Source organism: Salvelinus sp. IW2-2015, linkage group LG20 (genome assembly GCF_002910315.2).
Source record: "Salvelinus sp. IW2-2015 linkage group LG20, ASM291031v2, whole genome shotgun sequence".
In the NCBI taxonomy this organism is placed as follows: domain Eukaryota; kingdom Metazoa; phylum Chordata; class Actinopteri; order Salmoniformes; family Salmonidae; genus Salvelinus; species Salvelinus sp. IW2-2015.
This window is the reverse complement of record NC_036860.1, coordinates 70,881,819-70,953,907: the sequence shown is the minus strand read 5'-3', so window position 1 is coordinate 70,953,907 and position 72,089 is coordinate 70,881,819. Positions and strand designations below refer to the sequence as shown.

Sequence of the window (72,089 nt, the reverse complement as noted above, 5' to 3'; positions counted from 1 at the left end):
TGTAATCATATAAAGCGTGCATGTTCAAGATAGCATGCACAGGTTGTCGAAGGTCTATGGAGATCTTTACAATTGCTGTAATAATCTGCGCAGAATCTAGAATGGCATTAAAAGTACATGTTGCAAGTGATTACTGTAATCCGAGTCATTTGGTTCTGCTGTGAGTTGAAACACAGGGATGACACATTCATCTGTTGTACACATAAACAAAATATCTGACATTGTATTCCCATTTGAACTTTGCTGTGCTTTTAAATGGTTGAAAGCACAGTGATAGACATTTGGGTGACAACTAAACCACAAATCAGACATTGTTTTTCCATTGGAATTTGGTCGTGCTTTTAGGTTGAAAGCATTGTGTTAACATATTGGAAATTCAACTAACTTTTGTCTGTTTTTTTCCGAGTGGGTGAATATAGGTTGCAATCTCATTGATCAACGTCTCAACCAAATATTAGCCAATTATCCACATTGAAGTGTGCCCTGTGGGTAGTTTATGCTAGAAATGAACATCCTGACATGTTACAACTACTAGGCTACTAGGATAAGGACAGAGTCAGGGTACTTTGCATCCTACTCCAACTTAGGTACAGATTGTTACACCAGATAATGTAATTTAACCAAAGATTTTTGGTATCCATTACTGGGAGTTACAGGAAAGGCACTGTTTGGTGTGGCACAGAGAATTTTTGGACAAACCTTAGCTTGGCGATACGGTCTTTGTCCTCGATTCGTGGAAACAGGAGTCTCATAAAAAGTCTGTATAGAGTTGCAGGGGGTCCATTTTGAATGTAGAAAACACTGTTATTAAAAGAAAAACTTGTTTTGTTCTATGAAGTAATCCAATCCAATAATGGGTACGCTGCCATTTTGTCTATTTCAAGAGAGGTGTCTGTCATCATGACATGCGGCACTTTGGGGTGGACACCCACAATTCTCTGTGCTACACCAAACAGTATCTATCTTGTAACTCCTAGTAATGGATACCAATTTTTTTGGGTTAAATCACATTATCTGGCATAACAATCTTTAGCTAACTCCAATTAGGCCTATTGGCAGGGATAATGTGGAATTTATTATTTGTCAGCATGAATGAAATCAGTGAGTCCTGGCTTGATGCCTGTATTAACTTTACAACACTTGTCCTGTAGATTTGTGTAGTCTTAAATGATTACTTGGAATAATGATAGCTAAAGCTCCCCTGTCCCAGAATGGCATGCTAGTCATGATGTGGTTCTGTTCTACCTGTTAATGAATTGCACCCACCTGATGTCCCAGGTCTAAATCAGTCCCTGATTAAAAGGGAATAATGAAAAAACGCAGTGTAACTGGCTTTGAGGCCCAGAGTTCAGTTTGAGGGCTATAGCCTAATGTAAATACATATTGCTTAATATCATTGCAATGTTTGCGAGGAGAGCTTTATTGGGAGTAGGCATTTGTACCATTGTATTGTGTAGCTTACATAAATCAACTTTGATTTGCTTGACCATATGGTTACAATATTCCCTATTACAGATTAAAAGAAAACAGAGGTGAACTATTCATATAATGCATTTGCGTGGATTAAACATGCTATCAAATCAATTGACCAAGTAGTGAACATAAATCATTACTACTGTGACAGACCAGAGGGTTTGGTCAAGAATTTACACAGATCAGACACGGACAGAGTTGTATTAGCTCGGTTTCAATGGTGTTTGTTGGTTATTTAAATAAACAAAGAGAAAAAAAGAGACCTCCTCCGGGATACCGTCTTCTGGGCTCCGGGGTCCTGCTATATCCTGTGGGGAAGAAAACCGAGCTCCTCCGTTATCACAGGTACTGCGCACGTCTATACGGGAGTAACCTCTCTTCCCCCACTCCCGTGTGCTGCCCTTCTGGTAGCTTTATGAGAGTCGTCCAATTGGTGAGCAAACAACCGCAATCGGCCTCAATTAGTCATAACCGGAGAGCCCGCCGAGACCTGGCACGGCCAGCAGAGGGAGCCATCGCCGCATGATGTAGACTCCGTCTGTCACCAGGCCTCGACGAGTCTCCCCCTGGTGGCTAACATGCTGTACGCCACACTACGTCGAAATGCAGGAAATTAATTTTGAAACAGTCATAAAAATCAAGCTTTTGGTGTTGTGTAATTCATGCTTCTCAATAAACTATAATTTAAATGTGGTGGACCCTCTGGTTTGGGTGTACACGGTAGAAGGGTGTCGCTGTAACTAAGTGGTCACATATTGTTCTGGGCAGGGGCGCTGTAAGGACGATTCTACGGGTCTGTGACTGACAGGGGCACCCAAAAATTATTAGAACATTAGGTACATTTTTTTCGATATTAAATTATTAGCCTACCGTCATTAATATAATATTTTATTTACAATGTACTAATAAAACTAACGGTTTATTTTTCTTGTGTTGTTTTTGGCAAAGAGTAAACATCCTGAGAACCTTTGTATTTGTTGTGCACAATCAAGACCCCAAGTGGAAGAAACGTATTGATTTGGTGGCCACTTGACCTTTCCTCTAGCGCCACCATCAGGCCTTTTATAAGTTATTCATGTTAAGAGAATTTCCCATTAAAATGACATTTAGACTGTAAAAGATGGCCTTTCGCACATTTCTTACAGGGGGTATCAGTCTTGCATCAAATAGTGAATTCCACTGTATGCAGAATGTTGCATGCATGTCTGCATAGTGTTATATTTTCACAGCTCACTCTCAGTAAATATCGTACAGGAAATATTGGACTACAAGAGAGTAGCAAGCCTGCAAAGGTAGAGCTTTTTAAAGCTTTGATTGGGTTCTGGAGGTGTGTGGTTACAGCAATTGCGCAGGGTTGGTGTGGCCTGTGGTGGTGGAGACCGATTTTATATCTTTTCATGGGGCCCAAATCCCTGGCGGCGCCCCTGATTCTGGGTTCCACAGCGCAAGAGGGGTCCGTAGAGTTATGAACATCAAGGCAGACGCACAGTGAATTTAGATTTTGATTGGCTAAAGTGGTCAAGCCTCAAATGTAGTGCATGCACACGTAGCCTATAGTTCTTCAGCATTTTCGTTGGTTTGTTATTCTATCGTTTTTCATGGATTTTTTGTGGTAATTAAATATTATTTATTTCTAAATGTATCAGAATTCATTTTCCAGAAATAGTTTTACAAGCTCTGTGTATTGTCAAGTTGGAAAAAAGTGAGGGAGCGCTGCTCCTCTTCGCTCTGACAGCAGGACACCCCTGTTGGATAGTACACCATTTTCTATTGGTTTACTGTTTAGTACTCGGCAGCGTTTGCCGGTCCAGCTAGCGAACATAAAAGTATGTTGAAAACATTTGCTAAAATTGACATTGGCAACAAATTGTCATTTGTTTACAATAAATAAACATACACAATATTTCAAAACCAGCTCCTCCATTGCCAGAGACCGATCATCACGAAAACAGATACGATTCCCCAGCCCACCTCCTAATAGTTTTGCATGACCCGGTCTGTGTAAAACGTGCACACCCAACAATTTTAGCTGCTGCTCAGACGTTGCTGACGCATGCCAGGTCACAATGCCTGGATAGGTATTTTAGGTATTAGTTAAACCTACCATTTTGGAATGACTTCTATAGCAACAGTGAATCTATTTCATTTTTAAGTGGACAATCATTCTCACGATAGCACATTGGTAATAGTCAATGACAAACATCATAGCTTAGCAGGGCTGGGCTTGGTTTAATCCTGACTGGGAGTCCGAAGGGTAGCAATAGATAAATTATCCAGAAGGAGGTGCTGCCCAGACTGTTGTTTTTGTCTGATAGTGGATATAATGTTAAAGATCTGATGTAGTTTTAAAGGTACAAATTCAACATATTTTATACAAGGTTTGTCTGTGCTGAAATTTGGTTGCCATAATGACATAATCCTGTGATTGAAATGTCACCCTCAAAACAACAGTTGATGACTTTTTTTCAAATCAAATGTATTTTACACAGATTCCAAGTCACAAGTTGAAACAACGTTGAAACAACATTGATTCAACCACTTTGTGACTAGTGGGCACACTCCTTTGCTATGATTTATTAGATTGATTCTTCACTCACTTTTGTCACACATTATATATTCCGATGATCTATTCTATTCAGCTCCCCTCTCCTGTTTCCTGCTCCCAGTGATCAACCAAGTGCTATTCACCAAGCATGGGCTCAGCTGTTTCACACCCCTGTGAGGAGAACCATCCTTCTGCAGAACTAGCCCTGCCGTCACGATCACATTGAGACCACATGCAGTATGCATTTGCATGTTGTCTTTTCTTTGGGGGTGTTGTCTTACACAGTCTACCGTCTAGTGCATTTTAGAGTTGAAGAGCACCAACAACCGATATAAAATGCCTTTTAGAGCATCTCGAAGACTAAATTCAGTACACAACCAGTTTGACGATGTGACAAACAGATTACGTTTTACCATTGTAACATGAAGTGGTGAGAATTCTGTTGTCCCCGTCAGGAGCCCAGGCTTTTGCCGTAGATGGTAGCGTTCTCATCTCTGGACCACATGATCTTAACATTGCATTCCGCTAAGGCACTTCTCTCACTCTACATCGGATTAGCTACACTGGTGACCAGGATGGGATCCTTTCAATACACACCTATTGCTTCTGGCTACTCAAATGCTCCTAGAGGGGGGGGGGGGTATACTGAAGCATGTGTTGATAAGATCTACTGTTTCAATCAGAGGCTCAGGCTTTCGGCACTTCTCTCTCTATATACATTGATTGGTAGCTCCGCTATATTTAGATACTTTAAATACTGCCCGAGACACCTTTTTTGCACATGTAACAGTGTTTTGCACATGTAACAGTGTTGCTTCTGTCCCTCTCCTCGCCCCTACCTGGGCTCGAACCAGGGACCCTCTGCACACATCGACAACAGTCACCCTCGGAGCACCGTTACCCATCGCTCCACAAAATCCGCAGCCCTTGCAGAGCAAGGATAACAACTTCAAGGTCTCAGAGCAAGTGACGTCACCGATTGAAACGCTATTAGTGCGCACCCCGCTAACTGGCTAGCCATTTCACACCGGTTACACACATTACGGACAATATGCCTAAAACGCAGTCATAGTTAGTAGAATAATGGATTGGCAAGAATTTGGCAAGGTCAACTTTTAGGTTAGTAGGAAAGTTAGGCTAATCATTTAAACCCACTAAATATATTCACATTCACTATTTGAAACTCAAACGTTTATTTCCCTATTTTTCGATAATCCTGCAGACTCTTTATCATTCTCCATACCTTAAATTATAATACATCCAACATTATGCATGCCCACCAAGGTATTGTGCAGATGCAGACATTTGAGAACTCATCTGGTTTAGAAATCAACCTCTGGTCATCTTATTGCAGAGCACATTGTAAGCTACACATTTTTGCCCAGCTGTTTTTAGAGAAGATTGTATTGCAAGTTATGCTATATGTGTATGCAGTAGAAGTCTAATATGCATATGCAGTAGAGGTCTTCACGGATCCACCTGTACCCGAATACCCAAGACCCGATCCGGGACACGAGTGAGTACGGATCCAGAATTCTAAATAATGTCACGGGTCTGGGTCAGATCTGATATGATTGTCACGGTTTCAGATGCCATAATTTATGCTGCTGCTCTTGCTTTTCACAAGAGTGGAGTGTGGGGCATGTTAAAAAAAATCGAAGTGGCAATAGGCTACAGTCACACTGTGTGTGGCAAAAGTTAGGAGATATCTTATCAATGGAAGATGGAATTAAAATGATGGAATTAAAAGTTAAAGGACAAGGATAGGCTATAACGACCAAGAGCCAACAGGTAGGCTTCTACTTTATATTCTGAATGGAGTGGTTGTTATTTGTAACTGTAGGATGAGAAAGTGCATGCAATTCAGCCTCAATTAGCATAGCTAGCTAACTTAACTAGCTTCCCCTGGTTTGATGCCATCAAGACAGGTACTACTTAATCTAATTTGATGAAAAATAACCTAGCTATGGCAGCTATTAGTCTAATATCGCGTGAGTCGGTTTGGTTGTTTGCTGTCTCTTGTCTCTCCCTCCCTGCTCCCCATGTTACTCACTGACAGTATGGCCCCTCATAGCCCCTCCCCCGCCTGTTAGAGAGACACCTCTCTCTCCCTCCTCTCATGCTTTATCAGCTCCGGTTAATAAAGTAGCTTAAAAATGCCTTTTCTGCTGCTTCCCTCACTCGGATCGGGTCTAGATCTGACGAGGTCTATATGGGACAGGTCTAGTTGTCCACGGGTCCGTTTGAATGTGTCTCTATATTTAAAAAATATTTATGCATATCGGGCCCGGGTTGGAAAGCCTTCGGTCCATTTCATAACTTGGACCCGTGAAGACCTATAATATGCTGCTGTTGTTTTTAAACCTCCATTCTAGCGAACATGACACACAGTTGGCGACGGGTGTCAAATGGAAATCGAGGGATAAGTGCTCCAGTAGTTCAGAGATGGAACCTGACGAAAGTGAGGATGAAGTGCCTGCGGTGAAGATCGCTAAATTTGTGCCCTGTCCTAATGATGACCAGGATGATTCTGGCCCAGTGGGAGTGGAATTTGTGGAGAGAATGGATCCTTGTATTCTGGTTGATCCAGAAGGTTGGTTACTGTTGAGTTGGTGAAAGTAACGCGAAGTGGACTCCTGATGATTTGTGTTTCTTCTGTCCAGAGGGAGCGGGCTTTCCAGACAATGCGAATACGGACTAGAACTGTGACTTGTTTTACTCTCCGTAGCAGGGCGCCGTTGAAGGAGTGACAACGGGGGAGGCATTCATTTAGTGTTGAGAAGGATCAGCTGAAATTGAAGATTCCCGGCGTCTGTGACATCCGCCGTTTGATGCGACGCAGACCCGTGGAGAGTGTGGTGAAACGGAGAAGACATTGTCTGTCCTGCTGAGTTTTGATGCAGAGTCTTTGCCTGATAAGGTCAAGTTAGGATGTGTTAGTTATCCCGTGAGAGCTTTTGTTTCGAAAATACTATGGTGTTTTAGGTGCCAAGCTTATGGTCATGTTGCAGTAGTGCATAGGATAGAGATTCCTAGATGTGAGAAGTGTGCAGTAGGGCATGAGACGAAGGAATGTGTCGTATCGGTGGAGAAAGTTGTGTGCAAACTGTGGGGGTGCCCATGAGGCTGGAGATCGAAGGTGTCTGGTGAGAGAAAAGCAGGTTGAGGTTGCCAGGGTCAGAGTAGTACATAAAGCGTTGTATGCTGAAGCAGTGAAGAGAGTGGTAGAGGAAGATGGTTACAGGGTGAGGGATAATCAGAGGATTCCTGTGAGTAAGCAGAGACCAATAGAGAGGGATGGGAATAATATGTGCTTCAGTAAGGTGGGTTTCTTAGCATTCATAGCCATGGTTGTCAACTGTACTGCAGAAATGGAACGTAAGTCACAGAAAATATAGGTTGTGGCAGCAGAGGAGAAGTACTTGGGAAGGCATTTTACTGCAGAAGATTTGCAGGGGGTGTTGAATGGTAGTGTTGTGTCCTCTCAGACCGTTGGCCTGGAGTAGGATTAGATAGGGTTAAATAGTGGGATGGGTGGTGTTTTTTTTAGAGAGGGCTAGTAGTTGGCAGGGTAATTTTCCTTTTCCCCAAATTTGTATTACCCTAATTTAATGTAGGTAGGCTGTGAATGGCCTCAAACTCCAGTACAGTAGGTGGCGGTGTACGCACCTAGAAGTTGGATGCGCTCCGCCAACCCAATCTCAAAGAACATGAGCCACACATCTTTCTACACAATATCTACATACTTTTATTTGAGTTTCTATGCAAAGTATATGATTGAATGTTTCTTTAAGCCTGCAACTAATTACTTGAAATTAGACATAGGGGGGTTTCGTGGACAGAGTTTAATTTAATTTAGGACTAGGCTAATTCTGCTTAAATTAATCCAGATTTAAAAAATGTCTTTCTGAGACTTTGCTTAACTACAGATTAATTAGACTGGAACTTCCTAGTCTAGAACTAAGGTAAGTAAGAACTAACCAGGTAATCTTTGTGAAGCCTGATTAGATTAACAATGTGCACTTCGTGCTGACCTGAGGATGATTAAAAAAACAGGGATGGGACACTAATACATAAGTATTGTGTGGAATTGGAACAAGTCACCTAAACCAAACAATGGATGGATGTAAAAAAAAAAAAAAAAAAAAAACAAACCTTCAAAGGATTTCAGTGACTTAAAAAAAAAAAAAAACTATTGAAGTGATTTGTGTCAAATCACCCAATTATCGAGAACAAACATCATGATTCATCAACAGAAAACAAAAATAATGCCTCGACTACCATTTGTAATGAATTCAACTCAAATGAAAAAGTAAACAAAAGGACGCTATAACAACTTCAAGTAAGATACTGTATTGTTGGCCCACTTTTACAAATCAGTGTCACTTTGAAATGTTAGTTTTCTTGTGTAACACAACACAGTGGGGCCTAATGTACTGTATTTGTGTGACAGAAATGTAACACAAACAATATCATACATATTTACTAAAATTGTTTCCATACTGAACAAAAATATAAACACAACATGTAAAGTGTTGGTTTCATTAGCTGAAATAAAAGATCCCCCCCAAAAAAGAATGTGCACAAATGTATTTGCATCCACGTTAGTGAGCATTTCTCCTTTGCCAAGACAATCCATCCACTTGACAATAAAAGGCCTCTCTAAAATGTGCAGTTTTGTCACACAACACAATGCCACAGATGCCTCAAGTTTTAAAGGAACTTGCAAATTGGCATGCTGACTGCATGAACGTTCACCAGAGCTGTTGCCAGAGAATGTAATGTTACTTTCTCTACCATAAGCCACCTCCAACGTTGTTTTAAAGAATTTGGCAGTACGTCCAACCGGCCTATTAACCGCAGACAACGTGTAACCACGCCAGACCAGGACCTCCACATCCGGCTTCTTCACATGCGGGATCGTCTGAGACCAGCCACCTTCCCAGGCCCACCCATGGCTGTACCCCTGCCCAGTCATGTGAAATCCATAGATTAGGGCCTATGGAATTTATTTCAATTGACTGATATCCTTATATGAACTGTCACTCAGTAAAATTGCTGAAATTATTGCATGTTGCATTTATATTTTTGTTAAGTATTGTAAGGTCCTGTGAAAAAACATCAACATCTATTTAAAGAAGACAAAAGCTGTTGATTGTAGGGAGGGTTTTCAAGGCTGGTAAGACCAGCGACAGATGAGCTGGGGGACTTGTTGACCGGGATCATTGATAGTCTGCAACCCCTGGAATGTATCCCCGATGATGAACCATTTGGGCTGCGTTTACACAGGTAGCCCAATTGTGATATTTTTTTCACTAATTGATCTTTTGACCAATCAGATCAGCTTTGAAAAAGATATGATGTGAAAAGATCTGATGTGATTGGTCAAAAGACCAATGAGTGGGAAAAAAATATCATAATTGCTTGTCTAAACCCAGCCAGTTCAGATGGTGGACCGTTCCAATCCTCATTTGGTAGGACATTCATTCAACAAGTGCCATCGCTGGACTTCAGGGATTATGCAATGTTGTCAGTCATCTCTTGCACTCCCATAATAAAAGTTATGTAATGAACTCAACTTTTGAAGAAATAATGTTCTCTAATACAGCAATGTAATCACTTTTTAGGGGCAGATGATCACCCGTAGCTTTGAGGGGATAAGACAGTATGAAGGTCAGCACACTACATCTGCAGCAGCCAGGAGAGAAGATTGTGCTACTAACACGGGCCGGAGGTCAAAGACAAAGAGGCTGAGCACGCATGAGGAACTGGCCATGGAATGTCATGAGCACAAACGAATGTATTTAAAAGAAGAGCCTGATATGAAGATGCACATCCTTCATGTTGAGTTGGCTATGAAGGAGGAGAGAAAAATGAAGCAGCAGCAGTACCAATGTTCCTCTCAAACCAGCACCAGTTCATGGTCCCAATATTTCCATTTGTGAATGCATGGCTATTGTTTGCTTCAATCACTTGAGCTATCTTTGTTGTGAGAAGTGCTGCATTGCAAAAGCATCTCTGCAAGCTTGTCAATTGCTGTTATTGTCTGCCTCAACCATGGGAACATCTGGGTCATTCTCATCTTCAAAGCGAGGATCTGGGCAGCCATGCTGTTTGAGGTAATTGTAAAGCACTGCTGTTGAAATTATGACAATTCAGGATCTTCTTGGTTGAAAGCGCAATGTGTTTCGGAGACACTGGAAACGATTCTTCAATACACCAAACATGTGCTCCACTACACCTCTGGTGCAGATATGAGCTTACATGAACATAGTGGGTGAACAAAAAGTTGGTCTGTGCATAAGCATACCCACTGTCACCAAGTATAATTACACTATTGCTGTCCGCCTTCAAGCTGAGCTTTGGAAAATCGTTGAGTCATGAGTTGCACCTTTCCAATATGCAACTATGTTGGAGAAATGCAATTTGGGAGCGCACACACTTTGTACATTTATTGAGACCATTTAAAAGATTCCTGTACTCCTCAGCATCTGCTGAAGAGGGAAACCTAATGGAAATATGACATCCATCTATACAGCCAATGACACCAGGCAAATTCCCATATTCATAGAACTAGACCTTATAGTTAGCTAAGGTCTTCACATTTAATTCACCCTTCCAGTAAAATAGGGTGGCGTAGCGCAGGTCAAAAACGTCGGTGACAGTGGTTTCTGGGAGGCGCTGTAAGTGGTGGTGTACCAATTTGCAAGCTGAAAGATGTCCATTTTGTGAAAGCCGGTCAGCCGACTAAAACTTTGTCCTAGTGTAAAGGAAATTTAAAAGAAAAACACAAATTAAGCAGACCAGTCTTTATACGAAAGGAAAGTAAATCTTACCGTATGTCCGCTATCCAGAACCTCCAAACTTTCGGTAAGACATTTCAATCATCTCTTCTAAAGTGATTAGTGGGGGAATGGCAGTTGGTAACGTTAACTAGCATTTGCAAAGATGTTGACGACGTTACAACTAATAACGTTTGGTTTGAATAATAAAGTCTTAATAAATATGTCTTCATAAAACATCTGGTTAGTTATATCGAGAACAATCCCTTCCGATTGCAAAACAATTATATTAATAGCATGCCAGGTTTTTATGTTAACGTTGACCAACACTCATCATCATCATCATCATCAGACGAAAGAGACAACCAATGTGCTAGTTACAGAATCAGCGCGCGCTCTGGGAAGACAGCGGGAGAGTGGAAAGGCAGTTTGCGCGTCCCCTGAACGATAAAGAGGAGGTAGGTGAGAAGCCTGACCACCGGGGTGATGAAGCGTACGTACATAATGAGCTGTAACCGAAAAACAGCTGGCAATTGGAAAGTTTGAGGTGAGAGAAAGTGTTAGAACAAATTTGTTAGCATTGTTAAACCTCTCTGGGATAGCGGGACGCTTGCGTCCCAACAGCCTGGGAAAATGTAGAGCGCCAGATTCAAAAAAATTATATAAAATCAAACTTTATTAAATTACACATATAAGATACCAAATTAAAGCTACACTCGTTGTGAATCCAGCCAACATGTCAGATTTCAAAAAGGCTTTTCGGCGAAAGCATAAGATGCTATTATCTGATGATAGCAAAATGTCAACAAGAGAGTGTAGCCTATTTCAACCATGCCGGCGCTACTCAAAACGCAGATATAAAATATAAAACATGCATTACCTTTGACGAGATTCTTTTGTTGGCACTCCAATATGTCCCATAAACATCACAAATGGTCCTTTTGTTCGATTAATTCCGTCCATATATATCCAAATTGTCCATTTATTTGGCGCCGTTGTACCAGAAAAAAACAGCGTCCAATTTGCGCAAAGTCACGACAAAATATCTAAAAAATTACCTCTAAACTTTGCCAAAACATTTCAAAGTACTTTTGTAATACAACTTAAGGTATTTGTAAACGTTAATAATCGATCAAATTGAAGACGGGTCAATCTGTTTTCAATACATGAGATCAACAAACTCTAGGTACTTTTCAAGTCTTGCGCAACAATCAAACAAAAACACAAGACGTCACTCTACTTTTTGGTGTTTTTTCTTTGTCATTGTTCAAATGAATAACTTCAACCTATTTCCATACACTGGCGACATCCAGTGGAAGCAGTAGGAACTGCGAGTATAGTAATTAGAATTCTGGCCTGCCCATAATAACTCATTGAACAGACAGTGACTTAAAAAAAAAAGTTAGTCCTCAGGGTTTTGACTGCTATATAAGTTCTGTTATACTTACAGATATGATTCAAACAGTTTTAGAAACTTCAGAGTGTTTTCTATCCAAATCTACTAATAATATGCATATCTTATATTCTGGGGATGAGTAGAACGAAGTTGAAATTGGGCATGCTATTTTTCCCTAAGTGAAAAATCTGCACCCTATCCTAAAGAAGTTTTAGGTATATAGCTGTATCGAATTCTCTGGTAGCTAGCCAGAGAACTGTTGAGCAACATTAGCCAACTTAACTCATCAAATAATAGAGTTTATGGTGTGACAATTAGCTGGCTAATAGGGTCAGTCAGCTAACGTTTGCTAATCTGGTGATGTAACAGCTAGCTAACGTTAGTAACCTAACCAATTCGCTATAGTATTAACGTTAACTGGTATACGACTCCTTGCCGTTCCTAACGTTATAACGCGTTACACCTTGCCCAAACCGGCTGCGCGCGTGCGCTATCGTGCATAAATTTATTTTGCCCCCCCACACCAAACGCGATCACGACACGCAGGTTAAAATATCAAAACAAACTCTGAACCAATGACATTCATTTGGGGACAGGTCGAAAAGCATTAAACATGTATGGTAATTTAGCTTGCACTTGCTAGCTAACGTTAATTTGTCCTATTTAGCTAGCTTGCTGTTGCTAGCTAATTTGTCCTGGGATATAAACATTGAGTTGTTATTTTACCTGAAATGCACAAGGATCTCTACTCCCACAATTAATCCACACGTAAAACGGCCAACCGAATCGTTGCTAGTCATCTCTCCTCCTTCCAGGCTTTTTCATCGTTTACATTATATGGTGATCGCATCTAAACGTTCATTGTATTACCAGATTACGGGAAAAACAGTTCGTCTTTCTATCGCCCACGTGGGTATAACCAATGAGGAGATAGCACGTGGATACCTGCTTCTATAAACCAATGAGGAGATGGCACGTGGGTACCTGCCTCTATAAACCAATGAGGAGATGGGAGAGGCAGGACTTGCAGCGCGATCTGCGTCAGAAATAGGAATGAGTTCTATTTTAGCCCTTGGCGGTGCAGACGCTCGTTGGTGCGCGCGAGCAGTGTGGGTGCAATAATTGAATAACATGGATTTAAAAATGTATTTTGCGACGCTCGCGCACGCGACGTGTCCGGTCTGGTCAGCAATTATTGCATGGATTCAGGAATGAAGTGTAGCTGGAGCTGGGCCTGTTTTAAGCTGGATGCCACCATAAAGGTGAAAGGAACACCACACACTTTCTCACTTTTTTGGTCAGTGGATAAAAAGGGGTATGCCAGGTGCACTCTGCCTGAAATAAATCAATTATACCAACAAAGGGTATCATGCTCTGCTGGCAGAGTGTAGAACAGATGTCCACAAGCAGAAAGTGTACGATGTAATAGTGTGTAGCCCAAAGATGTTGCTTTTGTTGTGTTGAACTTGGCAGTAACACGTGTGGGGGAGTTATTGATTTTTTTACTCAGTGAATTATTTTTTGCACACATGTAGTCTTGTGCACTTGATTGATGTCTACTATAGTGGCCACTATAATAGAGCAAAAATAAATGCCTGTTTCATTCTATTTCTACTTTAAGATGTTTTTTTCCCAAGTGCAATATTTAGATGTGTGGTCACAAGCGTTCTATTATAAAGGCTGTCATGACTAACTGCAATATTAGTGTATTGTTTTTTCTCAAGACTTGTGTCATTTGCAGTAAAGTCTAGGAAACAAATAACATTGGTTTGCCTTATATACATTTTTTTAGCTGTGAGTTAGGTTCACATTAATCACTTTATTTTACACAGACTGATCATGTTGATCATATTCTTTGTTTAATTAGTTAAAACCTGCATTTCCCCTTAGCAGGGATTTTTTTGTTGTTGCATGTTTCAGTGCAACAAAAAAAAGTCACCTTTTTTGGGCCCTCACCAGTTTGAATCCCTGAGTGATAGGTCCCCATGTAGGCCTACCTGGTTCTGAAGGCTATTGATCTTCCCCAAGTGTTTTAGTCACCAAGAGAGCTGTAGCTCAAGCTGTGGGTTGGCTGCCTCAAGTGAGTGAACCTGCGCCACAGACACCCACAAATCAACATAGAGCCTCACACAAGGGAGCCTGATAAATTTCTCACGCTCATTGGGACACTTGATGAATAGCCCATTGAGGTGTGGGTCCCATACTCTCCCGCACCACCACAAACACTGTTCCAGCATCCCTCTCTGTGGTCGTGGGAGACATGCTTAGCGCCACTGGCACGCAACAACTGCATTGATACTGCCCCGACTGCTGTCAACAACACTCCAACCTGGGGTCTGATGTGATCCTATAAAGGGCTTTTTTGAACTGTGCAAAAACGTTACATGTTTTTGTCTATTGAAAGCAAGTGTAGGCGTGATGAAACTCTGCATCTACTCAGATCTACAAAAAACATTTGTGGGCATGTTTAGGATGGAATTATGTTTTCTTCTGTCTTTCAAATGTAAATTGGATGGTTCTGGAGGCAGGATCACAGTCAAAAAGGTAAATATGGATACAAAATACCATGTAATACTTTTTTTCTTTATGGATGTGGACAAATAAATCTTAATTAAGTTGCCTACAGTGAAAAATACATTAACCAGTTAAGTGAAATATACATAACGCAACATCAAAAGTCACATTTTAAGTGGTGAATTAAACATTAGGCTCTTTATTATAAACTGGGTGGTTCGAGCCCTGAATGCTGATTGGCTGACAGCTGTGGTAAGACTGGATATCCCATCTAAAAACATGAACCCCTAGTAGTCTGAATATTGACTTTGATCTCAGGCCCTTATGAACAATTCTCTCTACAGCTTGTTAGCGTACACCTAATATGTTCCCCCTGTTGGTGATGCTCATTATGCATTAAGGTTGAACCAAAAGATTACATGTAACAAATATAAATGAAATGGGAAACAATTAAATATGTGACATTTAACAATAATGTATGTTGATGCTAATATTATGTACAATATTCAATTATGTTTGCATATGATAACAATAGTCTAATATGCCATAAACTATTGTTTTTTAAAAAACAGTTTCACTCAATTCATTCTAATTAACTTAATCATTATGACACACCCCTCACTATTGTCATTGGTTGCACTAATTGCACTGTTTGTCTACATAACCTGGTTCAAGTATTCATGACATCACCCTGAAGAAGGCACAGTGATGCCTATACGTTGGTGATTTACCCAATAAATTACTGGGAGTTTATATATGGAGTGTGCGACTCTATTTATTTTTATAGTTTATATAAATGTATACAATGGGTATGACAAAACATTTATTTTTACTGCTCTAATAACGTCGGTGACCAGTTTATAATAGCAATAAGGCACCTCGGGGGTTTGTGGTATATGGCCAACATACCACACCTTCTCGGGCCTTATTGCTTAATTAGGACACTGTCCTAAAGTCACCAGAAGAATATTCCTTTCCAAAATGTTGACACATTGCTTAAAGCTAATTTGTTGTTCAAGGGTAATCATTTCCACCCAAAATGACACGTACTTTTTACATGTTATGTCTGACAAAAACTATTCAAGCTAAATTCTAGCTATCTACAGCATATTATCTTCGAATTTAATGAAGTTCAAAAGATCACTTTCAGCTTTTCTTCCATAATGAGAGTAATTTACATTGCCACAGAAAGATTAATGACTTGTTTATTCTGTGGGAAAATGTTATCAGGTCAGCTTGACATTATTTATAAGTGAAGATATGAAAAGTGACAATGACGATAAAAGCCACTGGTGGCTCGGTGGATGCCATCTCGTCACCACCAGTTTTTCCCAAGTGGTGCATCAGGACCTATTGGTGGGTTGAGGTAATTTCATTTTTTGTTGTTGATGGGGGTCAAAAGACACAAACAACTTTAGGACCAACTACATGGGCGAACGGTGGCTAACTGCAAGATCATTGAGTGCCAATGGGTGTGTTTACAGCAAGAATACTTTTTCTCCTTTGGTGGCACTACACCAAATCTATGTTGGTGACAATGATGTACAACAACAGTGATCTCTTAATGATCCTTTTGTTTCAGTCATAAGATGACCTTTAAGGGAGAGGTTAGCAGCAAGGCCTGCTTTCCGGTTGTTTTGAAAGGGCAAAATAACATTAAAGGCCCAGTGTAGTTAAATACATGATTTACCTGTGTTTTATATATATTTCTACACTATGAGGTTGGAATAATACTGTGAAATTGTTAACATTTGGATTATGCCCTTTTAGTGTGAGAGCTGTTTGAAAAGGCAGCCTTACATTTTGGTGGGATGGAGTTTTGACCTGCCTTGTGACCAATAAGAAAGAGTTCCAAACCTTTCTGCCAATAACAGCTAGTTTTCAGTGTTCCCTTCCCCTCTCAGATCACTCCCAGACAGTCCTAGCAAAATTGTTTCCCAGAAATGATTGATATTGAGATACAAATGGCAGCATTGGACCTTTAAGAGGAGTTGTGCCTGCATGGGGCTGGTCTAGTGGCCAGGTAGTGTCACCTGCAGCACATAAACATTACCCTGTGAGCGGGGCAACAAAACCTGGTCCCACTGTCTCTCCCTCCCTCGCTCTCTCTTTCTCATCCGATTCTTTCTCTGTTAAAAAACATAGAGGACTCATATTGAGATGGCAAAGAAGTCCTATTATTGTTTAGGGCAATGAAATAGTGTAGTATTATAACAGTTAGCAGCATCTGTATGCTTTTAGATTCACCCATTATGATCAACTTTATAAAGAATGTAGTTAAGTCCGGTGATGAATCTCATAACAGAGATGAGTTTGCCTTTTCTGTGCATGTTAGTTACAGTGTGTTTACCAATAAATTGTTCTACCGGCATAATGAGATCAGAGTAAAGTACTGTAAATACCTAACACTCCCAAAGTGATGTGGCAATCTTTAACATTTGAACACACATGCGATGAAGATTCTGCTTTAATTATATGTAAATCTACTCAGTTCAGAAAGCATCAAGGTACGAAAAGATAGGCACCTGGCAAGAGACAGACAAGTTTATGCACAGGATCAGCGTTAAATGTTTTTAACCACCTCCGGCAGAAAGGTTCGTCAATGACTTTTCAAATTAAATGTCACATGTCCCACTAATTTCCAAAACACAGCCAGAAGGTTAGGTTGAGTTGGGGTTTTTATTGCTCTGACAAGGTGCTACATTGAGTACAATTCAAAACGTGCGACTTGTAGAGTTCACTTTGGGTCAGGCAGCCATACCATCAGTGAATTTACACTAGGCTTAGGCCTGGCTGCAATATCAATCCTACTCACAGGACTATGTGAACTATACAAAAGGTCCTTGATGACAACACTGTTGGTGTAGCGAAATATGGTATTTGTCAGATGAGCCAAGTTTACACATGACGCACCTCCAGAGAATGGAGAGGTAAAGGTCGTATTCCCTGATCAGACATTGCATGCATCAACCAATGGTTGCATGCCACGTCATCGACTGTCTGGCAACAGATTGCTGTAACATATTATGTGGTTAGCTGATACGTAAAATACTTATCCAAGCGTTGTAAGATCTGGCATGCGTCAGCAATGTCTGAGCAGAGGCCAAAATCTTTGGGTGTACACGTTTTGCACAGGTGGCGACGCTGAAGTAATTGATTGCTATACAGCCGGGAGCGGTGAATGTCGTAGCTAAATAAAACGACAGACATTTTTTTTATCGGTCTCTGGCGAGGGATGTTTTTAAATATTGTGTATATTTATTTCTTGTGAACAAATTTCCATTTGTTGCCAATGTCAATTCTTAATTTTTTCAACATACTTTTATTTTCGATAGCTGGACAGGCAAACACTGCAAAGTACTAAACAGTAAACCAATCATAAATGGTGTACTATCCAGCAGGGGTGTAGTGCTGCCGGAGCGCGGAGGAGCGGCGCAAATGTTCAATTAGAGAATACACAGAGCTGGTAAAACTATTTCTGGAAAATGAATTCTGCTCATTTCAAAATAAATTATATTTCATTTCCACAAAAAATCCAAGAAAAACGATAGAATGACAAACCAAGTAAATATGTGTATAAAGAAGAAGTATATAAAAAATCCCCCTGTTTTCTCTCTGGTGGCGAGAATGATGAACTATAGGCTACGTGTGTGTACTACTGAAGCCTCTGAGGCTTGACCACTTTAGCCAATCAGAACAATGAAAAAAATATCAAAATTCACTGTGTGTCTTGCCTTTATAAAATAAAACTATACGGACCCCCCTTGTGCATTGGAACCCAGAACAATATGTGACCACTTGGTTACGGCGACACTGTTCTGCCGAGGACACCCAAACAACCAGAGGAGCCTGACTCTCTCTGGAAGTTTCTGTATATCTGCTTGGGATATTTAGCCGACATTGGCCATTGTTTAAGATGCAGGGCCCATTCTACCTTGGTATGTCAGGGTGAGCTATTGTAAATGTGAATTGGGCCAAGTTGTAGGTAATAATGCATTTAGATTACAGTTTGAGATGCATGAATACACAACACCAAAAGGTTGATTTTATGCCTGTTTTAAAATGAATTTCCTACATTTCTACGTAGTAATGATTTATGTTCACGACGTGGTCAATTGATTTGATGGCATGTTTAATCCATGCAAATACATTCTATGAATAGTTTACCTCTTTTTCCTTTTATTCTGTAATAGGATATATTGTAACCATGTGTTCAAGCAAATCAAAGTTGATTTATGATACAGCGTGTAAGCTACACAATACAATGCGTACAAATGCCTACTCACAATAAAGCTCTCCTTTCAAACATTGCAATGATACTAAGCTATATGTATATGAATTTACATTAGGCTTTAGCCCTTAAACTCAACTCTGGACCTCAAAACCAGTCCCACTGTGCTTTTTTCATTCTTCCCCTTTAATCAGGGATGGATTTAGGTCTGGGGCAACAGGTGGGTGCAATGCATGAGCAGGTAGAACAGAAAATGAGCAGGCCATAGCCATAGCTATACCACAGTCTATCACTCCAGTGTTTATTTGCTAAATTGTAATTATTTCGCCACTATGGCCTATTTATTGCCTTACCTCCCTAATCTTACTTCATTTGCACACACTGTATATAGACTTTTATATTGTGTTATTGACTGTACGCTTGTTTATTCCATGTGTAACTCTGTGTTGTTGTTTGTGTCGCATTGCTTTGCTTTATCTTGGCTGGGTCGCAGTTGTAAATGAGAACTTGTTCTCAACTGGCCTACCTGGTTAAATAAAGGTTAAATATTTATTTTTTTAAGTCATAGGCAATGTTCCCTCTAATTGTTTTTGGCACTGAGCACATTTCAGGTCTTCTGAGCGCAAACATGAGCATTGTGGAAATTCTGTGCAACTTTTGTGTGCATTTACTGTGAACAATGAGGCTGTACCTGCTTTAAGTTGCAGTTAACAGTGGCCAAGTAGCCTACTGTTGCCATTTGATCATAATTTAGGCCTACCAGAGTGGCCTACCATTAAAATCAAAACAATAGAGAAAATGCATCCCATAACATTTTAACATGGAAATAGCTCTTCTATTGTTCAGCCTACAGCAGGAACCAATGTGTGGTTCATTGTAGGCCTACATGAGACTTGAAAAAAACATGCAGAGCTTGACATTAACCTGTTTATCAATTTGTGCTTCAGACATGGAGGTGAATGAAAATGTTGTGTTGTTTGATGCCAGAAACCACTTTACAAAATAAAATGCATTATTATTCCCATACCATTATTACAGAAACTCATACAAATTATGCTACCCTCTGCCTATTGGCTCCTTAGCTTATTCAAGACCGTCTCAAAATACAACACTACCCCTTTAAGACATTAAAAAAAGGTCTTTACCTGACTTGCTTTTCAAAGATGGCTAGAAAAGCACACATTCTGTGCTCTTGTAGGAAGCAACCACTCTCCCATTGTTAAATATAAATTATCTTTAATTGGGCTAATAACTCAGTAACTAGCAAAGGATATGATCAAATGTGCACAGGTGGCTACATGCAGCTCTAGCTTTGATCTCAAAACATGCGCATCTACTCAGTGTCTCGGGAAGATCACATAATGATTCATTTGCATTTTACATAACAGAACCGAATATAATACCAAAGCATAGTAGGCCTATAACGTTACTGTTACATCAAAAACACCTCAGATCTTATGATGGTTAGCTGAAGCTGAATATTTTTTATTTCATTATAATGCGTCAAAACTCAACAGAGCGCACCAGTAGGCTAATAGTTTGTTAACGCCACCTGCTCTAATTCGCTCACGAAACAGTAATTCAAGAACATCTAAATGCATATTTCCATGATACTGATTGCGATCAATCAAATGATTGGCATGGAGATGCAGTTTGTACATTTCACCGGTAAAACGTGAAGAATTATCATTCACAATTGACAGTGATGATGGCCTTTTTTTAAAAAGTAAGCCTATGCCTAACTTGGTGTTTGAGGGTATTAAAAAATAACATTTATTGAGATAATATGTGTGGGCATAGGCAGACGTTGCAATGGGGAGAGGCATTTTCTATAATGATAGGCTATTCAGTTGACTACATCTGTTGGTACAAACTGAGGAAATTATATTGTCATAAAAAATATTTTCAAAATCCCTCACCGGAGAAAAAAAATAAGAACATTATACCACTGCTATCCACGTTTTTTAAATGTATTTGTTATTTAACCTTTATTTAACTAGGCAAGTCAGTTAAGAACAAATTCTTATTTACAATGATGGCCTACAGGTACCATCTCAGCTGATCACGTTCTCTGTACCAAAGGTACTAAACACAGCTGGCGACAGCTCGAGAGAGAGAGAGATCTCCATCTGACTAACTGCTATCAGGTATATAATGTTTTATATTTGTAATCTATTTAGTTATAGAGCTTGATATCACCAAGCTTCAAAATAACTCCCAACTTTACTTAGAACGCAGCAACCTTAGCAATGTAACTAGCTAGCTACAACAAGCAGATAGCTTTATCACTACTAGCATGTCATTCGAGGACAGGGGAGCTTTAGCTATCATTATTCCAAGTAATAATTTAAGACGACAAAAATCTATAGGACAAATGTTGTAAAGCTAATACAGTCATCAAGGCAGGACTCACTAATTTCATTCATGTCACTAAACAGTCTCCATTAAGTACTTCCATTAATTATTTCAACTGGTACCGGGGACCTTCTGATGAGTCTTATGAAGTCTATGGGTGTCCTATAGCAATACAACAGACATGTACGTGTTTGTGAGACTCTCACCTTTCCACAGGTGGACATATTAGTGTGTAGCCCAAACTGTTAGGACATTATTGACAGAAATGGGCAGATTTGCTATTCCAACTTCAGTCTAGTCCCAAGACGCTTGTGGGGGTCGTAGAACAAACCGTTCGGACGCTACAGACGATTTTGTGAGAAGACCTTTTTTCGGGATGTCTCATGGTCTGACAAACACCACTCTAGCTCTTTCACCGCAGATGTTGAAGTGCGACATATACAGTGGTGGATTGAGACGTATCAAATGCAAAAAAATAATATATATACACTGCTCAAAAAAATAAAGGGAACACTTAAACAACACAATGTAACTCCAAGTCAATCACACTTCTGTGAAATCAAACTGTCCACTTAGGAAGCAACACTGATTGACAATAAATGTCACATGCTGTTGTGCAAATGGAATAGACAAAAGGTGGAAATTATAGGCAATTAGCAAGACACCCCCAATAAAGGAGTGGTTTCTGCAGGTGGTGACCACAGACCACTTCTCAGTTCCTATGCTTCCTGGCTGATGTTTTGGTCACTTTTGAATGCTGGCGGTGCTTTCACTCTAGTGGTAGCATGAAACGGAGTCTACAACCCACACAAGTGGCTCAGGTAGTGCAGCTCATCCAGGATGGCACATCAATGCGAGCTGTGGCAAGAAGGTTTGCTGTGTCTGTCAGCGTAGTGTCCAGAGCATGGAGGCACTACCAGGAGACAGGCCAGTACATCAGGAGACGTGGAGGAGGCCGTAGGAGGGCAACAACCCAGCAGCAGGACCGCTACCTCCGCCTTTGTGCAAGGAGGAGCACTGCCAGAGCCCTGCAAAATGACCTCCAGCAGGCCACAAATGTGCATGTGTCAGCATATGGTCTCACAAGGGGTCTGAGGATCTCATCTCAGTACCTAATGGCAGTCAGGCTACCTCTGACTGCCATTAGGCAGTTGATGAAAAGTTGATGAAAATACATGTGTTATGCATGGAACTTTAGATAAACTTCTCCTTAATGCAACCACTGTGTCAGATTTCAAAAAAGCTTTACCGATAAAGCACACCGCTCAGAGCCCAAACAAGCCAAAGAGATATCCGCCATATTGTGGAGTCAACAAAGTCAGAAATAGCATTATAAATATTCACTTACCTTTGATGATCTTCATCAGAATGCACTCCCAGGAATCCCAGTTCAACAATAAATGTTTGATTTGTTCGATAAAATCCATCATTTATGTTCAAACACCTCCTTTTGTCCAGGCGAAAGTTCAGACAAAGTCATATTACAGTTCGTAGAAACATGTCAAACTAAGTATAGAATCAATCTTTAGGATGTTTTTATCATAAATCTAAAATAACGTTCCAACCGGAGAATTCCTTTGTCTTCAGAAATGCAATGGAACACAAGCTACCTCTCATGTGAATGAGCATGACCAGCTCGTGGCACTCTGCCAGACCTCTGACTCAATCCCCTCTCATTCCCCCCTCCTTTATAGTAGAAGCATCAAACAAGGTTCTAAAGACTGTTGACATCTTGGAAGCCTTAGGAAGTGCAATGTGACCCCAATTCCACTGTATCTTGGATAGGCAAAGAGTTGAAACACTACAAACCTCAGATTTCCCACTTCCAGGTTGGATTTTTTCTCAGGTTTTTGCCTGCCATATGAGTTATGTTATACTCACAGACATCATTCAAACAGTTCTAGAAACTTCAGAGTGTTTTCTATCCAAATCTACGAATTATATGCATATTCTAGCTTTTAGAACAGAGTAGCAGGCAGTTTACTCTGGGCACCTTTTTATCCAAGCTACTCAATACTGCCCCCCTGTCCCAAAGAAGTTAAATCTACAGATTTTTATGTGTGAATGAATGTGTTTGAATGTGTTTATTATGCTAATTAGAGTTCCGCATAGGCGCGGACATCGACCTTAGGGGATTTTAATAAAGTAGATTTAAAAAATATATTTGCTGCTGCTTCCCTCACTCGGACCGGGTCTGGATCTAACCAGGTGTATACCAAACGGTTCTAGATTCCACGGGTCCGTTCGGAATGGATCTCTATATTTAAAAAATTGTGAGGGCAGGACATTTTCTGGCGACAGTAATCCTTGCAATGCTTCTGCCGTTAAGTTTTAGAGCCCCAAAAAGTTATTGGCTATAAATGCTACAAAATCCATCTTTTTGACAAATAAGTGTATACAGATCACTTGATTGATGTATAATATTTGCAACTGGTTGCAACGCATCCACCACCATAACTTCTACAGAACTGTGGCCTTTTACCTCTTCAACTCTCTTCACTGCCTCCACATAGTAGATTTGCTGTACAGCGCTGATCCTTGACACCTCAATCTCTTTCACCCTAACAGGGCACTTAGGGAATTCAGGAATATGATCCCCACTACAGTTGCAACATTGTACATTCAAAGACTCTTCAAAAACATTCCTTCCGTCTGCAAACACTTGACACGTGGCCAAACTTTTTACACTTCTTGCATTGCATTAGGTTTTGCACAAACGCTCTTACGGCGTATATTTTATATCCCAGCTTTACATAGGGTGGCAGATACTCTTTATGAAACATCAACATTACAGATAATACAGACAACAATACAACTTTGCTCCTTTTTCCCATTATCCATACGGGTCAAGCGATGTGCACGGCTACTCCTTGAATTTTGATTATCAATGATATTGATTATCAATGTCCAACGGGACACCAGAGAAAACACCTTTTACCGGTGCCCTGCTACGAAAATCAAAGCTGTCCACTTTATGAGTCGATAATTTTGCCAGCCACAATGCATGCTCCTTTTGCTCTTTGGATACACACGATATCAACACCATACCATTCCTGGTTACTTTGACTGTGGCCACTTTTCCCAACGCCTTCTTCACTATCCTTGTGACTTCCAAAGAGTTTCCCATATGAACATCCTTAACCAAAAAACATAGTCCAACAAGCAATGGTTCATCCGACTCATTTCCCGCAATAATTTTAGCCATTTTTGTTCAATCTTGGACTTCACTGTTGTCCACTCATCTTCCTCACTAACTGTACTTGACGTGCTTTCATCTTCAAACAACACTTCTGATTCCGTCATCTCAATCAATCAATCAATCAAATGTATTTATATAGCCCTTTTTACATCAGCAGATGCCACAAAGACCACCAACTTACTACCCTGAGACAAGGCTGAGTATAGGGGGGGGCAAAAACCGGACAGGAAGATCACGTCAGTGACTCAATCCACTCAAGTGATGCACCCCTCCTAGGGACGGCATGGAAGAGCACTAGTAAGCCAGTGACTCAGCCCCTGTAATAGGGTCAGCGGCAGAGAATCCTGGTGGAAAGAGTGGGAGCCGGCCAGGCAGAGACAACAATGGCGGTTCGTTGGTCCAGTGCCTTGGTCATTCACCTTCGCACCACTGGACCAGACTACACTCAATCATAGGACCTACTGAAGAAATGAGTCTTCAGTAAAGACTTAAAGGTCGAGACCAAGTCTACGTCTCTCACATGGATAGGCAGACCATTCCATAAAAATTGAGCTCTATTGGAGAAATTCTATGGACAATAATGAGGCCTGCGTCTTGTGACTGTAGCGTATGTGTAGGTATGTACGGCAGGACCAAATTGGAGGGATAAGTAGGAGCAAGCCCATGTAATGCTTTGTAGGTTAGCAGTAAAACCTTGAAATCAGCCCTAGCCTTAAAAGGAAGCCAGTGTAGAGAGGCTAGCACTGGAGAAATATGGTCAAATGGTTCTAGTCAAGATTCTAGCAGCCGTGTTTAGCACTAACTGATGTTTATTTAGTGCTTTATCCGGGTAGCTGGAGAGTAATAATAATGGAAAAATTGATTACATCAATTTATCACTAGTCACTTTATATAATGTTTACATACCCTACATTACACATCTCATATGTATATACTGTACGCTATACCATCTACTGCATCTTGCCATCTTCATGTAATGTATCACTAGCCACTTTAAAACAATGCCACTTCATATAATGTTTTCATACCCGACATTACTCATCTCATATGTATATACTGTACTCTATACCATCTACCGCATCTTGCCATCTTGATGTAATGTATCACTAGCCACTTTAAACAATGCGGCTTTATATGTTTTCATACCCTACATTACTCATCTCATATGTATATACTGTACTCTATACCATCTACTGCATCTTGCCTATGCCGTTCGGCCATCACTCATTTATATATTTTTATGTACATATTCGTATTCATTCCTTTACACTTGTGTGTATAAGGTAGTAGTTGTGAAATTGTTAGGTTATATCACTTGTTAGATATTACTGCATGGTCGGAACTAGAAGCACAAGCATTTCGCTACACTTGCATTAACATCTGCTAACCATGTGTATATGACAAATAAATGTGATTTGATTTGAGTAGAGCATTGCAGTAGTCTAATCTATAAGTGACAAAAGTATGGATTATCATTTCTGCAACATTTCTGGACAAAAAGTTTCAGATATTTGCAATGTTACAAAGATGGAAAAAAGCTGTCCTTCAAATATTCTTGATAATGGTCGTCAAAAGAGAGATCAGGGTCCAGAGTAATGCTGAGGTCCTTCACAGCTTAATGTGAGATGACTGTACAACCATCAAGATTAATTGTCAGATCCAACAGCAGATCTCTTTGTTTCTTGGGACCTATAACTAGCATCTCTGTTTTGTTCGAGTTTAAAAGTAAAACATTTGGCGCCATCCACTTCCTTATGTCTGAAACAAAGGCTTCCAGGGTAGGCAGTTTTGGGGCTTCACTATAATGGGCTCTAAAACTAGACTGAAGCGTTTCGTATGCATTTGTCTTCAGGAAGGTAGTGAGTTTTTTTTAAATGTTGAGAGGAATGGGAGATTCGATATAGGCTGATTGTTTTTTGCATTTTCCAGGTCAAGGTTTAGCTTTTTCAAGAGAGGCTTTATTACTGCTACTTTTGGTGAGTTTGGTACACATCCTGAGGATAGAGAGTAATTTATTATATTCAACATAGGAGGGCCAAGCACAGGAAGTAACTCTTTCAGTAGTTTAGTTGGATAAGGGTCCAGTATGCAGCTTGAAGGTTTAGAGGGCATGACTATTTTCATGAATGTGTCAAGCGATACAGGATTTAAAAAATTTGATCCTAGGTCCTGGCAGTTCTGTGCAGACTCAGGACAACTGAGCTTTGGAGAAATACGCACATTCAAAGAGGGGTCCGTAATTTGCTTTCTAATGCTCATGATCTTTTCGTTGAAGAAGTTCATGAATTCATCACTCCTGAAGGGAAAGCCATCCTCTCTTGGGGAATGCTGCTCTTTATATAGCCATCTAAACTCTTCCTCGTTTCCAGTTCATGTTCCTCGCCTCCGTAAATATTCTATTCATTTAGAGTTTTATGTTTTTCCACAGGACCTTAGATAGACAAGACACTATAGAAATTATATTAGTAAATATGTATGATATTGTGTGTTACATTTCTGTCTCACAAATACATTTATGCACTACTGTGTTGTGTTACACAAGAAAACTAACATTTCAAAGTGACTCTGATTTGTGAAAGTGGGCCACGGGTCCTTTTTGTTAACTTTTTCATTTGAGTTAAATTGATGAATCGTGCTATTTGTTCTCGGGTAATTGGGTGGTTTGACACATCACTTCAAGAGGGTTTTTTCAAAGTCACTGAAATTCTTTGAACGTTTTCTTTTACCTCCGTTCATTGTTAGAGTTAGTGTAGGGACGTCCCAAGGATCCCAGATAGCACTGTCCCATCAGACAGATAAACAGCTCGAGTTTTCAAGCGAGAGAATCAGGCCATTGGCTGCCTTTATCAAGAGGGGTGTTAAAAAGTACATTTCATGAGAAAGGGTGCATGAATTAAAGGTGCCAACACATGTTATAGGCATCATAACAATGTTTTCCTGTCATATACAAAAAATTAGCAACTCTCTCGAGGGGGATGGAGCAACTTCACGTTTATCGGCTTCGGCCCACCACCTAAGATGAAAGGAGAAGCCTTTAATTCGGTAAAAACAGAAGTATCTGAGTTTTCAATATATTTCCTAAAATAGAATAATGGACCACTGACCATTGTTTCATCTACGCATTACATTGCTTTATTAACGAATTTAGATATTTGTTTTGTAGTTGTTATGTAGCCTAGGTTGCAGGTGTTGTTGGTATTTTCCCCTCTGAAATACCAAGATAATTACGTAATTTTTCTCAGTAAAATAGGGTGGGGCGTGGTGCACGTCCTTACGTGCGGGGAGGCGCTATAAAGGGTTGTTTTCCACTTTGCAAGCTAAACAATCTCCATTTTGTGAGAGCCTTTCAGAAGACAAAAAACGTCGTCCCGGTGAAAAGGGAGATTCAAAGAACAAAAAAAAAAACCCATATAAATTAGACCAGTCGATCGCTAACCAGTTATTATCCGAAAGGAAAGGAAATCTTATCGTATGTCCGCTATCCAGAACCTCCAAACTTTCGGTAAGACATTTCAACCACCTCGGCTAACGCGGGGTCGAAAATGTAGGGGGAAGGGCGCTCGCTAACGTTAGCATTTGCAAACATTTTGACAACGTTCCAACTAAATATAGATAACGTTTTGATTTTAATGTTCATGAAACATCTGGTTAGTTATAGAGAACATTTCCTACCGATTAGAAGTACGTGTATATTAATAGCATGACTTTTGCTGACGTTCGATGGCTAACAGTCATCCGACTTCAACTAGGCCGAAGTTAATTTCCTTGTTTAGGCCCCAAAACGGATTTGTAGCCGGTATATCAAACTAGTCTATTGTAGATATATTGATCAATGTACAATAACGTTACCGATTCCGGAGAGTAACTCGTTCTTACTGTCTGTATTTATCAACAATGGACATAGTACGAATGTACGTGTTTGCCCCAATCTGTCTGTAATACGACTTTTGTCGGGAAGGGCTTTGTGGTAAAATGTGAACTATTAAGGGCAAATAGCCAGGTACAATAGTCCGGCTGAATTGTGCTTCTCCAACATTAATGACTTCCTTTATAAATAAATACAAATTGCCAGAATAATTGGCTCTGGACTGGAGCGTTTTGCTTTCTCCCGTGTCACTAACCTCATCCGGATAAATGTACGTCTGTGCAGATGAGCCACACAGTCTGGGTGGGACCATTTTCTAGAATCTTATTTCCACGTAATTTGCTGATGGGCGTCCTGCGCAGGGTTTTGCTTGGTCTTGAGCCTCGTGGCTAAGACGTTACGTCACCAGTTCATCGGCCTCGATCTTTTGTAAGCTAGGTCAAACCACTGCCATTTTAGCTATCGCTTTAGGTTGCTTCCATGTATTTTTTAGATGTTTGTTTTTGAATTATGTTTTAAGTAGTGTGATTTTGTTTTTGAATGGTTTTCTCCCCACAGACCCATTTGCTGATGCAACTAAGGGTAATGACAGGCTCCCATCTGGGACTGACGACTACATCCACATAAGAATCCAGCAGCGTAACGGCAGGAAGACTCTGACCACGGTCCAGGGCATAGCCACTGACTATGATAAGAAGAAGCTAGTCAAGGCCTTTAAGAAGGTATGTTATGGCAGGGAGTTGAGACACCGACACTAGTTGGTACACTAAGCAAGATCCATGTTTTGTTCTACTGGCTGTTTGAATAGTTCTGCTTTGTCAACAGAAATTTGCATGCAATGGGACAGTGATTGAGCACCCAGAGTATGGGGAAGTGATTCAGCTGCAAGGTGACCAGCGCAAGAATATCTGCACGTTTCTGATTGAGGTAGGTTTGCCTCTTGTCTCTGCTATTGCACATTGCACCCAGCGTATACTCCACACTTGTGAGTAATAAGTGGTCATATGTCATGGCCCCTACAGAAGACTCTCATAGAAAAGTCCCTGTTAGTAAATAGTCCAGCTGTGATGGTAACAAATGTTCTGTGACTGGAGTTCAAAGTTATTTTGTGTAATGTCTCTTCTCCCCTCATCCCACTTCCAGATTGGCCTGGCGAAAGAGGAGCAGCTCAAGGTCCACGGATTCTAGAAGCTTTCTGCAGCCCCCTCTCCCCTGGTCCTGATACCTCCCTCCCCCTGTGCTGCAATCACTGCAGCCTTTAAGCTAATGATGAATACCTCTGATTTGAGACACTTTAATACCAGTTTAACTCCCCCCTCATATGGGAGCAGTCCAGTGCAAACATGGACAAATGGCTTGACGGATGTGGGATGAGTGGTGGTTTAGTTTTTTCCTTCAACTTTTTATTTTGCCATGTGAAGGGCACAATTCCATGTAACACTTTTTGTTTTGTACGAGTTTCAATAAAATGATCAACCGCCACATGCGGTATCCTGTGGTGGTGTGGGATTTTGGGGGGGGGTTGGGGAGAAGCCCTTAACTGCCGTTCCAATGTATCGTGAGGCTGCCTGCGTCAAGGTCATGGAAGAGTGCGGCTGAAGTTCTGACAATCGCAGCCCTGTCTACGAGGCGAGTTTGTGCTTCCTCTTAACAAAAAAAATTGAAATATGCATAATTTTCTGAAGTTGTAATTCTACTTAGATTTTATTTCAACTATAATGAAAAAAGTACTGCGCTATCTGCTTGTTAGATGACTGGTGTTATGGAGCAAGTCTGCTTAAAGCCATGTTAGGATTGGCACTGAGCTACCAACTCAAAATGGAGAGGGGGGGATATTTTATTGAATAAATTGAAGTTGACATCTTGTTCCATGGGGTACAATTATTTGTGATAAGTGGTGTTTGCAATGGCATACCACTAATACAAAATGAAGGCACCATACAATAGTTTGATATGCTGATGATAAATTGTACAAAATTGCTGTGTTTAAAAATGACAAGACAACTAACTGCTTATTGTACAAGACATGGCGTCTTGTGAGTGGGGAAGTGTCTGCATACTAGTGCTAATGGCTGTTTTAACGTTTACTTGGAGATGTAATGTTCTACTGACCTTTGAATGCACTGACTGTCTCTGGATGAAAGCTGTTAAATGTAAAAAGGAAAAGTGGTATGGGCTGGAAGTGAACCACTACATTCCACAGGTTCAGCTGGTGTCTTGACCTAGGTCAGTATAAAAATCTGGTCGTTGACTCAAAATTCATGGGGGCGGCATTCGTTACATGAATAAATATGGGTGCTGTTTGAGAACATCCCAAAAAGCTGCAAATCTAACTTCAGTGCTCCTGAGTGGCATAGCGGTCTAAGGCAGTGCAAGAGGTGTCACTACAGTCCCTGGTTTGAATCTGGGCTGTATCACATCGGGCCATGGTTGGGAGTCCCATAGGGTGGTGCACAATTGTCCCAGCATCGTCCGGGGTAGGCCATCATTGTAAATAAATAAAAATTCTTAACTGACTTGCCTAGTTAAATAAAAGTAATAAATAAACTGGATAGCCATGTGGCATCTCATTGATCTAAAGAAACGTGTCCCTCCTCCCCAGTTCCTGTTTTTTCCTTTGTGGCAGTGGGAAATACTCTAGTGCTGCATGGAATTACTTGTTCTCTGTGCCTGTGCAGACACCATCAGTTCATTTGATGGTATCTAACGTTACCTCCCACCATATGGGGAATTCCTATGACAGAGTCCCAACAAGCCAGTTATTCTATTAGTTATCACTGCTTTAAATCAACAATTTGTTTCCCACATCTGTTTTCTCATAGTACTTTGCCATGTCTTTTTATGTATTTTTTTTTTTACAGTGGGAAGACCCAAGGGAGACATTTTGGATCGGGCGGCTTTCCCTCATGATTTAGTCCTTTAATGTTTTATGTGTAAAGAAAACACAGTTAAGACACAATGAGAAAAATCCTAGTGGAGCAGTATCAAACACTGCATACAGCTTGGTAAATAGTCAACGCTATATTTCTGTCTTCACGTGATGCTGTTTGGACCTGCCAGAGGCAGACTGCGTGACGCAGCTCAAAGACGCCAAACCAATGTACTGTTATACTATGCATTCTCACTAGGGGGCACTATAACAGCAGAGTTGTTTCAATCTAATAGACTAATCAATGCACACACAGTGACATTGTTTTCTCTTGTCTTGAGAGTGTGGTGTTTGAGGCACATAGTGTTTAAGCTTTAATGTGAGTCAACTTGGTTATTCATTTTCATATGAGAAAACGGAAGGGCAGAACTCAGTGGTTAACTATAGATTTCTGTAGCCTTCTCTATCAGCCTCAATACTCAGTGTTACAAATGGTCTTGAATTGCTGTTGCTGTAATTTCCAAATTTCCCCAATCCATATTTTTGATCTGCTTTGGGTTTCACATTTTCAACACCTACTTAGTCAAATCGCAGACTCCAGGGCCTTTCCAGTGTATTATGCTGCGTTCGTAACCAAGTTGGAGGTGGGAATTCAACAGTTGGGAAGTCATAAATACCAGTTGGATGCATTCGCGCGCTTTGAACTCGTTGAGAAACGTAGATTGGCCAATGGCTAACAAGCTGTGTAAACCATAAACTAAACGCACAGCTATCTCTCTTGTAAACAAATTATAGTGTTAAAAAACATATTAATAAATTGCTTTTTCTAAATAATGTTTTGTTGCATTTGCTGAAAATGCTGTTACCGGGGTAATTTCCTTAGTAGGTGATGTCAGAGGTCAGCATGTAGGAGCTCAGGATGATGGATGAGTTTCCCACTAGTAATTACCAGTTGGGGGTTGTTCAAGTAGATTTTCCCCAGTCATACAGTATGTGGTAAATTGCCACTTCCCACTTGGTTCCGAACGCAGCTTTGGAGTAGGCGAAGGAGAAGTAGGAGGGCAATTCCATGGTAACAGAGTGATGCTGAGACTCACTTTTTTACTTTAAATTGTAAAAAATGTCTAAAACAAACCATACACCTATATGCAGAAGTCTACTTTTAACAGTTGCCTCTGAAAATTGTACTAAAATGCATTTACTTGATTGTTTGGTAACAGAATGACAGTAAAATCTCCCTCAGTTTTATGTGACCACAAATATCTAAATATCTAATCCGAATTAAAATTCAAACATGTTTGCAGAAAGAATTGGGTGTCAGCTGTGATATGACATGTTTTAACAAATCGAACGCAATGGTAAATCTTAGTGCTGGCGATCGTGCTATAGGTTAATACAGTAGGTTTGGGGTGTGTCAAATATTTTTGCTACTTTCACAACCGGAATTATGGGCGCAGCAGCTGGCGGTGGTTGTGGGTGTGTGGAGGCTTGACACCTCACTGGCCAATCAGAACGTGCTCCATGGACATATCCATGGATATGTGGTTGCTTCAAGTTGTGTATTTCCGGTCTTTTATGTATTGCGTTGTCATCAAGTCCAATTCGAATGTTAGTTTGTTAGCCTGCCCCATGCATTGCTTCAATATGGAAATACTGTAGATTGTTAAATATAGACGCTAGACGAGGGGAAAAACTCCCTTTAACATGCATTGATGGATCAACATCTCATCTGATAGCATTCACACTGATGTAGGGCCTAGGCCTACTGTAAATTGCAGTCTGGACATGAACATGCCAAACATAGTCAATAAGCAAATTTACATTTACTAGGCTGTTGACGAGGCCTAAAAAGAGAGTGTATAATTCTCATCAAATTTAAATAAAAACGAAAGAACATGTATTAAATAGGCTATGTCTAAATACAGTTACAGGCACCATAATTGCTCCCTGTGGGCGTATATAACACACACATCCAAACTTTTCACACGAGCTGGACAAAGATACAATACAAAGGCAAACATCACGGAACTAATTTTCAGTTCATATTTGCACTTCTCCAGAAATAGCAGACAAAATTGCATCCCATGTACGTTTTCAACATAAACCCATGGGCATGAATCTTTCGAATGAGTAAAAAATATATATATATCAAATGAAACAAAAACAATCTGTTTTCTCAAACAACAACAATATTTATAAATAGGATCGGTTCAGAAGCATGATATCATAATTCACCTCTAGTTCCATGAGCATAAGGCAATGTGAGCACACACAGCCCTATAGGCAGTTTGCTCCTAGCAGAACTCAGCTAGGCGAATATTCCCTAAAGACCTTCTCTTGAAAAACAAGAAAAAGGTGGCAATATTACTGTTGTTTGTCCCTCTTGAGCCACTGTAGCAACAACATAGCCAGAAACACTTGCTCAAAAAAGTCTGAATTAATCTACGATAAATCAAGAAATCTGTCATTGATTTGGATGTTTTTGCCAAGGAGGTCTTAGTTGCGCAATATTACATCTACCTAAGATATTTGGTGCAGTGTTTCTTAAGTGAAAAAATGTGCATGAAAACTATCTCTTTTGTTGAATGACAAGAAACACTTCATTGAATAATCCAGTCCATACTTCCCACTCCTACTAGGAGTAGTACGTTTGACCAGTCACCGACAAAAGGGCGTAGACTTCAACTACCGAACTTCGACTTGCCTCAATCATTTTTTTGGTGTGCACGAATAGCCAGAAAAACCTCTGCCAAACCCCGAAACGAACAAAAACCTCTCAAAATGTTTCTATAATATATGCGCAAACTGTTTCGACTGGGAAGCATGCCACTATGCATATCTTCTGCCATTAGTAACCCTAACATGTAATCCATTTAGCTTAAAAATACGTTTTTAAAGTATGTAAAAAAAAAAGTATGTTTTATTCTCGGTCACGATCTTCAACCAAAACCTAATATTAGATAAAGTGAAAGTCCATACCTAATCCAAGTTGAGATCTTGTGGCAGGACTTGAACCTGAGTAGTTCATGCTTGAAAACCTACAGATGTTGCTGTGTTAAAGCCGTTCTGCATGCAAGAGTGGGCCACAATTCCCCCACAGCGATGTGAGAGACTGATCAACGACTACAGGAAGCTTTTGGTTGCAGTCGTTGCAGCCAAAGGTGGCACAGACAGTTATTAACTATAAGGGGGCAATTACTTTTTCACACTGAGGAATTGGATGTTGCATAACTTTGTTAATGAAATTAAAAAAAATAAGTATCCATTTTCTTTGTTATTTGTAAACTCCGGTTCCCTTTATCCAATATTAGGCTTTGATTGAAGATCTGATAACATTCAGTATCAAAAATATGCAAAAACAGAGAAAATCAGAAAAGGGGCAAATTCTTTTTCACCGCACTGTATACCTCAGCCTACTTACCCACACACCTAAACCCAATTACTCACACACCCCAGCCCTGTCACCCTATGCCCTAACCCTAACACCCACATGCCAATACCCTAATACTGATACAATCATGTACAGATACAACCATATCCTATCTCTAAATGCCCTATTTGTTACTCAATTCCTTTGCCAATACACCTCATCCCTATTACTTGCCAATCTCAACCCTGTTACCCACTTTCTTTAGGCCTTAACCAGATCTGCCATTGTGCAAGAGAAACTAAACAAACCTACTGACATTAAATATTTGTTAAGTTATTACACTAATTCAGTTTATGGGTCTATACATGGCCAATTCCCCCTGACAATCCCTGATTTAAGCTAATGTAAAGGCAAATGGATAATGGTAAAATCTGTACGATCTTCTTGTTCAAATATATCCATAACCCAACTCAACTTCAATCTACTGAAAGAAAGAAATAATCTCTACTGAACTCAACTCTACTATTTTTTTTTACTTCACTGTACTCTACTTTACTGTGCTCTACTGCAAATGTGGTTTGTTACTATTATGTTTTCAATTCAATTGTGGACATTCTGTTACAGATTTGGTAACAGAGTGACGTGTTTTAGTCCCTTAATAATTAATCAACTAAATTGATTTCAGTTAAAGCACTAACTTATTGGTAGGTCTACCTTTACTTGTTACTTCTGTGTACTTTCATTATCCTCCCTCCTCATCAGATAGAAATGTGAAATATATTAAAGATATGTGAGTTTTTGGTAACAGAATGACAAAACACTAGGTATGTCACGGATAGCTAGGAGTGGTGGGTGTGGAGTCAGGCGCAGAGAGCAACGCTTCCAATGCATACGTTTATTAAGCTGGGTCTAACCAACAAACAGGCAAAAAATACCAATAAACGGGTATGTCCCCAAAACCAGGGAAAAATAACAGACAGCAAAAATACATAAGCAAAACAATTTCACCACTGACAGTGAGAATAAGCCCGCACAAAAGCAGGCGGGCCCTGGAAGTTTAAATAGGCCATAATTAACAACAAATAAGTAACAGGTGAAAACAATCAAGACAAAACTAACAGAAAAGAAAAAGGAATCGGTGGCAGCTAGTAGACCGGTGACGACGACCGCCAAGCACCGCCCGAACAGGGAGAGGAGCCACCTTCGGTGGAAGTCGTGACAAGGTAATATTTCTTAAACTTACAGAAGGCAAATCATTTCTGCAAAACTAAATATAAATATTGATATTGGCATGGGTTTTTCTTCAACATTATTCTGTTTTGATGTTTTTCTAATACCCTTTAAGGCTTTTTCTAGTCAATTTTTTTAAGACCCCTTTTCGATCTTTGAAATCAAAAGTTTTTTCTTATTCCTCATTTTTTGGATGGAAAAAGGTTGAAAAACATATCTATGCCTTAATTTCCACTATATATAGAGCCTTAGCTTTCATTTGATATGCTCCCTATGTTAGTGCTCATGGGTCCTTTACATGGAAATGACTAGTAGTATCTGTGAAGCATTTTGGATGTTGCATTGTCATATTCTTGTGTCAGTATTCCTAGACTTTGTCTACTACCGGTTGGTCCACCATGGTCTTTTATAAGGCCAAGCCAACCATAAAGTTGAGGTTAGGTTTATAACTTCACATGGTGATGCTTATGGGTCCTTTTACATGGAAATTACCAGGAGGAGAAGAGAGCAGATCTCAGTCAGAGATAGCTAAACTTTGAAATGGCAGTGATGGGTGAATGTTTCCATACAGCTGTTACACAGTACACTCTTAGAAAAAAGGGTTCCAAAAGGGTACTTCGGCTTCCACTTTCTGTCGAAAGGGTTTTATATGGAATCCAAAAGGGTTCTACCTGGAACCAAAAAAGGTTATTCAAAGGGTTCTCCTATGGGGACAGCCGAAGAACCCTTTAAGGTTCTAGATAGCACCTTTTTTTCTAATAGTGTAGGTAGTGTAAAGTATAGCACAGAGAACTTACTTGGCGATACTTCCTAATTTCCCGACTTGAAAGACAACACATATCTTCTAAACTTCCATGTCTAGTTGCAGGGGGTTCGTTTGAATTTAGAAAATGCTCCATTAATAAATCAAATATTTGTTTTGCTCCATGAAGTAATCAAGCAATGCGTATGCCGCCATCTTGTCTATTTCAAATCTTCTCATTGATCCAGACAGGTGAGTGTCATCATGATATGCAGCACTTTGGGGTGGACACCCACCTGTCTCAATTAATGAGAGAAGATCTCACCAACTGTCCCTTCCCTTACATTCAACGTGACACCATGTTCTTGAAAATAACAATGTTGTAGATGTCCGTGCCTCCGAACAAGTCGCCCAGCTCAAAGACCAGCTTGTTTTGCTAGCTCTGGAGTTATTGACTGCTACAAAGTGTTTGTGTGAGCCATTAAGATTGTTTCTGAAAACTACTTAACAAGGACACTTTTTTGGCATGGAAAGAGGTAGTTTGTCACAGGAGGGTGACACATACCAGTGATTTGGCCATAGGGTGCTTGCTGCTATGTTTAGGGCCCAGGGCCCCAACCCTCTGTTCAGAGAGTGCCACGAGTTGGGTGAGCAGGCTCACCTCTAGCTGTAAGGGAGAGGCAGGAAGTCTGAAGGAGGAGAACTTAACAATATTCACACTGACATAGTTAGGTCAGTATCGCCAATATTCAAGCATTAAAAAACACTCACCAAGTGTCTTAGTCTTGCTTTGGCACTGTAGATGTCTAATCTGGTATTGTAATTTCCAATTTATAGTATGGTAGCTCTATAATACTTACACTGTCAGATCCAGTATCCGGTCACCGTATGCACATACAGTGTATTTGATATGGATTCTGAAGTCCTCCGAATACAGATCTTAGTCCTGATAAATGATAAATAGTTCTGCTAAATGACATTAAGCGTGAAAGGCTGGCTGGGTTTCGAGCTGAGCAGGTAGTAGCAGTCCCGGCAGCTTTTCATCTAGGTGTTATCAGTGTTCGGCACACTGCACAGCCATGGCCGCTGGGTTCAAACCAAAAGTAATTGGCTTGAAGAAGATAAAGCATCTGGTATTTAATTGTCACTGATAAAATGTGTCCTTTTAAGTGGCTTACGCCTATGATCTCTGCTGTGTGATCCAGAGTGTATCTGATTTACTTTGAGCTGTGTATTATATATTTAATATACATGCTCTGCAAGGAAAGCAGAAATACTGTAGATTCTTCTATGCTAAGAATACAAATACACGTTGTGTACACCAAGGCCATCATTACGATGATACTGCTGATGAGGATGCATTGATGATGATGATGATGATGATGATGATGATGATGATGATAACAAGCCAATGGTGCAGCAACTTCAGATAAGTTAACTCTCTGATCAACAGGGGTTGGGGTGAAAAACAGATGCTTCTCACCAGCTCTGCTCAGCTCCCATCCTTCACGTCTCATGATGATATATAGGGATGGGAAAAGATCTGCTATCTGCAGCTTTTGCCAGGCAAAGACAAAAGGGAGAGAGTGTGAGAAACGCCAGAGGACTCCAGGGACACGGAGACCAGAGTGGTTTGTACTCTTTCATGTCTTGCTTTATTTTCCCCTCCAAGTTCATTTGATTCTTTTCTCAAAGAAAAAGCATTTGGCATCTTAGGCATGATCTTGTCATCACAATAAAGCTGTTCCTCTGTTGGGAATGTTGTGGCCTGGCCAAACTGCCAGCCACATTCAGAATTCCCTAACATCACCGTGCAAAGCCTCTTAGTGCCATGGCAACAAAAGAGGCTGTGATTTGGACTGAGTTCGATGTGCGGATGTGCTTTGTAGCCACTCCGTTGATGAATGAGATCATCTCCTGAAAGGCCTTACAAAGTTGTGTAACATTCTCTGCTGCTGACAGTGCTTGAGTCAAAAAGTCTGCGCTGGCTATTTTAACTTGATTGTTTTGCGAAGGAAGAGCTGACAGGCTGACAGACAGATAGATACATGCATGTAAGCGCGTACACATTAACACTTTCATGAGTATTAACAACTACTGTACCACACACACCCCACACACCACACACACACACACACACACACACACACACACACACACACACACACACACACACACACACACACACACACACACACACACACACACACACACACACACACACACACACACACACACACACACACACACACACACACACACACACCATGAGGCTGAACTGAACTGAGGTTGGGTCAGGACAGGTGTCTGTTCCATTTGTTTCAGGGAACGCCAGACCAGGGATGATGAGTCCAGACAGGGCTCCATATGTAGCCTTCCTCAGAGATTCCTAATGAACTCCCCAAGGTAACAATTAGGACCCACTCCTTCGTTCTCCCCTCCCTCTATCCGCTCCACTGGCCCTACTCCCTGGGGGACAGGTGACAGCAACACCTGGGTTTTGATGGGTGCAGGGTAGAGCCAGAAAAATTGGCTCTGACTCTCCTCTCCACTGTCACAGCCGATGGGCAGAGGTGAGCGTCGTGACACAAAATGGCTGCCGTGTATCACCCAGCTGGGTGCTACAAATGGATGATGGATGTGGGAAGTTACCCCACAGTGAAAACCAGTGTTTCCCCCAGAATAAAGTGCTTTTGACGCATAGTGAGAAGTGCTAACCTACAGAAAGTGCTAACCTACGTTCTCACTGTTATTTATTATTAAGTGTGTGTGAGTTCAAGGGCCATCAAATATACTCCCCTGGTGTGCGATTTGAAAAGGATGGGGGTTTTTCACGGATAGCGAGACAAACACATCCAGTCAATCTGTAAGTTCACACGCAGGACATGGTTTGTGCTAGTGCCTGTGTTTTTTATCTGGAGGCTAGCGTGGGCCAGTGCCAGGACAGTTCCAAGCTGACAGCTTGATGGAGTGCAAATACGCCTCCAAAGTTTTTACAGTTTTACAGCTTTTCTGGGATTGTGACCCATTAATACATTGGCACGGCCATGTATCACTTTGCAGTGGAATGCTGTTGAGCCAGAATGATGGATTTTAGTATATACCTCACTTATTGGTTCTAATGGAACGTAATGACAACAACAGTGGTATGACGCACAACTCACCTCTGACAAGTAGGGAAAATGACTGTTGTGGTAAATATTGTGGTAGAGATCAGGGTACATCTGAAATCTCTTCAACAGGGATGAATCTGTTGTAATAGCATGGTTTCAAAGTCATAAAGGTAAGAGGACTTTAGTGTCACCATTAAAGTTACAGCTGAACTCGTAGTGTCACTAAAGAGCTATTAATTCAAGGCGATGGAGGCCCAGTTGAGATTCTGCTACAGGGTTGAACAGTATGCTAGACAGAAAATGGCATGTTAAAATAAGTGGCTATTTTGCGATATAATCTACCAAAAAAGCACTTATCGAGCCATGTCTTAGAACAAATGACTACAATTTATGACTAAATGAAATGTCTGAGAAGTAAATTCTTGGAAATATGTATTATGGGCTAAAGTGGATGAGGTAATTGACCAAGTAGAGGGATTATGAAGAAAAATCACATCTTGTATGCCACAGCTTCACCAATATAGAGATAGCAGTGCAGATAATATGGGATTCAGAAACCAAGCGCCAAAAATGTATTCTAAACCAACAAAGTACACACAATGGCAACAGTGTTTTTGATTGTAGGGTTGACCTTTTTGTTCAGTTGTGGTGTCTCTGGCCAACCTTATGGTCATCCTTGGCCTCCTTTTTAAAGTGTTGCCGAGATAACAAAGTGAGACCTTCAATATCGCTATCATTGTAGCAGAACGACTTATTTTGTGACAGAACAATTTGTATGGGAGGTTTTTCTTCCCTGTGGGACAAATACAGTGTATCTAAGTGTTTCACCATTAGACCTTAACAAAAAGGCTTGCTCACTGCAACAGCGTAAATCGGTAGACCATTGCTAATCTAAGTTAAACGTTTTGTTTTGATTGAAAGTATTATATTGTTTAAGTCCTCTCTATCTCTTTCTGAAGCATTTATTAGCCTAAATCTGCTCCTTATGGTGTCTCTTGCCATATTCATCTATGTCTATTAGTTAGGATTATGATCCGCAAGAACTTTGCACTTAAAGGTCAATTGCCACAACCTATACTTTATTGAAATACTGTGTTCCATAACTACTTCTACAAGCGAGAAGATAGACATACTAATTCCCAAGTGACCATAACAGCACAACAGCATGGCAGACCATAAGAAAATGAGAAACAAATGCATATGATAGAAAAACATTTGAATAAAACAACAAGCTCAATTTTGAATGGAACAAATGAAACACGCACAGCCTCATCTGATCCTGTCCCTCCACACACACACACATACACACACATGGCCCCTGCATTTATTGAGCTGTTTTAGCAGGAACATGATAAAGCCCTCCGAGGCGGGCCACTTCTCTGACCCAGAAATGAGCTGCAGGCACCGGGTCTGGAGTGGGCCCAGGCTCCCTGCTACTTTCTCTCTCTCTCTCTCTCATATAACAGGCTCCACATCAGCATCCCCTGCATAAGCCAGGAGGTTTTCGGGAGTGGTAGTGGTTTCCATACTAATGTTTTTCTTGGTTAAATTATGATAATGGTCACGAAGAGGAAGAATTTCGAGATGCAAGGTTAGGAGGATGTAATGCCAGATGGAATGGCAATGGAATTGTCCCTGCCTTTTGCGTCAGTGTAGTGCAGCAGCAACTTTAGCTGTCTGCTACAGAGTGTCTATTTGGAGCAAGAAGCTTCCCAGCTAACAACAAACGTTCCCACAACTTTAGAGAATCTTCTCTTTTAGAGTCTCATTATTAGGTCATTAACTAACATTAATGAACGTTAAGGAATGTTCCCGTGATGTGCAAGGAATGTTTCCAAGAGACAATTCCCTTAACCCGTAGCCTACAATTTCCTCGCCCCCGCGGAAATCTAACTAACGTAGTAAAAGAATCCCCATCAAAATCCATCTGTTTAAGCTAGATATCTGTTTTTTTGGCATGGGCAGCATCTCAATCCACCGCATATCGCCCTTACACATCTGCAGAGCTAGAGAGGTGTTTGTCAGACCATGAGACATCCCAGAAATCGATCTTCTCACAAAAATGTCTGTAGCATCACAAACACCGTTTTGTTCTAAGACGCCGCACAAGCCTTACAAGACTCGTCTGAAGTTGGTACAGCCTCTTCTGCCAATTTCCATCTGTAGCGTCTGAACGGTTTAGGATACAAACTAATATGACCCATCTGTGGACAGCTGAGACTCTCACGAACACGATGTTGTTCTCTGTTTTGCTCACAAGACTTGTCTGAAGGTCCCCGGTACCAGTTTAGAAAAATTATGGAAGTATATGTGGAGATAGTTTGGTGCCTAAAATAAGGGGATAAATACATTACATTTTTTTTTTTTTTTATAGTTTCCTGATCTTTCTAATATCTCTCAGATATTGGACCGATACTTCAGAACAAACTTCTTTTAGTTTTTTTTGTTTGTACTATCTGTTGTTCCATATAGTGAATTTGTTATGCAATGCGTTTCTATTGGTTAATACTTCTTATGGCTGCAGGGGCAGTATTGAGTAGCCTGGATGAAAGGTGCACAGAGGTGCCCATAGTAAACTGCCTGCTCCTCAGTTCCAGTTGCTAATATATGCATATTATTATTCACATTGGATATAAAACACTCTGATGTTTCTAAAACTGTTTGAATGATGTCTGAGAGTATAACAGAACTCATATGGCAGGCAAAAACCTGAGAAAAAATCCAAACAGGAAGTGGGAATTCTGAGGTTGGTCGATTTTCAACCAAGACCCTATTGAATACACAGTGGGATATGGATGAGTTTGCACTTCCTACGGCTTCCACTAGATGTCAACAGTCTGTAGAACCTTGTCTGATGCCTCTACTGTGAAGTGGGGCCGAAGGAAACAGGAATTAGTCAGGTCTATCATGACCTGACCATGCTCTGAACACGCGCGTTCACATGAGAGGGAGCTCTGTTCCATCGCACATCTGAAGTCAATGTAATTCTCCGGTTGGAACGTTACTGAAGATTTATGTTAAAAACATTCTAAAGATTGATTCAATACATCGTTTGACATGTTTCTACTGACTGTTACGGAACTTTTTGACATTTAGTGAACGCGCTTCCTGACTTTGGATTTGTTTACCAAACACGCTAACAGAAATAGCTATTTGGACATAAATTATGGACATTACCGAACAAAACAAACATTTCTTGTGGAAGTGGGAGTCCTGGGAGTGCATTCTGACAAAGATCAGCAAAGGTAAGTGAAGATTTATAATGCTTTTTATGAGTTTTGTTGACTGCACAATTTGGCGGGTAACTGTATGGCTTCCTTTTGTGGCTGAACGCTGTTCTCAGATTATTGATTATTGAATATTGCGCTTTTGCCGTAAAGCTTTTTGAAATCTGACACAGCGGTTGCATTAAGAACAAGTGTATCTTTAATTCTATGTAAAACATGTATCTTTCATCAAAGTTTATGATGAGTATTTATGTTATTTGACGTGGCTCTCTGCAATTTCTCCGGATATTTTGGAGGCATTTCTGAACATGGCGCCAATGTAAACTGAGGTTTTTGGATATAAATATGAACTTTATCGAACAAAACATATATGTATTGTCTAACATGAAGTCCTATGAGTGTCATCTGATGAAGATCATCAAAGGTTAGTGATTAATTTTATCTCTATTTCTGCTTTTTCTGTCTCCTGTCTTTGGCTGGAAAAATAACTGTGTTTGTCTGTGATTTTGCGGTGACCTAACATAATCGTTTGTGGTGCTTTCGCTGTAAAGCCTATTTGAAATCGGACACTTTAGTGGGATTAACAACAAGATTACCTTTAAAATGGTATAAGATACATGTATATTTGAGGAATTTTAATTATGAGATTTCTGTTTGAATTTGGCGCCCTGCACTTTCACTGGCTGTTGTCATATCATCCTGTTAACGGGATTGCAGCCATAAGAAGTTAATCATTTGCATATCGTTACAACACTGTATATATACATAATATGACATTTGAAATGTCTTTATATATTTGGAACTTCTGTGAGTGTAATTTTTATTGTTTATTTCAGTTCTGTATATTATCTACCTCACTTGCTTTGGGAATGTTAACATATGTTTCCCATGCCAACAAGCGCCTTAAATTGAATTGAATTATTATTGGCCTTCGGGGTTGGGGCTCATTACAATAATGCTCATGCTTTGCAAGAGTTCATTTGAACATTTACAACTCACATTTACATTTTGGTCATTTACCAGACACTCTTATTACACCACGCTACCATCAGACTTCTTATACCAATGCAGGGAGAAAGGGGGCCACAAAATTGTCAACCTCTTCATTTTTTGGAGATAAAAAAAATATGATGTATTTTACACACCAAAAATGCAGATCTCAACAGTATCTTGTTACAAAATACATTGGATTGTCGTTCAGAGATATACAAGTTACATACGTATTTCAATTACATGTTACAGAAACACTGCCCATCTCTGCCCATGCAACCGTCATTTTTCTTCTTCATTACATTTATTAAATAAAGCTAGCTATGATTCTCCTTTAATGCTACACTAGCTGTATGCAGTGACATGTAGGACAGGTGAAGTGAACAGTGTCTTCCATAACATTTAACAATCTCAAATTAAACCATTGGGAAGAATTGACTCAGTCATCCAGGCTCCAATGAGACTTAGGGACGTAATTTGTCAACCAGAGCCCATGCACTGCACCTTGGCGGGCATTACATATGGAGGTGACCCCTAACCTGGGTCTGTTTTTCAGGCTGTTCAGCGGGTTGGGGACACTGGGAAGGACAGGGAGTGAAGGGGAGAGGGGCGTCTTCCAGGACACAGCCTAGTCCTGGGGGTGATAACTCACCTGGTGATAAGGCCTCTTTCACGGATCATAAAGCCCTGTTATTGCCTACGCCGTGTGTGTGTGTGTGTGTGTGTGTGTGTGTGTGTGTGTGTGTGTGTGTGTGTGTGTGTGTGTGTGTGTGTGTGTGTGTGTGAGCTCCAAGGGTAAGGCCTCTCCCTTTACGTCTCCATTCTGAAACTCTGTCTATCTATTAATCTATCTCCTTTTGCCTCCTATTGCAGTCCCATCGAACAATTGCCATTTCACTTTGACATGTAAAGCTTACAACTTGGTAAGCTTTACATGTCATTCAGAAGTCATTCAGACCTCCATCAATACATGTATTTTTCAACCAAAGGTTTGAGCATTGTGAACAAGCACTGACTGAGTGTTAAGCCTGAGCTATTGAAAAAATGTAGTATCAAGGGCATCACTGAAAGGCCAAGCATTCTTGATTCAAGATAGAAACGATTGGTCGTAATAGTTGAATGTAATACAGGTAAAAGGAGGCTTCTGGTGGATTTGAGCATTTTTCTACGTGATCTAATACATTTCAAAGGGAAGGGATGGCTCCCATCATGAAATCACCGGATCAGCCTCAAGCAAAGTAAAACTTCTGACAGATAATTCCCATTAGTCACCCTTTTATTACTGCAGTTGGTATGAGTCTCAATGCAAATTTGTCTGTGTACAGCTAAGTGAAAGCTGTTGGAAAAAGCTTTAAAGAACCTATAGGGAGAATTCCTAACACTTACTGTACATCACTCACATGGTGACACTACACAGTCATATTGGGAGGCACAGGGGATGTCACAGGCAGCAATATAGCTATAAAATGAGCAAGATAAATATAATGGGAACATGGGGATGGACAAGGAGATACGGGGCCAAAACTGACAGTGAACAAGGGATAAACAGATGGATGCATATCAAGAGAGCGTTACAATGGGGAGAGAGAGGGAAAAAAGAGGGACTGAGGACAAGCAAACAGGAAGAGGAGAGAGAGAGGTTGAGAGAGAGAGAGAGAGAGAGAGAAGGAGAGAAAGGGAGAGGGTGACACAGAAGAGTCCGTGCGAGCGTGTCTCGGAGAGAGTGCACGTCCACACAGTTCGGCGTGTGGGACTCCCAGATAAGCGAGACAGGGGCGAACTGGAGGAGAAAGGGAGAAAATAATGACAGGCTCCCTCATCGTTCGATAAGAAAGCTCATATTCGAATTCTTCGCAGGGCCGAGTCCCTGCTATCGCTCACGCGGAAGCACGCGACAAACGTGTTGAGAATTAAATAAATAAAGTGGCGGGCATAATAGAGCTGGCAGGGGAGGAGGGTGAGAAGAAGAGGAGGAGGAAGGGAGGGCGAGAGGAGGAGAAGGAGGAGGAGAGCATGGAGGCAGTTTGAATAATTGATTTTAAATGCAGCTTGGCTCTTGCTCACGCACATCTATTATTCAACATTAGCATGCTGTCAGATATCAAAAACCCCCCATCCACCAATCAGATGAGGCCTTGTCCGACAAAACGACTGTCTCCCGTGCGGACCATTTAAGATTGGAAACGCTTCCGTGAAGCACGCCGAGGGTGTCTAAAAAAAGAAGGATTATTGATATTTGACCCGACGACGGTCATTCAAGATGTATTTGAGAATCATGGCTGGAAATTCAATGTTAACTCTAGGCTCACATGAAAACCACATTAGAGGGGTGAAATAATGTTATAATGGCTATTTTATTCATTAGCTGAGAACCTGTATTTATGAAGAGAGAGTAACTTTGTTTCTTAAATTACAGACACATTATGACAGAGTTCTAATGTACAGTTATAGCTTACAAAGATGCTGCATCTTCATGTTAGGCCCTCCCGCTTGGAGGCTAGCCCGTCCCCTATCAACCCAAGTCTCACCCACATTTCTGTCAATTTTGAGGGATGCCTCCAAGCTGCCTGTCATATAGTTACATTACATCCCTCTTCCTGCATGACAGCTCCAATATTTAGATGTTGTTAGGGGTGACTGGCCACGTTGCTTGGCAAGCCTCGAGGAACTGTGTCCACCCAATCAACACCTGGATGGTACTAGTTACTCATTGCTGTGGCCAATCAGTAGCTGTCTATCACCTAAGCTGTAACAGTGACTCGGAGCATACTGCTTATCCATGCAAACACTGTTCATATACTTAAATTACAAGTAGGAAATTGTAATGGGGAAGAGCTAAAATGCTTTTGGGTAACTGCCAAGTTCACTTTCTGCTAGCTCTCTGTGTGTGTGTGTGTGTGTGTGTGTGTGTGTGTGTGTGTGTGTGTGTGTGTGTGTGTGTGTGTGTGTGTGTGTGTGTGTGTGTGTGAGTGATTAAATGCTCACTGGTTAAGTTCACCTCAAGGACGAAGGAGCCCCTACCACAGTCTATTGGACAGGCTGTAAAATTTATTGGTTTGTGACTGGCCGGCAAGAGAGCAATACCTCCATAAAGCATAATGAAGCTAAACAGTGAGAGAGGAATAAGGAGAGAAAGACAGAAAGAGTGAGTGACTGAGAGAGAGAGGAAGAGGGAGAGAAGAAGAGATACAACATTATTATTGAGACAAATGGAGAGACAACCCCCCCCCCCAAAAAAAAACTAAAATAGATATATATAATCCAAGAACGTATTTAAGTACAATACATTCACTAAATATCTATACTGGTGTAGGGCAAGGAATGGTAACGCTTCAGATTAACACAGGCATTCAAGTTATTATCATTGCTTTATACTATACAAGTGATCCTGAATAATGGATGCTTTGATGCGTAATGTATGGTATTTCCAGTTATACACCCATACAATGTCCCCCACGCCTCCTCCTATACATTAGTTCTGTTTCATGAGATGTAGGCTGCTGCTGTTCCCTGGGAATTGCTGTCTCTCATTGAATTGGGATTAAATGTAAGAACTTTAGTTTAATGGAAATAATAGAAAGGGGCTGCATGAGTGACTCTTGCAGTGTCCAGTTTGCTGCATCAAGAATCCCCTGTTTCTCTATTGTTTAGATTTAATATGAGCACAAACAGAAGAGAAATCCCCCCCATAATTATTATGCGAGCATAAGGCTTTGAGACCAAGCTAAAATGGTGCCAGTAAATTTGCAGACTAGGTTCTTGCCATACAGTCGCCAATTTTCACCCCCAATTGTTAAATAGCTTATTTGAGATTGGGATGATAGTGCTGCGGTAACCTAGCTAGAAACTCATTTAAATGTTTTGTTAGATCAGATAGGTGTGTTGTAACTGTTGCCAAATAATGACTAACATATAGTGCTAAGAATGTGAGACTAGGGTAGGCCCTAGAGGATCTCAAATCCAGGCCACTAGCACCAATGATGAACACCCTAACCACTGTCCCAATAAGTGATGTTTCTAGGACATGTGCTTATTGGGCCAGTATAGTTAGGCCCTGTCCAGAAGAAACCCTGACCCCTCCTCTCACGTATGTAGATGAAACAACGTGATAGGTGTAAGCAATAGGGTGAATGCACTTTCAAATAAATCTCAGCTCTGTTAAAAGTACACTCAAGAATTCATTTTTTTATATATCATAGTGATTCAGGAGTTTCATTAAAACAGGTTAACATGTCCCACTAACATTAGACAACTATACAGAAAACTCTTACATTTATGAAATAAGAATCAATTCAATGCTGAGAATTTTCATATTAAGTGATTCCTGACAGCAGCGTAGTGGCGAGATCAGAGTACTGTGAACCAAGAGGTTGTGAGTTCAAATTCCAGGTGAGGACATGTTGAATATTAATTACTATTTAAAACAACATGCATGATGTAATCAAATATGTAAATTGAAAACACTATGTTAAAAGCACTGTTTGTGAGTGTTCTTAACCATGCCAACAGAGAAAGTGCTATGAATGGATCAGTGGTTCACCAATCAGGGCCTTGATTGGCACGGTAACAAGGTGTGATGTGTAATGTCACTTTTCTGGGGGAGAACGTTTCTTTGGGACCATCCGGACAACTGATACACAGAAATATTCCTGAAACGTGTCTAGAACATTAATATCTTATATTCAGAGAACATGGCAACCATGTTCCGTATATGTTTGGTGGGGCATTGATGGAATATTCTCCTAACTTTCAGAAAACTGGACACATGAATGTTCTTGCAACGTTACTATGAAATGTGTCTAGAACATTGATATCTTATATTCTGAGAACATGGCAACCACGTTCTGGGTAAGTTCTATTTCACATGAATAATTATCCCCCTAGAGCAGGGGTGGGCAATTCCAGTCCTTGAGGGCCTGATTGGTGTCACAGATTTGCCCCAGCCCCAGCTAACACACCTGACTCGAATAATCACCTAATCATGATCTTCAGTTCAGAATGCAATTTGATTAATCAGCTGTGTTTGCTAGGGATGGAGAAAAAGTGTGACACCAATCAGGCCCTCGAGGACTGGAGTGCCCACCCCTGCTCTAGAGTCTAAGCCCTGTCTAAGCCACGGGAGGGGGGGTTCTAAGCTAACATATTGAATTGTTTTAAGATAATCATACCAAGGATCATTTAGCTATTTGATTTTAAACTGTAAGACCCCTTAAGGTATAAAAAAAATATCTGAAAAAAATGATTGGCTGAAACATTGAATTTGCTATTACTGCTATTAAGTACAAAAGGGAAAATAAATCAACCTAAATATGGGTTGTATTTACAACGGTGTTTGTTTTTCACTGGTTGCCCTTTTCTTGTGGCAACAGGTCACAAATATTGCTGCTGTGATGGCACACTGTGGTATTTCACCCAGTAGATATGGGAGTTTATCAAAATTGGGTTTGTTTTTGAATTCTTTGTGGATCTGTGTAATTTGAGGGAAATATGTGTCTCTAATATGGTCATACACTTGGCAGGAGGTTAGGAAGTGCAGCTCAGTTTCCACCTCATTTTCTGGGCAGTGTGCACACAGCCTGTCTTCTCTTGAGAGCCAGGTCTGCCTACAGCGGCCTTTCTCAATAGCAAGGCTATGCTCACTGAGTCTGTACATTGTCAAAGCTTTCCTTAAGTTTGGGTCAGTCACAGGTATTCTGCCACTGGTCAGGTATTCTGCCACTGTGTACTCTCTGTTTAGGGTCAAATAGCATTCTAGTTTGCTCTGTTTTTTTGTTAATTCAATGTGTCAAGTAATTATCTTTTTGTTTTCTCGTGATTTGGTTGGGTCTAATTGTGTTGCTGTCCTGGGGCTCTCTGGGGTCTGTATGCATTTGTGAACAGAGCCCCAGGACCAGCTTGCTTAGGGGACTCTTCTCCAGGTTAATCTATCTGTAGGTGATGGCTTTGTTATGGAAGGTTTGGGAATCGCTTCCTTTTAGGTGGTTGTAGAATTTAGAGTCTCTTTTCTGGATTTTGATAATTAGCGCGTATCGGCCTAATTCTGCTCTGCGTGCATTATTTGGTGTTTTACGTTGTACATTGAGGATATTTTTGCAGAATTCTGCATGCAGAGTCTCAATTTTGGCATTTGTCCCATTTTGTGAATTCTTGGTTTGTGAGCAGACCCCAGACCTCACAACCATAAAGGGCAATAGGTTCTATAACTTATTCAAGTATTTTTAGCCAGATCTTAATTGGTATGGCGAATTCTATGTTCCTTTTGATGGCACAGAAGGCCCTTCTTGCCTTGTCTCTCAAATCGTTCACAGCTTTGTGGAAGTTACCTGTGGCGATGATGTTTAGGCCAAGGTATCTAGATGGAATTTGTATTTGTGGTCCTGGCGACTGGACCTTTTTTGGAACACCATTATTTTGGTCTTACTGAGATTTACTGTCAGGGCCCAGGTCTGGCAGAATCTGTGCAGAAGAGCTAGGTGTTGCTGTAGGCCTTCCTTGGTGGCAGAAGCACCAGATCATCAGTAGAACAGCAGACATTTGACTTCAGATTCTAGTAGGGTGAGGCCGGGTGCTGCAGACTGTTCTAGTGCCCTCGCCAATTTGTTGATATATATGTTGAAGAGGGTGGTGCTTAAGCTGCATCCCTGTCTCACCCCACGGCCCTGTGGGAAGAAATGTGTGTTTTTTTGCCAATTTTAACCACACATTTGTTGTTTGTGTACATGGATTTTATAATGTTGTATGTTTTTCCCCTAACACCACTTTCCATCAATTTGTATAGCAGACCCAAATGCCAAATTGAGTCAAAGGCTTTTTTAAAATCAACAAAGCATGAGAATTATATTTATTTAACCAGGAAAATCAGTTAAGAACAAATTCTTATGTACAATGACGGCCTAGGAACAGAGCATTGGACTAGTAACGAGCTGACAAGGTAAAAATCTGTCATTCTGCCCCTGAGCAAGGCAGTTAACCCACTGTTACTAGGCCGTCATTGAAAATAAGAATTTGTTCTTAACTGACTTGCCTAGTTAAATAAAGATAAAATAGAGCCAAAAAGATTGGAGAAGTGGTTTACCCATACATCTTCATTTTGGATAGATAATTATTTGTGTTGTTTGTTTAGTGTTTTCCAATTTTCCCAGAAGTTGTTAGAGTCTATGGATTCTTCAATTACATTGAGCTGATTTCTGATGTGCTGTTCCTTCTTTGTCCGTAGTGTATTTCTGTATTGTTTTAGTGATTCACCATAGTGAAGGCGTAGACTCAGGTTTTCTGGGTCTCTATGTTTTTGGTTGGACAGGTTTCTCAATTTCTTTCTTAGGTTTTTGCATTCTTCATCAAACCGTTTGTTGTTGTTCATTTTCTTCGGGTTTCTGTTTGAAATTTTTAGATTTGATAGGGAAGCTGAGAGGTCAAATATACTGTTTAGATTTTCTACTGCCAAGTTTACACCTTCACTATTACAGCGGAATGTTTTGTCCAGGAAGTTGTCTAAAAGGGCTTGAATTTGTTGGTGCCTAATTGTTTTTTGGTAGGTTTCACCCTACATTCCTTCCATCTATAGCATTTCTTAATGTTACTCAGTTCCTTTGGCTTTGATGCCTCATGATTGAGTATTACTCCGTTCAAGTAGACTGTGATTTTGCTGTGATCTGATAGGAGTGTCAGTGGGCTGACTGTGAACGCTCTGAGAGACTCTGGGTTGAGGTCAGTGATAAAGTAATCTATTGTACAGTACTACTGCCAAGAGATGAGCTATAGGTGTACCTACCATAGGAGTCCCCTCGAAGCCTACCATTGACTATGTGCATTTGCGAGCTGCAGGAGTTGTGATCTGTTTTTGTTGGTTATGTTGTCATAGTTGTGCCTAGGAGGGCATATCCAGTGTGCTTTGCAATTGCTTATTTTAGCATACACTCTTATCCAGAGCAACTTACAGTTAGTTCAACTCAGGTAGATTAACAACCACATATCGCAATCATAACAAGTAAAACGTTGTTTGTTACCATTACTGAGAATGTTGTTGTAGTGAAGGATTATACTTGCAAACAAATTACTGTATTTTGATTAAATACAATACTTTGCAAAAGTATTTTGTATTTTATTATGATACATTGGTCTTTTAAAGTATTTTGTAATTGTAACAGGATATTATCTTTTCCCATCTATGTGGATGGGTAAAGTGATGCTTCGCCATATCCGCTGGAAGATGTTTGGGGGTGCGGGTACTGCAGCAACCTCACTACCCCTACTTCCCACGGCTATGTGCTTCGCTACTAAAATGAGTCAATCATGGGCCGAGGTAGACTTCTAAAGGAATCATCAATTTTGTGTTTCAATTCTATACAGGATATAGTATAAATGGTGATGATTGAATAGCGTGATCAGAACCTGCATGTACAGTATATGCATCAGACACCCTCAACCCACCAGATGAGGTACTCAATGGCTTTTTCCACTCCTCCACATCCTTACCCCTTCAATAGGCTTGATTAGAGGGTACTGACCTTAGGGCCACTTCTGAAGGCCAATTTGCCGCTTTCTGGATGAGGCCACTTAAATCATTTATTCCATCTCCATCCCCATGTCCTTGCTCATGGAAAAAGGTTATATATTTTAGTCCATGTGCTGTGACCCCTCTATAATAGAGTACATATATAAGAGTAGACCTACATATAAAAAGTACATGAGTAATGGCTGTTCTAATGCAACATGTGTGTCTAAGTACTGTAGAGTAAGAGCTCTGAAACAGATATAGGATCTTAATTAGAGTCAGTTTGCTACAGCAGGAAAATATTCCTGCAGCAAAAGGAAATGTGAATTATTATGTGGATTATTATTAATGGACATTTTTTTTGTAGGGGTTGATACATTTTTCATCCAGTCTAACATTTTAAAGTGGAAATTACAAACTTTAGAAGCCATTTAAAACCTTGAAAACACTACAACTTTGCATTTCCTGCTGTGCACAAAAATCCTCAGCAACAAAAGAGTGATCAAATTAAGATTCTACATCTGTATGTCAATGTACTGTATAATTATTGTTTAACTAGATTCCTGTATAGGAGACCATGCTACTCAGAATTCCACTTATAGTGGAATTAATGCAGTGGCAATAATGTATTAATTTATGGTGCTGATGCAAGATGCCCAATTGAGTTACGTAACTGATGCATTCTAAACTTGTGCTGCGTAACAGTATATTTGCTATGTAACAGTGCATTTTCAAATATGCTGCCAAAATGTCACCCTCACTCAGCCTGAAATAACACCACTGCCAGTCCACTGTGTGTGTGTGTGCGGTGCGTGTATGTGTGTGCGTGTGCACGTGTGCATGTGTTTGTGTGTGTGTAAGCATTAAACCCCTGAAGCACTAAAGCCCATGTTTGTTTTATTAGTGGAGTGTTTTAAGTGGAGTGGATGTGTTACCGGGGGATAGACTCTAGGGACTTGTCCATTTAGTCACTCTGAGTCTGGACTCACTGTGCTTACGTTCCGTGAGGGGAGTCCAGGAATGTCATAATGTCAGTGAATCACCCATAAGGAATCTAAAGGTCTTTCCCCACACTGTACTATAGTGGAATGGCATTTCACAGCCTGCCTGTCGCCTACTGTTAAACAGCACTACATAACATAGCCATCATCAATAACCACAACTGTTATCCCCTATGTATGAAGAATACTGATCGTTATGATTAAGAGAACAATGGGATTATACAGTACCAGTCAAAAGTTTATGACACACCTATTCATTCAAGGGTTTTTCTTTGGTTTGACTATTTTCTACATTGTAGAATAATAGTGAAGACATCAAAACTATGATATAACACATTTGGAATCATATAGTAACCAAAAAAGTGTTAAACCTATCAAAATATATTTTATATTTGAGATTCTTCAAAGTATTCACCCTTTGCCTTGATTACAGCTTTGCACACTGTTGGTATTCTCTCAACCAGCTTCATGAATTAATTTCAACGGATGATCTCCGCATGTGTGGTTCCTACCGTGAAGCATGGAGGAGGAGGTGTGATGGTGTGCAGGTGCTTTGCTGGTGACACTGTCAGTGATTTATTAGAATTCAAGGCACACTTAACCAGCATGGCTACCACAGCATTCTGCAGCGATACGCCATTCCATCTGGTCGGTGCTTAGTGGGACTATCATTTGTTTTTCAACAGGACAATGACCCAACACACCTCCAGGCTGTGTAAGGACTATTTGATCAAGAAGGGAAGTGATGGAGTGATGGAGATCTGGCCTCCACAATTACCAGACCTCAACCAAATTAAGATGATTTGGGCTGAGTTGGACCACAGAGTGAAGGAAAAGCAGCCAACAAGTGCTCAGCATATGTAGGAACTCCTCCAAGACTGTTGGAAAAGCATTCCAGGTGAAGTTGGTTGAGAGAATGCCAAGAGTGTGCAAAGCTCTCATCAAGGCAAAGGGTGGCTACTTTGAAGAATCTAAAATATATTTGGATTTGTTTGACTTTTTTGGTGACTAAATTATTATGTATGTGTTTTGATGTCTTCACTATTATCCTACAATGTAGAAAATAGTAAAAATGAAGAAAAACCCTTGAATGAGTAGGTGTGTCCAAACTTTTGACTGTTACTGTATGTTTACAGATGTGTAGCTATGTGTGTACGGTGTGTGAGTGCTGGTCTAGTTCATGATCTCCTCTGAAAGAATGTGCGTGGCACTTATTGTATGAGTAGAGAACTGTCTGCCCTAGCAGAGTCCATATCCCAAATAATACATCACATCATTGTTTACAGAGGAGATGGGCCGGTAAGATCATGAATTCTGTCTTTCTCACATCTCTCTCTCTCTCTCACGCTCTCTTTCTTTCCTTCACTTTCTCCTCCATCAATAACCAACATCGTCTGTGTGATTATGACCAGTGGCCTGGAAAGACGGTGTCTGACTTAGGGCCCCCTCAGGTAATACAAACAACATTATCACCCTCCCCCAATAATCATCATCATTATCAGGGCCATAATAATTCACCTTTATAAACTGCCATAAGGGAGTACCAGAGTTCATAAATGGCCCATTAAGAATGTCGACTGTATTCCAAATGTTCTCCTCTCCCCGAGGATAGCTAAGCTTCCCAAACAGGCACACGACCCACACCATGCTCTATCCTGGAACATGACAAACATTATAATAGCAACAGCAACACAAACACCAGAAGCCTGCAGCTCACCTAGTTAAAAGAGCAAGAGCATTTCCCTTCGCTTTTTTTGGTGGCATTTTCCATACTCAATAATGTTCTTCTCATAGAAAATGCTCTGGGGTCCACTTCTGGTTGGAAAACTATAAATAGATCAAAAATAGAGGGCTACAGAGAGGCTGAGCTGAGGATGACACCAGGGCTAGCAAGACAACTCCATCACCTGGCATCACGCTACAGAGAGGCAGAGGATAACATCTGAGCCGGCAAGCCAACTGCATCACCTGGCATCACCATCATCGAACTCAGTTTAGAAGCTTGAGATCCCTGATTTACTGAGGAAGTCCTGCTCTATGGCTATGACAATGTCGTCCTGTCCTTTGTTCTGGTACGTGTTATATGTGTAACCCAAGTAGGCTAGGTCTACTGTGTAGCCTAGGACTACCATATGTATGTTTGTACATTTTATAACCATTTATTTAGAGGACCACAATGGAAATAGGTTTCCCAAACTTGTTTTGTGTCATCCTCGATGCTTTTAAATGCTTTATCCACGTGTGTGTGGTTGTATTGTGTTTTTAAATGGTCAAAAATGAATGTATCTATCTATGTGGCTCAAAGGTTTGAGTGGGGTTCACAGTATGATCAAGCATTTTCATTCAAACCTTTAAGAGGTAATGTATTTGGGAGGTCAGGTATTTTCATAATAACTATCAAGGGAATTGAGACAGGTGACATAAGTTATTGTCTCACTATAGAAACCATCCAAGGTTGCTAGGCAGAAGTAGGTTCTATTCATTGAAAATAATATTTATATTAATACGCTCTAAAAGATCCTGGTTTTGAAACTGAGGTCAGCGGCGTACAGACAGACATCGACAGGAAGTGAGATTGTATTGACATAAAGACATCATTAGGCATGGCTACATGCATGGCTACATTGATGGCTACATTGATCTGTTCCAATAAAAATCGATGTTGCTAGATAGACAGGGGTAGCTAGATCCTATAAATAGACATCTACAGAGATAAGGTCCGCTGATTAGGACCATTACTGTTGACTTGAAAGGTGGAGATACTGTCATTGATACAGACTGATGTCAAAACATCACAACGCTGTCAGTTTCCCGAGGCTTCTATACAGCCGACTTGTCAAGTTGTTACCCTCTTGTCTATGTATACGTTCTTTCCCCGCCTTTTTAGACTGAGGAAGCCTCCCGCCGCTTCTCTCCCTCCGGTAAATGACAGAAACAAACAATCAGGAGCAGGTTGGTATCTGTGACCTGCTCGTATCTGTTCCTCTGTTTATGTTTCTGTCTCTTGAGTTGAACAGTGTGGTAATTACTCAACGTCAGACGACTAAAAGTGCCAGTAAGCTTTAGTCTGATAAACAAAGGTTAAATCAAAAAATTTTAATAATAGTAAACCACCATGCAAGAGTATAGCATGTTTTAGAGGCTTTGTAAATAATAATATGAGAATCGCACATTGTTTAGCTGTTCACTGACAGACAGTTGAGTCACCACATCAGGTCCCACTAGAGTGGCCTAAGATCAGATGGGTATCATATGGATTGACTATGCATTGAATACAGAATGCACACTGCATTGAGCTTGGTAGACTGATTCTACTGCATCTCACTCTAGGGGACTTCATTTCCCTTCTACAACTATAATCACGGCTCAGCGTTCAGGCTTCTTCACACCAGTGATTTGATGCGCTTTGAAGATTGCATTTAGCTGACAGAGTAAATGAAACTATACAGAGGGATAGTTAGACTGCTACCAAGTTGTTGTATCGTGCTTGAAATGCTGTTCCTTGAGGGTGTATTATACTCAAGGCTGTCTCTGTCTTTCTGGCTGTCTCTTTGTCTGTATCTGTTCATGCCTAGCAGTCCATCCGTCTGCCACTTTTTTGTCTGCCTCCACTATCTGTATGTCAATATGTCCGTCTGGGTGTTGGTTGTTTCTCTGTCTCCTTGTCTGTCTGTCTGTCTCCTTGTCTGTCTGTCTGTCTGTCTGTCTGTCTGTCTGTCTGTCTGTCTGTCTGTCTGTCTGTCTGTCTGTCTGTCTGTCTGTCTGTCTGTCTGTCTGTCTGTGCTGCATTCTAAAAGACTGGGTCTGGTGCTGTGAGTGAGCAGTGTGTGTAAGCGGACATTGTCCAGAGACGCTAATCAACCCCCCTCTTTCCCAATCGTCCCTCACCTCCATCCGTCACACCCGCACAGACTTTATGGTGAGCCAGACAAAAAACAGCCGCTGTACTGGGGTTAAACAGGCCCTGTTGTGTAGGGTAGTGGAGGGGGGTCAGGGGGTTGTTGGTAGATGGTGGATGGTGAACAGTGGAGGGCTCATAGTCAACATCCAGCCAGCTATCCATCTGCCTGGGAACACAAAGCCTGTTCTCAGTGTAGCCTCTCTGAGCTGGACAATGGGCAGCCCTCCATGGCCGGATCCCAGGCAGCTGCTGGTTCTTCCGGTCTCGTGCCCAGGGAAGGGACAGTGCCTGGGTGGTGGAGGGGAAGGGGGTAGAGCTAGGGTTGGACAGTTCAAATGGCAGCGGTGTTGGGGAGCAGCCGCATCATCAGTCCATCAGAACAGCTGCTGAACAGGTTGCGGGTTCTCCAGCCAGAAACGACAGCTGCCGTGAGAGAGGTTTTCCATAAACATCTGGCAAAAATTGGTGTGTGAGTGTGTGTGTGCACATGCCTCCAACTGCACAGCTGTGTGAATCGTACAGGAGAGAAAGAGAGTGTAGTCAATAATAGCATCATAAAAGGTATATCATAACAAGCACCAAGAGACTACACAGAAAGATTTTGAACAGGCATAGGGGTGATAATCTACTCCCATTCAATATACAACACATTAACCTACGTATATCTCCCCTAGGATGTCGAAAAGCCCCTCCACGATTACTGTGCCTCTTAACCTGAGAGTCATTAAATCTTGATTAAAATCCACTTCCTGTTTAGCCAGATAAGTGTCCACAACATCCTGGTCCTAAGACTCGGAACCTGGGATGCTGGTTCCCTTGAGCCTAATCAATGAAGGACCATGGGTAATGAATCCACCATGTATCCTGTGTCGGTGGGCCAAGTGCAGGGTCACCCATTATGTTCCTGTTACTTGTCAGTCAGAACTCTACAGGATGCATTATGCATCTCTTGAATGTGTTCTCTGTCAACTTATCTGATAAAAATGCAAAAAAACGCTAACTTTGTCTCATAAATCCCCAAACCCGACCATGATTTCTTTCACAAAATTTGTTTTGTTTCACGCTCTACCGTACACTCAACTCAAAACAATAGGGACTATGGGGACTCAAGGTCAGTCTAACATACACCAGAGCTTTAATACTACTGTCACGCCCTGACCTTAGAGAGCCTTTTTATGTCTCTATTTGGTTTGGTCAGGGTGTGATTTGGGGTGGGCATTCTATGTTTTGTTTTCTATGTTTCTTTATTTCTATGTTTTTGCCTGGGTATGGTTCTCAATCAGGTACAGCTGTCTATCGTTGTCTCTGATTGGGAACCATACTTAGGTAGCCTCAGCACGCTGCACCTTGGTCCACTTCCTTTGACGGCCGTGACAGAACTACCCACCACCAAGGGACCAAGCAGCGTGCGCCAACCTGGAGGACGAGCTGTACCGGGGAGGAGAGAATGGCAGGGGACAAGACCCGGTCACGGAAGCCCGAGAGGCAGCTCCCCAATTTTTTTTGGGGGGGGGGTGGCACACTGGGAGATTGGCGGAGTCGGAGTTTAGACCTGAGCCAACTCCCGTGCTTACCGTGGGGAGCATGTGACTGGTCAGGCACCGTGTTATGGGGCGATGCGCACGGTGTTGCGAGTGAGCATTCACAGGCCGGTGTGCTCTTTTCCAGCATCCCGCATTTGCCGGATGGAAGTGGGCATCCAGCCAGAACGGGTAGTGCCAGCTCTGCGCTCGAGACCTCCAGTGGGCCTCCACGGCCCAGTGTATCCGGTGCCAGCGCCAAGAACCAAGCCTCCAGTATGTCTCCCCAGCCTGGTGAGTCTTGTGCCTGCTGCCAGAACCAGACCTCCTGTATATCTCCCCAGCCTGGTGAGCCCTGTGGCAGCTCCACGTACCAGACTGCCCATACATCTCCTCACTCCAGTGATGGTCCATGGCAAGAAGCCTCCAGTGATGGTCCATGGCAAGAAGCCTCCAGTGATGATCCATGGCAAGAAGCCTCCAGTGATGATCCATGGCANTCTGTCTGTCTGTCTGTCTGTCTGTCTGTCTGTCTGTCTGTCTCTGTCTGTGTCTGTGTCTGTCTGTCTGTCTGACCCTTTTCCCTGTTTCTTTGCGCATGGATACCTGTTCATCTGTCTATAGAAATGTGGCCTTGTTGTTTCACCTAGCCTTGGCCCATCCACCTAATTTTGTCATTCCTGTTTGCGCCCATTCTTCCCCTTGTCAGGACTGCGGCACTCTCACAGTGAACCCAGAAACCCCCCAGGCAGTGGCAGGCATACACATATTCCACTGCTGGTGCTGTACTTTGGCTGGCCCTCTTTCCTCCCATTAGAATAATTATTGTTTGTCTCATTCCTTTTTCTCTCTCCCTCCATCTCTCTCTCTCACTCTACCATACACTTACTTTATCTCTTTGTGCTATTCATTATTCCCATACTCCTCTCTCTCTCTCTCTCTCTCTCTCTCCATTTATCCATATCTCTCCCTCTATTGATCTCTCTCATATACCTCTCTGTCTTAGGGTGGATTTTCCTGCCAGGCAGATGAGTCCAGTTGTCAGTCTGCAACAGAAATGGGAGGGGGTATCAGCTGGAGGGATGGCAGATATACTGTATTCTAGTCAAGGCCACCCTGTTCAACTATTGCTGTACAAATACTATTCTATCCTACGTATTCTTCAGATATGCTACATATTCTATCCACATACTGTCCATAACGTCTATACATCCCATCGTCTTAATATTTCTTCATTCCATTCTTTTACTTTTCGATTTGTGTGTACTGTTAGATAATACTGCGCTGTTGGGAGCTACACTCGCTGCACTCGCAATAACATCTGCCAAACGTGCATACAACCGATAAAATGTGATTTCATTTCATTTGATAGGGGAAGAGGGGAAGAGTGTGTGTTCATGGTCCAATCTGTGCCCAGCAACCAGGTACATTCCCAGAACATTAGCTAACATTCCCAAGTTATAGTTAGGTTTTGAGCTGACACATGGATGATAGCGTCCCACAAACATTCAAAGAATGTTTTTGATCGCCATATATGTTTTTCAAAGAAAATGTTTGAAGTGAAATATCCTTGGAATATTCTCCTAACATTCATGAAAATGATGTTCATAAAATCATAAAAACTACCACAGAACATTCCCCTAAGGTTCTCATGAGGTTTTCAGAGAAAGGGAACACAATGTTCCAGTAATGTTCTCTAAACATACTGCTGCAACAAAATGTGGGAACAATAGAAATGGTCCTGAGGAAACATTACAGGAACGTTCTGCTAATGTTGATGGATATGTTATTCAAAACACCCATAACAACAAGCAGGGAATATTCCTACAATGGTCTTATAAAGTTATAGTGTGACATTACAACATGATGGTTCCAATAACCTTACCTGAACATACTTCTGCAAGAAAATGTTGGAGCATAGACGGGTTAGCTGACAACGTCACGAAAATGATATGCAGAAGGCCGTACGTTGTGATTCTGGATGGGCAGATTGCTAGCAACAATGACAAGAAGCTGCCATGCGGGGAATCGTAGGTGGCTCATTTCAGCTAGTTTTATCTTGTTATTGATACCATGTCTTGTTTTAAGGTGCTTTGACTGATGTCACATCTATGCTAATATGGCTGAAATGTGCTAGCTAGCTAAACAACAACTGAAGCAATGTATTTCAGAAATGTGTATATCCACTTCTCAATGGCCCATCAACTTGAAACATTTTAGGGTCATCAAAGACATTGCCATGATGAACTATGTTAAGTTTGGCATTATTATCTTAAAAAATAAGGAAACTATTAACAATTCACTTTTTTGTAACACTTATGCTTAAAATAATTTTTAAATCTTCTCAATGAACTAAAAATCTAATTCACTCCAAATTTGGTCTTTGGACTCATCACAATAATCCCTAAAGAGTTTGAGAAAATATCTATGATGCATTAAAAGATGGCCATACTATACCAGTAGATGCATATTAACACATAAGCTAATATGCTGAAATATAATATAAAAATCTTCTTCTCATGAACAATAGAACCAAATGACCCAGAATGTGGAATGTAGGCCCATGGTACATGTCTTAGCTTGTCTCTAACTAGGGATTGGTCAAAAGATGGTTGAGTTATTTACAAATGAAAATCTTATTTTTACGTGTCCATTTAAACCAGTGTAAATCCACTCCACAGTGGCCTATCAACTTGAAACATGTCATCGCTGTCATGGACTACCCTAAGATGAACCACACTGAATTTGGTATTAATATCTCAAAGAACAAGGAAATGATTAGCAAGTCCTTCTTAGCATATGTAATGCTAATGCTCAAAATCATCTGCAACATCTTCTCCTCATGAACCATACATCAGACTCACTCCAGATTTTGTATTTAAACTCATGATTGCACATAAAGAAAGCTAGTTCCTACATGATAGAGTGCTTGCTTTGTTATCCAACTGATCTTGTGTCCTTTCTGTCATCCTGTGAACCCTGTTCATTGCTACTCACAGCTATATTTGCCATATGTGTTTCTACATGGATTGTTGTACAACTAACTTCCTCAACAGTAAGATAACACAAACACATGAAATACACCTCCATGGACTGTTAAAAACGTTATTTTATCATTCTGGGGACATAGGAATAACATTCAAAGAACATTGAGGGAATGTTTTGTGCACCCTGATACAAACATTGTAAGAATGTCATCAACAGATTTTGGACAGATTTTGTATTTTGAGAACCTATCTCATGTCATATCCCTGCAATGTTCCCAAAACCTAAAGAAATGTTTTAATCACTTTTAATTAAAGAACATAAAAAATGTGGTTCTTGCAGCATCAGGTTAATGTTTTCTGCAACCTAAAAGAAACATTGTATCATCCTCCACACATCTGGACAGTTTTTATGTTTCGGGAAGATATCTTTTGTGATGTCCCCACAATGTTCCCACCAGACTTTTTCCATAACACATTGAAACATTCTGGGAACCTTTCGAAGAACAGACTAAATGTGTTCTGGGAACGTATCAATGTCAGGTGAATGTTTCATACAATCATCAGCACAACCGGACAGTTTTTGGTTTATGAGAACATTTGCCGCAACCTAACAAATGTTCTAGGAACTTTCATAGAACCAATTTTGTTTTGCTGTGTGTGTGTCTATTTGAGTTGCATGTGAGTTGCATTTGAGGTTAAGTTGGTGCTTTGAATATATATCTGCGAGCATGTGAGTGAGTGTGCAACAAGATCTCACGGTTTGACCAATTTGACTTCAGATTCTGAAATTGTTCCACGTTTCTCCGAACGTCAAATTTCGAAGTTGCTCTAGTGAAACATGAATTACTGGGTTGCTCCCCCTGCTACGGCTCCCCCTTCATTAATTCTGAATGGTTAAGTTAAAGGTTAAGGTTTGGAATAGGGTAAACATTTATAAAAAGAATGAGCGTCTACCGCTGGGATTGAATACGCGACCCTCGGAGCCGGAGCTTGCGGCTTGCGCCCATCCGCCATTCCCTTCCATAATGCCATAGCAATACCCAAGTCTACTTGATGGTAATAACGCTCAATCTTGCCACTAGTGGCAAGTTTTGAAGGCATCTCGTGACGTCCTCGGGACGTGCATGGACGTACAATTTTGAAGTGAATCTTGAGCGAACTGGCTGCAATGTGACAGTTGATGGCTTATGTTTGAAGGCATGAATATGTGAGTGTGTTGTATGTGTGAGCGTTGATGTATGTTAGAGAATTAGGTGCTAGTACGTGTGCGTGCATGTGTGTGTGTGTGTGTTGCTTATGTGTGTGTCGGAATAGAGGCTCTGGTTCCAAGCACATTCACTCAGCCTGTTTCTGATGGCTTTTAATCAGAGAGCACTGACTGCATGGCACAGCATGTCATGACACATTTCCTGTGATAATCATGACTCTCTCTGATGGACGCAGTGGGCTTCGCTGGGAGCACTCTGACATTACACTCTGTGAAATGTGTTTGGGTGGAGGCGGCACATCTTTTCAACCCTAATGCAATGTTTTCATGCACACGCCCTCTCAAACAGCCATGGAGAGTTGGCAAAAGCTCCTACTGTACTGTACTGCAGCACAAAAAAAATCCATTATCCCCCATTCCTTATAGTGTATAATTTAAGAAATACAAATAAAATCTTAAGTCTTCATGTGTAACCATGGTGATGAATCAAATTGTCAGCATGTGTTTGAAGGGCTATCCAAACAATCATCTTCAATCGAAATGTGAAAATAATTTGTTTTGCATTACATCTTGAGGCCTGTGTTCACTACAACAACAAGAACACAGAGTGCATCATGGCATGAGGCAGCAGTATCGTGTCCATATGGTCCATATTGTGTCCACAAAGCCTTTATTCCCATGTGTATCATTTTCTGCTTCAGTCCCATTGTGACTGAAATGTTTCCAGCCTGACAAAGCACATTGGATATGCTCTGTTTTGAGTGTGTGTTTGTGTTGTGTCTGTGTGTGTGTGTTGTGTGTTTGTGTGTGTCTGTGTGTGTGTGTGTGTGTGTCTGTGTGTCTGTGTGTGTGTGTGTGTTTGTGTGTGTCTGTGTGTGTGTGTGTCTGTGTCTTGTGTGTGTGTGTTGTGTGTGTCTGTGTGTCTGTTGTCTGTGTGTCTGTGGTGTCTGTGTGTCTGTGTGTCTGTCTGTCTGTCTGTCTGTCTGTCTGTCTGTCTGTCTGTCTGTCTGTCTGTTCTGTCTGTCTGTCTGTCTGTCTGTCTGTCTGTCTGTCTGTCTGTCTGTCTGTCTGTCTGTCTGTTCTGTCTGTCTGTCTGTGCTGCATTCTAAAAGACTGGGTCTGGTGCTGTGAGTGAGAAGTGTGTGTAAGGGGACATTGTCCAGAGACGCTAATCAACCCCCTCTGTCCCAATCGTCCCTCACCTCCATCCGTCACACCCGCACAGACTTTATGGTGAGCCAGACAAAAACCCACTGTGATTAACAGGCCCTGTTGTGTAGGGTAGTGGAGGGGGGTCAGGGGGTTGTTGGTAGATGGTGGATGGTGAACAGTGGAGGGCTCATAGTCAACATCCAGCCAGCTATCCATCTGCCTGGGAACACAAAGCCTGTTTCTCAGTGTAGCCTCTCTGAGCTGGACAATGGGCAGCCCTCCATGGCCGGATCCAGGCAGCTGCTGGTTCTTCCGGTCTCGTGCCCAGGGAAGGGACAGTGCCTGGGTGGTGGAGGGGAAGGGGGTGAGCTAGGGTTGGACAGTTCAAATGGCAGCGGTGTTGGGGGGCAGCCGCATCATCAGTCCATCAGAACAGCTGCTGAACAGGTTGCGGTTCTCCAGCCAGAAACGACAGCTGCCGTGAGAGAGGTTTTCCATAAACATCTGGCAAAAATTGGTGTGTGAGTGTGTGTGTGCACATGCTCCAACTGCACAGCTGTGTGAATCGTACAGGAGAGAAAGAGAGTGTAGTCAATAATAGCATCATAAAAGGTATATCATACAAGCACCAAGAGACTACACAGAAAGATTTTGAACAGGCATAGGGGTGATAATCTACTCCCATTCAATATACAACACATTAACCTACGTATATCTCCCCTAGGATGTCGAAAAGCCCCTCCACGATTACTGTGCCTCTTAACCTGAGAGTCATTAAATCTTGATTAAAATCCACTTCCTGTTTAGCCAGATAAGTGTCCACAACATCCTGGTCCTAAGACTCGGAACCTGGGATGCTGGTTCCCTTGAGCCTAATCAATGAAGGACCATGGGTAATGAATCCACCATGTATCCTGTGTCGGTGGGCCAAGTGCAGGGTCACCCATTATGTTCCTGTTACTTGTCAGTCAGAACTCTACAGGATGCATTATGCATCTCTTGAATGTGTTCTCTGTCAACTTATCTGATAAAAATGCAAAAAAACGCTAACTTTGTCTCATAAATCCCCAAACCCGACCATGATTTCTTTCACAAAATTTGTTTTGTTTCACGCTCTACCGTACACTCAACTCAAAACAATAGGGACTATGGGGACTCAAGGTCAGTCTAACATACACCAGAGCTTTAATACTACTGTCACGCCCTGACCTAGAGAGCCTTTTTATGTCTCTATTTGGTTTGGTCAGGGTGTGATTTGGGGTGGGCATTCTATGTTTTGTTTTCTATGTTTCTTTATTTCTATGTTTTTGCCTGGGTATGGTTCTCAATCAGGTACAGCTGTCTATCGTTGTCTCTGATTGGGAACCATACTTAGGTAGCCTCAGCACGCTGCACCTTGGTCCACTTCCTTTGACGGCCGTGACAGAACTACCCACCACCAAGGGACCAAGCAGCGTGCGCCAACCTGGAGGACGAGCTGTACCGGGGAGGAGAGAATGGCAGGGGACAAGACCCGGTCACGGAAGCCCGAGAGGCAGCTCCCCAATTTTTTTTGGGGGGGGGTGGCACACTGGGAGATTGGCGGAGTCGGAGTTTAGACCTGAGCCAACTCCCGTGCTTACCGTGGGGAGCATGTGACTGGTCAGGCACCGTGTTATGGGGCGATGCGCACGGTGTTGCGAGTGAGCATTCACAGGCCGGTGTGCTCTTTTCCAGCATCCCGCATTTGCCGGATGGAAGTGGGCATCCAGCCAGAACGGGTAGTGCCAGCTCTGCGCTCGAGACCTCCAGTGGGCCTCCACGGCCCAGTGTATCCGGTGCCAGCGCCAAGAACCAAGCCTCCAGTATGTCTCCCCAGCCTGGTGAGTCTTGTGCCTGCTGCCAGAACCAGACCTCCTGTTATATCTCCCAGCCTGGTGAGCCCTGTGGCAGCTCCACGTACCAGACTGCCCATACATCTCCTACTCCAGTGATGGTCCATGGCAAGAAGCCTCCAGTGATGGTCCATGGCAAGAAGCCTCCAGTGATGATCCATGGCAAGAAGCCTCCAGTGATGATCCATGGCAAGAAGCCTCCAGTGATGATCCATGCACGAAGCCTCCAGTGATATCCCATGCAGAAGCCTCCAGTGATGATCCATGGCACGAAGCCTCCAGTGATGATCCATGGCAAGAAGCCTCCAGTAATGATCCATGGCACGAAGCCTCCAGTGAGGAGTCATGGCACGAAGCCTCCAGCAACGGCCTCCAGTCCGGAGCCTCCAGCGACGGTGCCCAGTCTGGGGCCCGCAGCGAGGGTGCCCAGTCCGGGGCCAGCTGCGAGGGTCCCCAGTCTGGGGTCGGTGACGAGGGTCCCTGCACCAGAGGTGCCATCAAAGTGGGGTGAGCCAGAGGTGGAGCGGGGTCTGCGTCCTGCACCTGAGCCGCCACCACGGATAGATGCCCACCCAGACCCACGGTTGTTTCTTTCGTTTGTTGTTTTGTTGGCGACATTTTAATAAAAAGGAAAATGTACGCTTACCACGCTGCACCTTGGTCCACTTCCTTTGACGGGCCATGACAACTACGAATCAGGTTTGAGGAGTTACCGAGGTAACTTTGTACAACTCTGAGTTCAACTCAGGATAACCGGTACCACGAAATTGGCTCACATTTTAGCAAGGAAAATGTATATGGCAACAAATCCTTCAGAACTAACCTGCTCCCAGGCAGGCCAACTCAGGGCAGATTCCCTTCCTATTGCAAAGATTGTGTCATCATCCTCTTAATTTCAGGAAGACGAATTATTAAATATTTTATTTGTCAAATATGTTTTTTTGCATAGCCTGCTGAATTTGCAAGATACATTTTGTTTCATTTAGATTTCGGGACAAATTTAAATGTGGCACTGACTTCCAATGGGTTGATGTTTCAGCATTGTTTCCGCGTTCGACTAGCCACGTGGGACATGCACGCGTAGTTACAAGCCTGCTAGAGCAGCAGGCGGACGAGCAATCGGAGTACGGATGAAGCTTGAGCTAGAATGTGAAGCTAACGGAAGCTGGCTAGAAAACCCTGAGTAGATTTAGCTTACTTTGTAGTATACCGCTCTGGTTTTCATTCTAAAGCAATGACAATTATCTGCAGTTTGTTCAGTCGATTTGGTAATTGGCTAATGGCTTGGAAAAAACATCATGTCACCCCTGTCAGGCAATTGCATACAACTGCAGCCCGCAATTCGGGGCATTCCTGCATGTGGGCATTCATGCATCTGCAGGACCGCCTCCCCTCGAACATCCCATTGGTTTCTTCATGAACACCCCCCCCGAGCACCCCATTGGTTCCTGCATGAACGCCCCCCCTATAGGAAGGGAAATAAAAGTACTATCCCCCCTGCCTACCGGAATTCTCCTTGCTAGCTAGCCGCAGACAGTGTTTTTCGCTCCGGTTGTAGCTCACGGTGTCACCCCCGCCTCCCGCCTGCTGTGTACCAGAGTCCTCCTTAGGACTAGCTGGCTAAGCTAGCACGCAGTGTCATTCGCTCCCACCTGCCAAAACCTGCCCTCACCGTCGTTAACAGACCTGCGTGAAAACAGTCCCCGACAGGCGGGGTGAAGGACACTGTCTACCGGTGTACGACTACCTAGCTACCGATGTCGCCCCCACCCCTTCTCCCCTTCTTCTGTGGGGTTTATCGGCGGCTGGCATCCAACGCTATTGTACATTAACGCCACCTACTGTACTGGGTGGCCCCTTGCCTGTCCTAACTTAAAAGTGAACCAATAGAAGTAGAAAGAGGAGTTCCTGCAGATGCAGGAACGCTCACATGCAGGAACGCCTCGAATTACGAACCTCAATTGCACTCTTCTCCTGTCAGGCGTGATATACTATCGTCTGTGACTCCTGTCACAAGTTAATATGTAGCCTTTAATGAAGACAGCAGTGTCACATTGTCACACGCACACACACACACAAACACACTCATCAAACAGATCTTTTGTTGTGGAGATTGACAGGAATGTCAGGAAATAGAGTCCAAACAGATATTTTATTCATGATCCGCCCCAAGGGCACTCATTACCTGTCCCAAACGTACTTGTAGTAAAACCGTGATTCTCCTGGGGATTCTGTTTGTTAATTCTGTTAATACCTGCACCATGTCTCATAGAAGGTCCTCCTAACCTTGAACTGACAAGTCGTGATTAGGTTGATTTCTATGCTTGGCACCATATGAGATATATTTAACCTTTATTTAAGCAGGGAGTCATGCTGAGACCGCGATCTCTTTCACAAAACATGAAAAGCAAAACACAATCACATGAAACAAACATATTCTTCAGTTGAAGGCTCTGCAACATCCACCTGAATTGCCCTATAGACACCAACTCCACCAACTTTAAGGAGTTTTAGAGATCATTCCACATGATAGGCGCAACAAAACATAAAGCTGGTGGAGTTTAAAGGGATCTCCAGGGTTAGCATGAGGTACGGTATGGCGGACAAAAAGAGTACAATGCATTGATCTACGAGACTTCAAAGAGGGCCAGCTTACTTTTGATACAAAATGCAATGACACAAATACTTCATTTATTTCCCGTAAGAAAGAAGACACCCTACAAGACCTCAAACAACCAGCTGACGATAATGAGAATGTGCAGATGAGCTAGGCTGGAGTGAAATTGAACAGTATTTCCCTACCTCGTGCATAAGCAAGCACCTGCTTGGCAAGAACTCCCTTTTTTTTCTCTCCAATGATTTCTAATATAATATAACATCACAGTTAATTGTATTTACTTGCTTTGAATTAGCGTAAGTTAACGCATGGGGTTTTCAAGTGGAAGTCACCGCAGTGTTGAGCACTCTCTGAATCCGACATCAATCAGGTATTGGCTCCCCGCCATGAGACGCAGCAGTCACCCATCATAGAGGTCTGACACTTTACAGTGAACAGTGCATGTTCCCCTGTGTCAACTCTCCCTTCATCCTGAGAAGGATCTGACAGCTACACTCCTTTCAGACCCTGTGTGGAGATGGAAGAGGTTTAAAGAAGTCTGCAGTAGAACAGGAACAGAGTAATATAGGCTACAGTCTGATGCTGTATATTACCTCCATTCTAAGGGAGGTTGTGCAATGTATCAATACTATGACTATATACTGTATATATAATTGGCTGCATCATTTCCAATTCCCCATATATATATATATATTTTTTTATGTGTGTGTATATATATATATATATATATATATATACAGTACCTTTGGAAAGTATTCAGACCCCTTGACTTTTGCCGCATTGTGTTCGGTTACAGCTTTATTTTAAAATTGATTAAATTGTTTCTACACACAATACCCCATAATGATAAAGTAAAAACAGGTTTTTAGAAATAAATAGAAATAATATTAAAAATAAAAAACAGAAACATCACATTTACATAACTATTCATACCCTTTACTCAGTACTTTGTTGAAGCGCCTTTGGCAGCGATTACAGCCTTGAGTCTTCTTGGGTATGACGCTACAAGCTTGGCACACCTTGGCACACCTATGCAGATCCTCTCAAGCTCTGTCAGGTTGGATGGGGAACGTTGCTGCACAGCTATTTTCATGTCTCTCCAGAGATGTTTGATCGGGTTCAAGTCAGGGCTCTGGCTGGGCCACTCAAGGACATTCAAAGACTTGTCCCGAAACCACTCCTGCGTTGTCTTGGCTGTGAGTTTAGAGTCATTGTCCTATTGGAAGGTGAGCCTTCACCCTAGTCGGAGGTCCGGAGGATCTCTCTGTACTGCTCCGTTCATCTTTGCCTCAATCTTAACTAGTCTTCCAGTCCCTGCCGCTAAATAATATCCCCACAGCATGATGCTGCCACCACCATGTGTCACTGTAGGGATGGTGCCTGGTTTCCTCCAGACATGAGGCTTGGCATTTAGGCCAAAAAGTTCAGAGATATCATTGATGAAAACCTGCTCCAGAGCGCTCAGGACCTCAGACTGGGGCAAAGGTTTACCTTGCAACAGAACAACAACCTTAAACTCACAGCCAAGACAACACAGGAGTGGCTTCGGGACAAGTCTCTGATTATCCTTGAGTGGCCATGACAGAGCCCGGACTTGAACCCAATCGAACATCTCTGGAGACCTGAAAATAGCTGTGCAGTGACGCTCCCCATCGAACCTTACAGAGCTTGAGAGGATCTGCAGAGAAGAATGGGAGAAACTCCCCAAATACAGGTGTGCCAAGCTTGTAGCGTCATACTCAAGAAGACTTGAGGCTGTAATCGCTGCCAAACATGCTTTAATAAAGTACTGAGTAAAGGGTTTGAATACTTATGTAAATGTGATATTTCTTTTATATATATATATATATCTGTATATAAATGTGCAAAACTTTTTTTGCTTTGTCATTATGGGGTATTATGTGTAGATTGATGAAGAAAAAAACAATCTAATCCATTTTAGAGTAAGGCTGAAACACAACAAAATGTGGAAAAAGTCAAGGGGTCTGAATACTTTGCAAATGTGTGCAAAGCTGTCTACTTTGAAGAATCTCAAATTGATTTGTTTAACACTTTTTTTGGTTACTACATGGTTCCATATGTGTTATTTAATAGTGTTGAGGTCTTCACTATTATTCTACAATGTAGAAAATAGTAAAAATAAAGAAAAACCCTGGATTGAGTAGGTGTGTCCAAACTTTTGACTGGTACTGTATATACAAAAAAATATATATGCGGTATATATGGGGTATTAGAAATGATGCAGACAATTACTATCAGGTTTCAGGTATGACCCAGATACAGACGGTGTCGAAGAAACAAACGTTTATTTCTAGTACAGAGGCAGACAAACGACAGGTCAAAGGCAGGCAGAGTTCAGTAATCCAGAGAGGTGCAAAAGGCCCAGAACGGCAGACAGTCTCAGGGTCCTGGAAACAGGAGACAAAGGGCTGTGAGACATGGGTTTAGCTCTGGACACATGAAAGGTGGAATGTATATGGAGGGTACGGGGCAACAGAAGACGAACAGCAGAGGGGCTAAAGACCTTGGAGATGGGAAAAGGGCTGATAAACCGGGGGGATAGTTTGCGGGATTCCACCCAGAGGGGCAGATCCCGGGTGGATAGTCATACCTTCTGCCTGAGATGGTACCAGGGAGCCACTTGTCATTGATACCTGGAGGTGGTCTTGAGGACTGGCGACCGGGCTCTCCTCCAGGTACGATGACAGCGGCGGACAAACATGCCAACCTCCTCTTCTTGCTCAGGGAAGGGCGGGGTCTGATACCCCAGGGAACACTCAAAACACTGAGGACCCCGGTCGGAGACCATGTCTACCGACAGTCCTTGGATCTGCAAGACGCGCTGCACCATGAGCAGTGCCGTCTCTTTGTCAGAGGATAGCTTGGGAAGAGCAATGAAGTGGGCGGCTTTGGAAAAGCGATCCAATACGGTTTGGATGGCGGTGTTGCCATCAGACAGGGGGAAACCCGTGACAAAGTCCAGGGAAATGTGAGACCAGGGACGGTGAGGGACAGGCACAGGCAGAGGTAGGCTCCTCTGGACATAGGCTGGGGCCAATCCACCACCGCTCTCACCTTCCTGGGATCCATCTGTACACTCCCTGCAGCGATGATGTAACCCAGAAAGGGGATGGTGGAGCGATGGAATTTGCTCTTCTCTGCTTTTACAAAAGCTGGTTCTCCAGCAGGCGTTGGAGAACTTGTCGGCCATGGAGCACGTGTTCTTGGGTGGAGCGGGAGAAGACGAGGATGTCATCAAGGTAGACGAAGATGAACCGGTTCAACATGTCGCGGAGAACATCATTAACCAGAGCCTGGAACACAGCAGGGGCGGTGGTAAGGCCAAATGGCATGACCAGATACTTGTAGTGACCGCTGGCCATGTTGAAGGAAGTCTTCCACTCATCCCCTTCCCGTATCCGCACCAGGTGTTAG

At 41.7% G+C, this 72,089-nt stretch overlaps 1 protein-coding gene across 1 annotated transcript; it reads left to right on the top strand.

Moving 5' to 3' along the window:
- Nucleotides 1-27,786: 27,786 nt before the first annotated feature.
- Nucleotides 27,787-29,842, top strand: LOC111981099 (eukaryotic translation initiation factor 1b). The gene is made up of 4 exons (XM_024012246.2): nt 27,787-27,997; nt 28,919-29,082; nt 29,186-29,287; nt 29,504-29,842. The coding sequence occupies exons 1-4, from the start codon at nt 27,967-27,969 to the stop codon at nt 29,546-29,548; spliced, it is 342 nt and encodes a 113-aa protein (XP_023868014.1). The 5' UTR covers nt 27,787-27,966; the 3' UTR covers nt 29,549-29,842.
- The last annotated feature ends 42,247 nt before the right edge of the window (nt 29,843-72,089 follow it).

Excerpts from the sequence above, each read along its gene's own strand:
- LOC111981099 (XM_024012246.2), top strand. The coding sequence starts at position 27,967 with ATGTCCGCTATCCAGAACCTCCAAACTTTCG. Across the intron at positions 27,998-28,918 it reads CCAGAACCTCCAAACTTTCG|ACCCATTTGCTGATGCAACT; the intron begins GTAAGACATTTC and ends TTCTCCCCACAG. Across the intron at positions 29,288-29,503 it reads TCTGCACGTTTCTGATTGAG|ATTGGCCTGGCGAAAGAGGA; the intron begins GTAGGTTTGCCT and ends TCCCACTTCCAG.